Source organism: Colossoma macropomum, unplaced genomic scaffold (assembly GCF_904425465.1).
Source record: "Colossoma macropomum unplaced genomic scaffold, Colossoma_macropomum, whole genome shotgun sequence".
NCBI lineage: Eukaryota > Metazoa > Chordata > Actinopteri > Characiformes > Serrasalmidae > Colossoma > Colossoma macropomum.
In genome coordinates, this window is record NW_023494803.1 from 11,289,746 (window position 1) to 11,361,834 (window position 72,089).

A 72,089-nucleotide genomic window follows, 5' to 3' on the forward strand; every position below is an offset into this window, starting at 1 on the left:
AAAGTCAGAGGCATCGGGTCGGTAGTTTTTCACACCATGTCATATATCTTTACGTATTAACGTCACACACAGACTCAAAAAGAAGGTTCGGCTCGATGTTTAGGTTTCAAATGATCTCAAAATGTTTTTGCAGGTGACCTTCTATGCTGGTCTATGCTGGCTTTGTAGCAGGGATGCTCATGGAACTTTACCCATGCTAACATACGATGCTAGCTGGTGGGGTACAAGTTTCCATTACTTATATTAGCCTCGTAGTTGCGTACATTTAATTTTTCCCCAAATCATTACATTAAAGACATAACAGAACACAAAACAAGGAGACGTTTTTAAGAATGATTATTATTTATATATATTTATATCTATGTGAAACAAATGACAGTCATACCTACACAAACATAAGCAAGTCGACAGTTAGAGATACGACTCAAATAAACACCTATAGGAGAGGAGACGCAGGTATACACAAGGAATTATTGCTTCGTTGCTACTTTTTGTTTTCTTCTTCAGCTGCTAGCTACGGCACAAGACAATATTTATACACCAACGGAAACGCTAACACCAGTGACAGAATCGACCTTTTGCAGAATTCATGAAAAAAAATAAGAATAAGGTTCGTTTCATCACAATACAAAGAAAGTCCAACACGCTTCCTTTTTTAAAGTACAGAAATGTGAACACTCGGACAGAGCAAACAGTAAAAAACACCAGAACAACATCATCATCATCATCATCATTGTCACTGTCAGTGGAGCATCCGATACCTAAACAGATATTTGTTAAAGTATTGATGCAGTTTGCTATTTCTTTGAAATCCTTTCGTTTTTTAAGGTGTACATGCACATACAGCAAACAGCCGGCCACAAGCTCGCACACGTGCACCCCAAATGTTTCAAAGACAAACCCACTTATTTTTCTGTGCACACTACAGCCCCCCCCACACTGACCAGACAAAAATGACCGAGAAAAACAGCAACAAGAAGTGCTGCAATGCACTCAAACTAGTTTTCTGCTGGTGAGAAGGCTACCCAGGTGCTTTTTTCCCCCGAAAATAAAATAAAATACAATAATATCATTAGTGTTCCAGCACTTTTGGTGCTTGGCCTCCTAATTTAAAAACAGAATCAAATTAAAGTAAAATTCAGTCAAAAAAAAGTAGACAAAGTCAAAACAATGTACAGCTCAGCGGTGGTAGCTCAAAGATACAATTACAATTACAGCAGTAATAAAGTGCTTTCATGAGGTGAGCCCTCTGTGGTGGCCAGTCCACTACAGTCCACATACAGTTCACTGTTTTTTTTTTTACTGCAGTGCTTTTAACATTTGGCCTCTCCACAAAGGCTCAGGTTCACTGTTTTGACGTACAAGCCGGGGAGCAATGAGACGAGAGAGTATGAAGCGTTATCGCCCAAAGCACAGGTCACAAGGTCACAGTTCTGCCCTGCGTGTATGTGGGCTTTCTTTTTGTCTTTTTTTTTCCACCTATTTATTGCAAAAGCTCATGTAGCATGCAAAAAGCATCTCATTCGCTTAAGAAAATGCATTGTGATCATGCTGAGATGGCTAAGCATGGGGTCAAACAGGGGTATTTTAAGGTCTAATTAAGGGCCAAGCAACTGAAAGAATATTTCACACAGAGGTATTTCACATGAAGAATATTTTGCATCAGATTTCACACAGTTTTTAAAGGCCAAACACGGTTCTAAAGGGTTTGTAATCACAGTAATGTTGACAAATGTCCTGTACAAACCACACGGACCCTTAGGATTGAATATTGTCACCTTTTTCATGCATAATTTGGTTCTCATAGTCGTTTCAGTGAACAGTATTTCAATTTATTAATCAGCATTGCTGTAAAACGCCCCAGTTCCTTAATGCTATATCCCATTTATGGAGATGCCATACAAGTGGTTGCTATAGTTATACTAGTAAGAGTCCCTGGGCTAGACTCCTAACGCTATTTTGGCCTACCTCTGATTAAATTCTCAATCGCTTTGGATAAAATCATCCACCAAATGCCATAAATGTAAAATATACAAATTTAAAAAATGTAACATGGGGACGAGAGAGGAAAACATGCAGAAAGACACCAAGCGGGCTGACCAGCAACGGAGCAAAAGCACAGTGCTGAGGATGGACTATAAAGAAAATAAAACGCATAATAAAGATTTTTTTCACTTCCCAAATGTTCGAAAGATACATATATACAAATTTTTCCCACAACTGTACAACCTAAGCGGGATATGTGTCAAAACACATTACATTTCGCTCCATCTTTGCGGTTCAGTATAAAACTCACCTTGCTCCGGATTAACTACAGCAGTAAGCATGCAAAAAATGTGTAGTATCAAATACATGGTAACAATAATATTCATATTTTTAATAATAATAATAAGAAGAAGAATCACAACGACACACAGCTAGTTGAGTAAACAAACATCTCAAAGTATCCAACCTCTTCACGACACCTCAGACAGTGTGTGTTTTCGCGATTAACCCTCAGTACATTCGTCACACACATCGGGACCGTGTGGCGTCTAAACCCGACACATCGCCTGATATGCGAAAAAAAAACAATAATGAAAATAACTTTTTGCTTCCCTTTTTTAAAGCATTTCTGAATTGTCAGTGAATGATAGTAACAAAGTCTGATAGTAAACCACTACTACTACAGATAGATATATCACTACAGCACCTATTGCTACACTAATGTGACTAACTCTACATGAGTGAGTGAAAAAGTGCTTGAATTGAAGGAGAGGGGGGTGGTTCAGACCCCGCCCCACCCTCCCCAAAAAAAACGCCACCCTGTCTGCTCCGTGGGACAGTGATGTGTCAAGTGTGTCACTTTCGTTTCCTCCAGTCCAGACCAACTCTGTCCATCCATCACAGAGGCAACCGAAACAAGCCCCTCCCCTCAGCGACCGGCCCGATCATCTTTAAAATTTTATTTTATAATTTTTATTAGAGCTGAAATGAAGGGTGTCTCCCCCCCCACAGCAAGTGAGAGAGAGAGAGACAGGTTGAGACAGAGGACACGTGCAGTGTGTGAGAGCGTGGAGGGGGGTTTTAGTTGAAGACTTTCGGTGGGCTCTCGGGACGTCTGGTCTGGACGATCTTCATCTTGGGCCGGGCCTCCTCTTCCTCCTCCGTCTCGCTCTCGCAGACGTGCACCACTACGCTGGGAGTGGACTCTGTGCCCGCGTGAAGCTCATACTTCTCCCCTGCAGAGAGAGAGAGAGAGAGAGAGAGAGAGAGAGAGAGAGAGAGAGAGAGAGCGAGAGAGAGAGAGAGAGAGAGTTACTATTGTAATCTGATCACAAACATGGTCATGTGAACTAGCTCCTAGTTATATGTGCCATCACAACAATGGAACAGGCAGCAACAGTTTCAAAGTCTCGTGTATTTGACTTAATTGTCCTATCCATGCTCTTTCAGAGCTACTGTTGTACGGTTGGACAAGTTTTACAGAACACTGTAAAAAGCCCATTCGACCTAATGAGAAACTGTAGAACAGACTCAGTTTATATCACAATACCTACATTTAGAGACAGTTATTCATTCAACCTTAATGAGAAACTGTAGAACAGACTCAGTTTATATCACAATACCTACATTTAGAGCCAGTTATTCATTCAACCTAATGAGAAACTGTAGAATAGACTTAGTTTATATCACAATACGTACATTTAAAGCCAGTTATTAATTCAACCTAATCAGAAACTGTAGAACACGACTAAGTTTCTGTTGTAATACTTAGATTCCAAGTGCTTTATTCAATTCAAATGATATTTATTTTGTAAGGTCACACTGTTAGGATAGATCGGGTGTAGTCTTTCTGTCACGTAATAAAGATTTGTGAAGATAAATGTCTGACTCACAAGCTAAACAAAATGTTCACTGGCTTCAGCTATTTCAACATTGCTAACTAGCTAAGCCACGCTCTCTTTCCATCACTGCTGGTGTATGGTTGCAAGGGTCAGTATGGATCATTATGGAAATGCATGAATCAATATTGGCATATGGGAGTGTATGGGACTGCGTGGGTCAACATAGATGTATGGGTCAGTATTGGTCAGTCTGGCTGTATGGGGCTATGTTGGCCAGTATAGGTCAGTACAGCTATATGGGTCAGTATGACTATACTGGTGTATGGGTCAGCATGGATTATTAGGGGCATATGGAAGTGCATGGGAAGGTATGGGCCAGTATGGGTCACTATGGGAATATGGGAGTGTAAGGGACCGTATAGGTCAGTATGGGCGTATGGGACTGTTTGGGTCAGCATGAATTAATAACAGCGTATGGGTCAATATGGGTCAGTATGGGTTAGTAGGAGTGCATGGCAGTGGGAGTGCAAGAGAATGCATGGGTCAGTATGGGTGAGCATGGGCATATGGGAGTATAGGGAACTGTATTGGTCAGTGTGGGTTTATGGGAGTATACAGGGCTGTATAGGACTGTATGGGTCAGTATAGGTCAGTATGGGTGTATGACTCAGTATGGCTCAATATGGATATGTATAGTTTTATGGGAGTATGTAGGACTATATGGGACAGTATGGATTAGTATGGAGTTGTATGGGTTTATGGGAGTATGTAGGACTGCATAGAACAATATGGGTTAGTACTGTACGGGTCAGTATGCATCATTATGGCTGTATGGGACTGTATGGGTCCGTATGGCTCAGTATGTCTTTGTATGGGTTTATGGGAGTAAATAGGACTGTATGGGACAGTATGGGTTAGTATGGGTCAGTATGGATTAGTATGGATAGGGACAGGTATACAGGTCTTTATGGGGATATATGGTACTCTGTCTGTCACTGAGTTTATGGTACTGTACAGGACTGAATGTGGTACAGGAGTACGCCTTTAACCTGCATTTCCCTGGCCCTTTAACTCCTGCCCGGTGTTCTACTGTGTAGTCAGATTATCAGTTAAGCTCGAAGCCCCATTAAAGGTAAAGCTTATAACTAATCCCTACAGAAATAACAGAGGTGAGCAGATGACTTCCTTAAAACCAAGGATAACAACCCGGCTCTCACCTGAATGCCGAGTCAGCGTTTATTTCATAAGAAAGTTGGGAAATTTCTGATGACTATGGTTGAAAGGAATTCATCTTATAGATAACAACATATGGTCTCTCACATTCTGTGGCCTTGAAATTGCAAAACGATGAACATTCTGTGATTTGTAAAGTATAGAGTCTATCGTTGCTTTTTCATGCTGAATGACAATGTACTAAAAAAACCTTACATATGTACATATATAAAATTGTATTTATAAATAGGGTTCGAGATCAAACCACTAATATATTTATGAAAATGTGAATGTGCATTAGTAAGGGTAACAGTGGACTTAGTATATTACTTAGCCAGTTAGTGCTGACTAGAAAAATATTAATGCTATTTGAGTCAATGCCACAGCAGTGTCAGAGTACAGAGTACACAACAGAGTACAATAAATGGCAGCTAGAATGAAGTAAAGCCTCAGATAAGGCATGGTGCCAAATACTCACCAGCACTGTACTGACATACACACAACAATGCAGAAAGCCTCTTTTATGTGCTCCAAACAATGGCCTTTGAGCTAATTTCCTGGTGGCTATTGAAAGGCAACAATGGACAATCTACAGATACTGTATATTTTTGAGCTCTTTGAGAGGTTGCCCAATAAAGGCGCGGCCCCCGTGGAAAAACACGCAGATGCACACAAACGCAGGACGATCGAATCAGGGTTGCCATAGAGACCAGACGGGCCAGCTGAAAAGTGATAAGAGATCAGGCCACCGGAGGCGTCCTTTCATTCTCAGCCAGCAGAGGGAGCTGCAGGCATTTAAATCTTTTAGTAAACAAAGCACTCCCTCTGTCTTAAAGCTGATAGGAGCTCTTGGCAAGCACAGTGCCTGATGGCTGACCCTGCATAGTTAGGAGGTCCAAATAAACTTTATCTCCAAACAACACAGCACTAAAATGTAAAATGAGTAAGTCTTTGTCTTTTTGGCAGAGCAGAATGGGCAGTCTCCACTCTGCTGCCAGTTTATGGTGGCCCTTGTTTTTGTATTTGTATTTGTATTTATACAATTTGCACTATTTTCCACATCAGCCAAGACACATTTGGTGTCCAAATTTTGCCTCTTTGGTGCTGGAGTTATCAGGCAAATGTAGCTAACAGAAACACTAGAAGTCAATAGTCACCCAAATCTTTTCTGTAAATACATCTCCAAAATCTCTCTCAAACCTGCTCAAACTGCATCCAGCTCCTTATTAATGCAGACCTGGATGTGGTCTGAGTGGGTTGAGAGAGGTGTTTGTTAGCAACATTAGTCTCGTAGCTCCAGCCCTAAACAAAAGAAGTTAAATTTGGAACACACATCTTGGCTGATCGACTACATTTGTAGTGAAAACTGTGTTCACTGAATTTCTCAAATTTAAAATGACGTCAAAAAGTGGAAGTCAAAACGTGTATTATCATCAAAAAAGAGCAAAACATAAGTAAGATGTAAGTTCAAAGCAATAGGTGAACCATTTTTTTAATTTCCTTGGTTAGTTGTACGTATTGTGATGGTAGTACAGGCCTACTGTAGTTGCTTGGAGCTCTTTGCCTGTTTTGTAGACAGTTTCCAAATTCAATGTTGGATTCAATTTAAAACATCAATTTATAGTTCAGTCTACACAGTTTTCTTTGTCTGATATACGATATTGTTGATGGGGTGACCTCTTGGTGACCCACTGTGGCCATTTGTCTAGACATAACATTTTGTTAAGCTTATTCACCTCTTCACGTTACATGCTCATCTGTTTTGCATGTCTGAGAGATGGTTGTGAGAAGCACACTGATGTTTTCTGATGGTGCTGAAAAGAAACCGTGCGTATATACAAATATGCACAGGAAACATGGAAAAAAATCATCTGATTTGAATGCTAGACTACAAACGAGCAAATTCGACTCTGTTTATAGTGACAATGACTAACATGTAAAAACGGTCCTGTGGTCAGAAACTGACCTATGATGAATGAGTCGAGGGGGCTGATGAACAGTGCAGCAACAGATGGACTAGTCTGTAACTGTACACCTGGACAGTGGAGGCATAAGGTATGTGGAGTTCATAAAGTGGCTAGTGAGTGGAAGTACAACCTAGACGTTTCTGATAAAGTGGCCATTTAGTGGCAGTACAAGGTAAGTGTTTCTAATAAAGAGGCCAGTGAGTGGAAGCACAAAGTAGATGTTTCTAATAAAGTGGCCTCTCAGTGGTAGTACTAAGTAGATGTTTCTAATAAAGTGGACAGTTAATGGAAGCATAAGGTAGGTGTTCCTAATGAAGTGGCCAGTGAGTAGAAGCACAATATAGGTGTTTCCAATAACGTGGCCAGTTAGTGGAAGTACAATCTAGGTGTTGCTAATAATGTGGCCAGATAGTGGACGTACAAAATGGTTCAAAAGTCAGGTTACCATTTTGGAGATACAAGGCTTTCTTATAATACTGATGATGTATAATATTTATGTGCACATATATAAGTGTGTATGTGCGTATGTGTACCTGGCCCCAGCTTGGCCACAGCACACAGCAGGTCGTAGTTGATGACGGGCGTGGCGTCCTCCCCCTGACTCCACCCTACAGGTGGAGATGCGGGTGGGGAGATGAGAAACTGTTTCATAGGCTGGGGTGGAGCCAGGTACGTCTTATCCACATCCTCACCTGAGTTCTGCACCTGAGAGAGACAAACAACCACAGATGCCTTTTGTTCATCTTTCTTTCAGATCTCTTAAACTCTCAAGCCCATTATACACACAGTAATAATAATACAGTACTCTTTTTATTAACACAGTTTTTTTATTACTGATTTTTCACAAAGTGCCATCAAGGCCCACTGCAGACCACGCACCTCCCCCCCAGTATTGGCCTGAGGACCACCAGAGGGTGCTTCGCTGCCCAGTTGTACTCTGGGGCCCAGTGGTTTGAGAAACCCTGATTTAAAGAATGGTTCTGCCAAAAATGCAAATGCTCCCTCCCACTCACCTGTGCGAAGTAGAGTTTGAGTTTGGAGCCGTTGAACTCAGACTCATGGAGCTCGATGCGAGCGCGAGCTGCAGCCTCCGGCGTACTGAAGCTAATCCGGACTCTCCGGAAACTCTTAAACATCTGGAATGACGTCTGATCATCATAGATTCGGAACAGCGACTCAAACCGTTCCTGCAAAAACACAGACACAGAGCACATAGGTTCATTCAATGATACAGTGAACACAGAACTCATAGGTCCATTCTATTCAATGTTCTAATGTTCTATTGACCTCAGATGGCTCCATTCAATATTAAAGTAAACGGAGAGCACACAGATCTATTCAGTGTCACCGTGAACACAGAGCACATAGGTCCATCTGATGTTACAGTGAACACAGAGCACAGAGGTCCATTCAATGTTACAGTAAGCACAGAAAACATAGGTCTGTTCAATATTAAAGTGAACAAAGAGCACACAGGTCCATTCAATGTCACCATGAACAGAGAACACACAGGTTCATTCAATGTTCTAATGACCTCAGAGCACATTGGTCCATAATGACCTCAGAGCATATAGGTCCATTCAATATTAAAGTGAACAGAAAGCACATATGTCCATTTAATATCACCATGAACAAAGAGCACATAGGTCCATCCAACTTTACAGTGACCACAGAGCACAAAGGTCCATCCAATGTTACAATGAGCACATATCACACAGGTCCATTCAATATTGAAGTGAACAAAGAGTACATAAGTCTATTCAATGTCACCATAAACACAGAGCACACAGGTCCATTTAATGTTCCAATGACCTCAGAGTACATAGGTCCACTCAATGTCACCATGAAGAAAGAGCACATAGGTCCATCCAATGTTACAGTGAACACAGAGCACCAAGGTCCATCCAATGTTACAATGAGCACGAATCACACAGGTCCATTCAATACTGAAGTGAACAAAGGGCACATAGGTCCACTCAATGTTACAGTGAACACAGAGCATGTAGGTCCATTGAATGTTCACTATGACATACAGAAATTACACAAGCAAGTCAATATGAGTTTACCTAACAACAGCATGGTTTGAAACAAGTGTGTGATTTAGCCATGCAGTTTGCGCAGCCCTAATTGGTGCTGTACAGTTATCATTGCTTGTTAGCTACATTAGCCTCATAGCTACAGTGCAAAACTAACGAAGCAAAGTTCAGACACCAAGCATGTCTTTGCTGATCAACTTCAGTTGGTGTAAGGTGGGGAAAGCTATGTACATTTGTTTTTTGTTTTCTCTTTAATGTGTGATTCATTTTGCTGCACTGTGCTGTGGCATGTTTAGAGCAGAAGGGATCGGACTGTACTGGGGGGTGAAATAAGAGACGTGACCTTCCAGTTTATCAGCACGACGCCTCCCCCTTGCTGACGGAGCAGGTACCGAGAGCCAGGTGAGAGGACACGAACACACTGTCTGAAACACTACAGCCTGGACTTTCCAGAACATTCTTACACTTGAGCTCAGCGCATACGTTTTAAGGAGTTGTTTGGCTAAAAATTTTTATACAAAATTAATATACATATAGCAAATTTACAATTAAATTTGCAGTTTCAAATTGGTGTCTGAAGTTTGGACCTTTACTTTGTATGGGAGCTATGTGGCTAATGTAGCTAGCAAGTAATGGAAGCATCATAAATGATGCTACTTAAATGACATAGAAGCATCCCTAAACCTTAACAGTCATTAACAAGGCAAAAATGTATTAATATGCATGATTATGCAAACTGCAAACACCTTATCGCCTCTCGGTTTTCCTGGTTAGGTTTTGTGTCGGTTTTCCTGGTTAGGTTTTGTGGAGGGGCGGGAAGGATGCTGGGTCTTGCTCTTCATATTCCTATCAGGTCTCTTCACATATCAAGGGGGTGGGGCCCACCTTACATCAGTAGCCACGTTTATATGCAGCCTAATAATCCATAAACAATCCGACTAATAGCTAAATCGAAATAGAATACGTCCATGTAAACGCCTCAGTCGGAACAGACTAGTCCGATTGAGGCCATTCGCAATACAGTTTCTATCCGATTGAACGAGGTGGGTAATCCTGTAAATAATCTGTTAAATAGAAGAATAATAGCCATGTAAACGCCTGTATCTGATTCCCAATCTGAAAGATTAAGTACGTTCTGCATGTGCGTCACCTCATAGCAAGTTTATGACGTTCAACATGGCGGGAGCAGAAACTGGTCTGCAGAGGAGACGGAGTTTATGCTCTGAGCTTTAAAAGGCGGCGGTGGGACGGGCGTCCAGCTTATGTGTCTCAGAACACGACGTCTTCCTCTCGGACTTCTTTAAAAAGTACATGTGAAGTACGTTTTCCTGAGTCTGACAACATTATAAAGCAATTAAAAACACAAGCACTGCTCACCGCTGCTCGTCTGATTGTTGAGTAGAGTGAGCATATGAACACCTCAGTCTTAACCTATAATCGAAATATATTCAATTGGATTGGTAAATATCTTTGCATGTAAACACAGCCAGTGAGAAGGGTTTCATGACCAGTGACAACAATAAGAAAATTAATGATCATTTACTCATGATGTGCCCCCAGTAATGCAGAGGTCCCCAGTCACCTGTTCCGCCTATAGCACTGACCCTGGAGCCAGAAATAAAATGAACTGAATTAAATGTACAACCCCATTTCCCAAAAAGTTGGGACACTGTGCAAAATGTAAATAAAAACAAAATGCAATGCTGTGCAAATTATTTAAACTCTGTATTTCATTGAAAATAGTACAAAGACAACATATCAAATGTTGAAACTGAGAAATATTATTGTTTTTTGAAAAATATTTGCCCATTTTGAATTTGATGCCAGCGACACATTCCAAAAAAGTTGGGATGGGGGCATGTTTACTACTTTGTTTCATCACCTCTTCTTTAAATCTTTTAATGATATTACATACTGTAGATGATGAAAAGCAAACGTTCTTTGCTGTTTTATGTTTAGAAAAGTTATTCTTGAATTGTTGCACTATTTGCCTGTACAGTCTTTCACAGAGTGGTGAACCCCTCCTCATCTTTACTTCTGAAAGACTCAGCCTCTCTGGGATGCTTTTGTACACACAATCATGTTAGTGACCTGTTGTCAATCAACTACCAGGTTTTTTTTTAACATTACACAACTTTACCAGCTTTTTGTTGCCCCTGTCCCAACTTTTTTGAAACATGTTGTTGGCATCAAATTCAAAATGGGCATATATTTTTCAATAAAGTTTCTCAGTTTCAACATTTGATTTGTTGTCTTTGTATTATTTTCAATAAAAAATAGGGTTTAAATGATTTGCACATCATTGAATTTTGTTTTTATTTACATTTTGCACAGCGTACCCAACTTTTTTGGAAATGGGGTTGTGCTTTGTGTTCACATATAGCTTTTCTGGGTATGAGTGTACTATTGTACTGTTGCACAGATCAGTGTGTCAGTGTGTGTGTGGTGCGGTCTCGTGAGCTGAAAATGAGGATTTGGAGGTGAAACTGTGGGATTATGTGGATGATTGCGGTTTATAAAGAAACGGAGCTCACAGGGCTTGACAGCTGTCTGCTGTCTGAACCACACAGATGAACAGTGAGACGGAACAGGCAGGCGGCTCCGGCCTTCTGACCCACATTACTACAGAACCAGTTCATACGCAAGTATTAGCCAAACCACTAACCAACTGGTCACTGTTAGGCCTCACTGTGACCCTGAACTCTTTGAGAGAGACTAACCTCCCTAGTCTGTGCACTCTCATAAAAGAAGGTTCTTAAAGGGTTCTTTAGCAGAAGGCATGGTTCTATTGAGAAAAATGAGTTCATGCTTTCATGCTTAAATGGTTCTTTGCATGGTGACATAGTTCTTCAGATTGATGAAAATGTGTTGGATGTGGTTCTATCTAGAATCTTTTTGAAAATGGTTCTACATAGCTCCAAAAGGGTCTATATGGAACCATGTACAACACATTCAATCTGAAGAACACTTTCACAATGCAAAGAGCCATTCAAGCATGAAACGGTACTATAGGACCCTTGAAGAACCATCTTTTTTAAGAGTGTGGAGGCCAGATGTGATCTTGCAATGAGAATACACATCTGGAGATGCCATCAGGGAACAGATCATTCAGGACACGTCATCATTCTGAAGTCGGTGTCACTGTCAAATGTATGTTGGACAAAAATATATTGGGTTTGGAAAATTCTTGTTCACAGCAGGGAAAATAGCCAAAATCCTGCCAGTTAAAAAATCTGAATCATAATAAAATATCTCCACTTGTTCCAGGAAGCAAACAGAGAGAAACAATTCATACATAATTAAATTATCATGGGCTTATTTATACAAGTAAAATAATTGCTCTCTTATTTCTCTTTCTCTCTCTCTCTCTCTCTCTCTCTCTCTCCCTCATTATTTCTGCTCTCACTCTTGGTGTCGTTCTCTCTTTAATGTCTCTCTCTCAGTGCCATCTGGCTACCTGTGGGGGAATTAAGCTCATGTGCCCCGTCCCGCCGGCTCTGTTTTTGCGCCGACCTGCTGCAGGAGGACAGCTTTGAGGAACCGCTCTCTCTCTCTCTCTCTCTCTCTCTCTCTCACACACACACACACACACACACACATACATACAAGTTCAAAAGCAGTATGGACTAAGGGTTAGGCAGTATGGACAGAAATAAAGTGTATTCATATCTATGAATTAAAATATGTATAGATATCCGTTATTATTATATGCATCTCCTAATGCTCAGTTTTAAGCTCTTTAATGGAATTCTGAACTGCAACTAATAGAGAAGGCTTATTCTGGTGCAACAAGCAAAAAATATTCATTATCAAGATGGAACATGAAATTAATATACATATAGCAAGCATGTATTAGTCCACTGCAGGTCCACCCTCTGACCACCCAGATTTTTTAATCTCCTCAAACAGATGTTCAATGCACACTGTCTTTCAGTTTGGAAAATAAAGACAAATATTACAAACAACTGAGAGAAAAACTAGGCATAATATAAAATGACTTCGTTGAAAATGTTGTTGCTTATTTACTAAACTAATTTACTAAGGATAACATAAGAAAGACGAGTGAAAAATGAGTGATGTAAAGTAGTATTTAATCTAACACTCTGCTTAACCACCAGTGGGCTGCCCAGTAAACGCTATCTGGGATAGATATAAAATCTATATTTTGACAGCATTGCTCTTACTGAGCCATTACAGTAAACACCTTTAAACTGTCATATAGTCGAGAAAAACAGCAATTAATATAATAAACAGAAAGCTGCAGTCAAACAAAGGTAGATGCCAACGAATCAGTTAATGCTAGCTAACTCTGCAGCTAACGCTAGCTAACTCTGCTAACTGAAAATAGCTTATGCTAGCTAACTCTGCTAAGTCAAAATAGCTAACACCAGAGAACTTTTAGAGAGAAGAATTACTACCCTGTAATGTCTTCTGGGTTTCTCAAATGCTAGAGGGTCGCTCCTCAGCGAGTCCAAAGTGAATGGATGGAGCATTTGAGCAAGATTGTAGTTTATAAATGCTTAAACATTTTAATATAAAAGAATACGTTCATTTCCTGAACACAGAACAGCATTAACATTTTAACTGGTATATTTTTAAGAGCTTTTAAACTCGAGTTACAGGAGTTTAAAACGGCGCCTCATGCACATCCTTCTACTTTCTAACATTAAAGGGAAGTTCTGGGCGAATGATTAGAAACTATTTTAACCTTTCGTTTTTAGCCATTGAACTCCATTTACTCCCATTCATTGAGGACTCGCTTGTGGGCACCCCCTGCTGTTTTGCAGTCCTGTTTTTGATATAACAGGAGAAATAGGAAGCGGCCAGACTCCTCATAAACTGGCTCTGCTAACACTACGAACTGAAAATAGCCAATGCTAGCTAACTCTAGTAACTGGAAATAGATAATGCTAGCTAAAGTAGCAGGTAAAAGACACAGCGCTACTGTTAAGGCAGAGTTTATTAAGCAGCAACTGTTCAAAGTCATTTGTTGCTAATACTAGACTGAACAACATCGTTATTTTTAAAAAGTTAATTAATTTAGACAATTATTTGTCTGGACTGGCTTGTCATGGACAGACCGAAACGGTTCTGTTTAGACAGTCAGAGAGATAGGTGGAGAGATACATAGATTGATGGATAGATTAAATGATTAATTCCACCAAACCTACAATAGCACAACATTTCACCATTCAGTTATAATTTATGTCAAAATTTTAATAAAGCAATAATAAATTTTGATTGAAGCACTGTCCACTGACACAATCATACTTTAAACGCAAGAAATCTGCACTGAAAAAAAAACCATACATGGTCAAGGAGTCCTACAGCATGTGTTGAGACATGGTGCGCTTGTTTACCATGTTGTAGTAAACAAGATAAACAAGGCCCTTCCATAGAAAGAGAGAATACTGACGTAACTGAGGTTTACTGTTGCGTATGCGTGTGTAGTTGTGTGAAGTAGTTGCGTGAAGTCAGACTGCTGTAATTTGAGGCTTGGTTATAAGCAGGTAAGGTGTTTTTGTATGCTCAGGAAGGCGTGTGCGTGTATGTGGGTGTGTGTGGTCGGATAAGATAAGCAATACCACAGACTCTCTAATCTCACTGTGTAAGACAACAACCCTGACCTTCAGCCTTTTCATGGACACTGTATGTGTGAAGCATCACTTTTTCACCTTTCAAAGCCTGTTACTGTACTGAGTTTATATTCAGAAGGACATTGCAATCAAAAAGGAATTCTGCCAATATTTCAATGATTATGCATAATTCAGTGTTTGAGATGTAAACAGAGGGATTCAGAGTGGTTTGGTGTGAAACCACCACTGAACCTACACGTGTCTTCTGAGTTTTATATGGAATGTTGATAATGGGACAATAGTGGAAAATATGAAATAATAAGTTTTCTTTGGGGACTATGTTGCCTCACAAAGTCCTGCATGTATCCCTCCACCATGAATGGATTTTAAGGCCAAAATCTTCTCAAACTTATCGTAAAACAATGTCTCAGTCATCAGGCAGTGAATTTGTAACCATTTCATGTAATAACTTTCTGTGAGGGAGTTTTTGGAGGTGGATCTCTGGTTCCTATCACCACCACTGTGAACAATTCTGAATTATTCAAAAATAAACATTTTCACAAACAATTTTATGCATTTAACTTACCTCCTCATTTTTTCAACAAAAACAACATTAAACAGAGTGTTTTGTATAGAAGCTTCTCAGTGGCACTGTTTACGGTTTTCATACTTCCTGCTAATATAACACCTTGAGTAAGGAGGAAAAATACTCTGCTGGGCCTTTAACAACTTAGTAATACCAAAATTCTCCTTTAAAAAACATTCCTGTAAATAAATGTTTGTAAAATGAGATTTTATAACCTCTATATTACTCTACAAACTCCCATTTCTACTCAGTGAATGATGTGGAAACATTCAGGCTTGCTGAGGTAACCATAAGAACAGAGAAATATCTTTTCTAACTTAAGCTATCCTGGTTAGCTTAGCCGCAGTCATTCAGACTTCAGTTGTGCCTGTGGTGTGTTAAGGCACTTGTTTTGTTGTGACGTTGGCAGAGTAAAATAATATTAAGTGCTAAAATGAATTTCGACTTGGTAATTTATCTTCAAATTCAAACAGGACCTCTGCAGTCTATAACATTTTTGGAGAATGATATGAATACCTGACGGTACCTCCCACCATGCAGAGCGATGTCTGTCTTCTGTCTTAAATGAACGTACTCTACTAGCCTAAAGCAGTTAAATTAGCATACTGTATACTGTACTAGCCATAAAGCAGATAAATTAGCGTACTTTACTAGCCTAAAGCAGTTAAATTAGCGTACTGTATACTGTACTAGCCATAAAGCAGATAAATTAGCGTACTTTACTAGCCTAAAGCAGTTAAATTGGCGTACTGTGTACTCTACTAGCTTAAAGCAACTAAATTAGCGTACTCTACTAGCCTAAAGCAGTTAAATTAGTGTACTGTATACTGTACTAGCCTAAAGCAACTAAATTAGCGTACTCTACTAGCCTAAAGCAGTTAAATTAGCATACTGTATACTGTACTAGCTTAAGGCAACCAAATTAGTGTACTCCACTAGCCTAAAGCAGTTAAATTAGTGTACTCCACTATCCTAAAGCAGTTAAATTAGTGTACTCTACTAGCCTAAAGCAGTTAAATTAGCATACTCTACTAGCCTAAAGCAGTTAAATTAGTATACTCTACTAGCCTTAAGCAACTAAATTAGTGTACTCTACTAGCCTTAAGCAGTTAAATTAGTGTACTCTACTAGCATAAAGCAGTTAAATTAGTGCACTGTATTAGCCTAAAGCAGTTAATTCAGTGTACTCTACCAGCCTTAAGTGGTTGAATGAGCGTACTCTACTAGCCTTAAGCAGTTAAATTAGTGTACTCTACTAGCCTAAAATGGTTAAATTAGCATACTGTACTAGCCTAAAGCAGTTAATTAAGTGTACTCTACTAGCCTTAAGCGGTTGAATGAGCGTACTCTACTAGCCTAATGAACTTTAATGAGCACGTCCTGCGATTTTCAGCTACAGCATCATAAGGTTTATGCATTTGAATTGTCTTAATTTAAAAAAAAAAAAAATCTGGATTGCGTTCACCTTAAAGGCTCATCTAAAAGAACTGACTTGTTTGTAAACAACACATCACTGCCTCAGGCTGGAGCCAGTGACTGCAGCATTCATAATGTTTCATTATTTTGCTGTCTTGTTGCCCACACACATCATTCAATTAAGCTGCTGGAACTGATTCATTTGTCTATCACTCTCATACAGACACACTGTCTCACTCATTCTCTCTCTCTTTCTCACACACTCCTGCTGCATTTGAAACACACACACACACACACACACACGCGCACACACACACATACACATACAGACAGAGGCACGTGTGTGTTGGTTGGTGTGTGTGAATGTGGTATGTGTGTGTGTGTGTGTGTGTGTGTGTAAGGGAATACAGGTCTCAGGAAGTGCACTCAAACACACACAGCCATGAATAAGAGATTAACACACATCTCCACTTACACACACACACACACACACACACACACACACACACACACACACACCCTTCAGTAACCTGCCATAAACCACCTCTCCATACCTCTCCTTTCTCTGTTCTCTCTACCTTTCCCTCTCTCTTTATCCTCTTACTGCCTTTCCTTGTTCTCTCTCTCTCTCTCCCTCTACCTCTCCATGTTCTCTCTGTCTCTCTCTCTCTCTACATCTCTCTGTATTTTTTGTTTTGTCTCATGCTCTGTTCTCTCTCTGCCTTTCCCCTTTCTCTTCACCTCTCCTTGTTCTCTCTCTACATCATTCTCTTTGATCTCTTTCTTTCTGCTTTCTCTCTCTCCTTGTTCTTTCTCTACCGCTCCATCTTTCTCCTCTCTCACTATCTCTCCTTGCTCTATTTCTCTCACTCTACATCTCTTTCTCTTTCTGTTCCCTTTGTCTCCCTTTCTGTCCCCATCACTCTCTCTCTTCTCTCTCTCTCTCTTTCTGTCTCTGATGGCAGGACCTCAGATGAATGAGTGATGAATGAAAGAATGACAGAATAAGTAAATGAATGGAGTGTGCGCGGGGTCGGCTGGTCATGTGATGTCCAGGTCTGATGAGGTGGTAAATGTTCTGGCTGGTCAGAGTGGAGGCCTGTTTGTATCTGATATCTTCTAGATGAAAGCCTGAGCAGATATATACTCCTGAGGGAAAATGGATGTGTGCCTGAACAGCCTGAAGGAGCTTTGTTATTAAACCCTTAAACCAGGGGTCTGCAATATGCAGCTCCGGAGCTGCATGCGGCTCTTTTACTGCCCTGTTGCAGCTCCACAGTAGAATTAGATTTGTAGTTAAGAATAAAATAATCCTCCTTTGCAGTAAAATAAAGCTCCGCTGATCGTTCAACACAGTTTTAACAATAAATGGTCTTAAACGCTGTCGTTAATGTAGAACTGCTAATTAATCCTTTAATCCTAAAGATCAGCACGCAGACTGCTGATCACCGTAGTTTTGTTCCGCTCCCACCCGCACTGTTCCATCGAGGCGAACTGACATCCAATATCTGACAAAGTCTATTCTCAAAGACATTATTCTCTGCTGAAATAACACGGCAGTCATGGTCATCAGGCTCACTGAGTAACTTCACCAAATGCCATTCATTACCAGTAAACACAAAACAGGAATTAAACCATGGGACGGTTATTTTTGGTGTTTTGCTGGGCAGCTGTGGCCATCAGACTGAAGGGTCCGCCCTTTCTGTAAGCTATGAGAATCTGCGTGTTATTCACATGATCAGCTGTTTCACAACTCTAGAATGACTTTGTTCATTTCAATTGTTTTACGGTTATCATTTTAAATTGTTTATAAATGACTTAGTGATTGTTCCACTTTATTTAGGCTATTCATTAATTTGCTGGATTTCTTTATGTGTGCTTTATGCCACTCCCGCCTGGAGTGGGCTGGTTTCCCACCCGCTCCCGCACATAACAATGAAAATTCGCCCCACGCCGCAAGATATTGTCCCTCGGAAATCTGCAAGAGTGCAGACCTCTATCAGAAACCACATAATCTATCTGCAAGTCTATCTGCATAACCATCATTCGGTCTACAGTAAATCCTGCTGATGATGCTGTTTTATTTTCTACAGTGCTGTGCAAATGTCACAGACCACCCTTTACTTTATTTAACTTTCATTCAAAACGTCTATTAAGTACAGATTATTCATTTTTCAGAGACATTAAAAAACATGAAACTACACAAACGTCTCCAACACTAAGTATAATAATAAATCTATGAGTATTTAGATGTGGAGTAAGGTTTTATGGACTGAGCCTAAATTGTTAAAAACTTGTAAGACTGAACTTTGGATGTGTGGCTGCAGATTCCTCTGAAAGACTGAAAAGAATGGAAGCTGTAATAAAGATGCTGAAAAACGAATAACTTGTACTTTAAGGCCCTTTTGACTGGAAATGAAATAAACATAAGTCTGGTCTCTGAGTTTTGCACAGTACTGTACATCCATAGGACAGAATGTAGAACTAGCATCTACCCTTTAGGTCAGTTTAGTATATGACCTACAGGCCTAACGTCACATTTGTGTAGCAGTAAACAAAGTTGTTGGTGCACAGTGAAGGGACGCTTCAAATCCCAGCTGAGGGACAAGGAAAACACCCGGCAGAGACAAACAGGACAGGATAGAGAGATGGGTTTACCCACATATAAGCTCTAAAGAAAGAGAGAGAGAGTCACTTGACCTGTAAATCTATTAGGGATCAGACGTTTATCAGTTTTAATGATATTCTGTGGAATAAAAGTGGATGATAATCATACCCTGATTATCTGTCATATTTCATGTTTCCACCATAATTATCTGAACAGTGAACAGTAGCAGTGCTGGTGATAATTTCACATTTAAATGGTAGTTGATTTTTAGGTGCTATAAAGAAAATAAGAGCTTCAAGAGAAACTATCAATGCTACACACATGGTAAAATGATTTAAGTGTGCATTAGTGCTTTTTTAGCAATGCCCTACTAATAAGTGAATTCAACTTCTTTAACGTCACCCACCGCTGATAAAGGCTTTCAATTACAACAGCTGTATAATCTCCATAGAAATGAACTGACCAACTGCTCTGGAGCAGCTGCACTGTAGCCTAAGGCCACCATGTCCAATGCCAAGTGTGGGCTAGAGGGGTATAAAGCCCTCCAGCATTGGGCTGTGGAGCAGTGGAACTGGGTTCTCTGGAGTGATGGAGCTCCATCCAATACCTTTGGGATGAGCTGGAGTGATCCAAAACCGACCATCCAACATCAGTACCTGACCTCACTAATGCGCAATCAAATCCTCACAGCAATGTTACAACATCTAGTGTAAAGCCTTTCCAGAAGAGTAGAGAGTGTTACTGCAGCAAAAAGGACAAACTCACTATTAATACCCTTCATTTCAGAAGAACGGTGGTGGAGCAGGTGTCTACAAACTTCCCTGAAATTCCTCATCCTTTCTAATATAGTGAATAAACTAGATTCTGGAGATTGTTATAGAGAGAAATTCATACTAAATTCAAAAGCAATCACTACAGCAGAAAAGCATGAAATGCAAAGCACACATTACTGTTCAATAATGACATGCAGAATATGTGCCAAAATGAAAAACAAACCCTCTCTTACACTGTTTCCACATCGCTTGACCTCTTTACTGAAAAACAATTTTCATTTTATGAACGAAATCCTGAATTCATGTCAGAATTGAATACAATCCGTCTTGAAATGTAATAAAGGCGTGGCTATATTGCTTTTCACTGTGCAGTACTTAAAACAGATTCAGTGTAATGGGTCTTATACTTTTCATTCTGGCATGTTTTCTGCATGTTACTGTTTAAATGTGATCTCGTGTGCACTGAATTTCACTGCTTTGGTTGTATTTCAATGAGGCAAATACATTTAAAATGCAAAAAAGGTCAGTAACACTTTATCTGGAGTGGTGCTTTGTAGACGATTAATAAACTCTTAACAGATTATCAGTAAGACATCAATAACATATCAGTGAAGTATCAGTAGTGAAGCATCTGAATACACTGAGGTAAATATCTTGTAGATGTTCTGTTGATACTTTACTTACATTACAGTCTGTTTTGTTAATATATTACTTCCATTCGGCAAATCTGACCTTACCCAACCTTAACCTCAACCCAAAACCTAACACTAACCCTCATATGTTTTTGACGTTACTGAAAGTCTGTTGAGTGTTTCACTCAAAATAAAGTGTCACCAAAAGGTCAAAAATAGAGTAATAGAAGTTTTGCTTTTCATTCTGGCACATATTCTGCAAGTCACCTGTGGAAAAATAATGTCAAGTGTGCGTTTCACTGTTTTTTTACTGTTACGACTGCCTCATAAATTCTGGACAGTGGAAACAATATAGCCATGCCTTCTTTACATTTCAAAGCGAATACCCAATTCTGACACCAATTTAGCATTTCATTTATAAAATGCAAATACTCATGCTCTGTTTTCAGTAAAGAGGTCATGAAAACAATGTAATAGAGGTTCTGCATATTTTATAGAACAGTAACGTCATGTGTGCATTGCATTTCACATTTTTCCACTGTAGTGATTGATTTTCAATTTGGCACGAGTTCCTTACCATGCTGTCTCCCACCCAAGAGAGCCCCAATATATAGACACTTTCTGTACACCTGTGGTTCTCCAACTGGTCCTCGGAGACCCAGATGGTCCATATTTTCTCTGAGGACTGGTTTGAGAACCACTGCTATACACATCACAAAAGAGAAACTGAGATTTACCTGTAAGTTATTCATAATTAGAGAAAAGATAAGCAGCGATACGTATTCAGAAAACATGAACACAGCTTTTGTGACAAATAAGCCTTTACTGTAAGTTGTTATGTTGATGATTAGCAGTCACAAACCATGACTATTAGTGGTAAGACTTCAGTTCTGGCCATAAATGTCCACAAAAACACCTCTACGATAATGCTACTTTCTGCTCCTATGGACTTCAGTAGTATGTTAGCACTAAGCTAAAAAACAATTCACATGAACATTTTTTGGCCTTTCTATGTTAAACATGGGGCATTTGAAGCTTGTAACAGACATTGACACATATTTTAGCGGTTTTACAGTAAGGAGTCCTGGCAAAGAGCTGTTTCCTTTTCTAACAACTGAATACTGCTTAGACTGCAGCTCGTATTCACAGTCAGTGACGTATCTAGCACTTCCAGAAGGACTATAGTGATGTTTTTAGCTTGAAATGCTCCCATTGTTAATGCAAATGCATGATTGGTTGACTCCTGTCACTTCCTATTTATGTTGGTAGTTAATCTAATGTGAAAGGCCTTCAGTCCAGCTCCTGAAGTAGTAACCAATGGGAGAGCTCATTCAACTGTGGGTTCCCCACTGATCACTTGGTCCGAAAACATAATTCACCTTCACTTCTTAGTGGTGAGGAAATGTAAGTGTATAATCTATACCTCCAAACGCATCGATCTTAATTACAATGTACACAAACAGTTGCACTGCATCAGCAAATACATGATAAAGAGGTAACTGCTCCACCACAATTACAGGTTAAAGGAAACACCTGTGTGGGTGCGTCCCTCTTCTGCCTGAGTCATGGTTATGTAACAGCACAGGTGTAGGAGTGTGTGCGTGTGTGTGCATGCTGTGACATGTAGCGAGCTGCGCTTACACACCTGGGAACCTTTACAGGAGAATCACAACATAACACCTTTCAGACGACTGGGCCACAGGCTGAGCTGAGTTAGCGTATTGGGCTATTTGGACTTCCAGCACTGCTCTGTTTCTCTAAGCACCACGTTACTGATTTATATCTGTTACTGCAAAGATTTAAGTCCAGAACGAGACCAAAGAAATCAAGGGTACGTGACATATGGCTTGCAATTTACTCCAAGAAAGGCTTAAGTTTATAAAGATATACAGACATCATCTGTTACCTTAACTAACATTATAGAAACTATTCATCTCAAAGATAATTGTCTAAACAAGCTCATCCACTCTGAACAGATTTGATCAATGGTCATTTTTTGACACGCACTACAATTCAAACGTTTGGAATCACTGTCATTTTCATACTATTTGTTATTTTATACGCAGCATTCTACCGCATTTGTTCAAACTGCAGTTCCACTGTAAAAGAACAATAAAGTATTAAGAGCTTAAATATTTACAAGGATTATATTATCTTCTAAACCCAAGGCATTAATGGAGATATTAATTAGCCAATTATGTACAAAATCATCATTTATAGTGTACTATCTATTGTGAGGTGTCTGCCCCAAATCCTAACCTCTATATTTACACGTGAAAATAATACTTACATTATTACTCAAAATTTTTTACATCTTTTAAAGTGAAGCTGAAAGATTTGGATTTAGCATGAGTTTAATTTTTAAATAAAAATGCTGTCCCATGTTTTCATGTCACTACTGAAGGCTGAGCCTTATTTTAGCCATGCCCCTGCATTTTAGAGCAGGAAGTGAGGCTGCATCCCTGTCCCTCATGAGCACATGGTAAGCAGTTAGATCCCATTTTTTTTTGGTAAACATCAAAGTCTAAAAATCAGTGTGGAACAATAAAACTGTCATATTTTCTGCGGTTCAGTACTTTTTAGTGTTTTAATGAAAAATATGATTTTATGTGTGAACAGCTGTTCAAAGCTGTGTTTGCTGGTCATGTACTGGCTGCGTTTTTGAGCTCAAAATGAGCTAAAATTGTCACTGCTGAAACAGTCACTACTGAAACATTTGGTAAAGTTTGGGTAGAGACATGATTGCTTTGGTAGTGATAAAAGGGAATGTTCAGTCACTCAAAGCAAAAGCACTTTAGTCTGAAGTCCAACTATAGCTTTGAACCATATTCAGTAGGATGATCCAAATACAAAAACTTCTACAATGTAAATGTGAATAGAACTGAAAGACTAACCATTTTTGTATTGAAATTGCAATTTAAGAGAGTGCAATTTTCAAATCGCAAGATCTGGAATTTTTTAAGAATTATAGCCTGAATTATTAAAAAATGCCGTTTTAGTTTCAAGGGGGGAAATTTGACCTAATAACACAGAGCTTGAGAACTGCCTGTAGATGAGTTAGACTAATAAGAGGCCACCAAACCTCCATGTGTTGTGACATCACAACCACAACTTACTGGCTGTCTGGCACATTGCATTCAGGGGTCAAGCCCCAAGCTAGAAAGGGTCAATATTCTGGTCTTCTTGGCAAAAAAGCAGGCCTGAACCTCAAATTATAGAAAATAATGACAGTTTAAATGGTACTCGCAATATTAGTCAGAAAAATCGCAATTAGATATTTTCCCCAAATCATTCAGCCCTACATTTGAATTTCATAAACTAAACATCAAAAAGGTATTTTTTATGCTTTTCGCCACTTCCTCGCTTTCTATGTATAAAGTTGCACAGGACTACAATATTAGAATTATTTTATACTTTTATCTGCAATACAATTGGTTTTATAAGTTACTGAAAACTTTCCAAACTTTTGAACAGTATTATATGTGAAGTGTAAAAGGTCAGCATTGATCAGTTTATATGGACTTGCAATTCTAAACATGCCATTTGTGCTTTAAACTGGAGTTAAGGGAGGTTTATCCAACAGCTGGGAATTCCTGACTGTTCATGTTGGTCTTGCGTGAACAGGTGCTGTTCTGAGAAACACAGTGTAATACCGTTCTACAACACACACACACACAGAATCCAGAGCACAGCTGTGGACATTCTTCCGAAATTCTTCCGAACCGCAAACGGAAAGATTCCAGTCAGAGAATGTTTGCTCATTATTTTGTTCTCACTATGCTGCACAAAGGCACATAATAATTAATAATTACTTAACTAATATTTCAAATAATTCAAAAAATTCAGTTTGATTTGTTCTTCAACAGCCATTCTCCCAAAACGACTACTTTGCACTTTCACTGACTCCCTTTTTGTCATTTTAAAACAATAAACACAACAAATTTTTAATAAATCTAAAGCTATTGTTTATGTTTTTACTTGCAAATAGCTGTTACATAGCTAATTCAGCTAATGCAAACAAACAATTACTCGAATAGTCAGGCAACGAGGCAGATTTTATTATTTATTCATCTGAGAACCAAACATCTACAGCTCATCATTCAACTGCCAGTCATTTATAAACAGTGACAAAGCACCTTCAAAAGAATCAAAACTCCCTTCATATGGGTTCTTATGATCACACCAGCTACAATTACTATATCATATTTAACATGTTACTGCAGTGGACAGTCAGTGGTTTAAATCAGGCATCTTTCCTTTTAATATGATATTATGCATATTCTTCATTTCAGTGTGACCCTGCAGAACTGTCCTAGACCACGGTGGGATTCCACTACATCCACCAAGTGTCGAAAGGCTGGTTTAACCACAGAGAAAATGAATAAATCAAACAAATCTGGGACGCGCAGTCTGCTGGGAAGCCGCAACAATTTTAGACTAAGAATAGAGTTGTTATTAATTAAGAAAATTAATATGTTAAACGAGGCAGCTTTTTTAAATTAAACTGGCAAAGCTTAAGAACTTCTGGCAGCAGCCAATCAGAAAAGGCGCAGAGGTCCAGAGAGCAGGACTAGAGAGAAATGTAATGTAACTACAGTCGAATTAATCAGTCTTTTGCTCTTTAACTGTTATATATGGAAGCCTGCATCCACCACCAAAGACAAATATACAGACATTTAAGAAGTCATAATAAGAAAGTTATCCATAATTATTTCATGATTATGACTTACTGTCAGAATAATAACTAATATGAGTTTCTCACAATTATGACTTTACATCTCATAATAATTACTTTCTCATAATAATGAGAAAATGTTCTAATACTTATGAGAAAGTTAGTCATTATTATGACATATTAAGTCTTTATAATGAGAAACATTTTTTTGAAATACTTTGTCATATTTATGAGAAGGTAAGTCATAATTATGAAACAGTAAGTCACCATAATAAGATACTAAGTAATAATTATGCAAAAGTAAGTCAATTATGAGATGGCAAGCCATTATTATAAGTCAGAATTATGAGATATTAAGTCATAATTATGAGATGCTAAGTCACAAGACACTAAGTCTTAAGTTGCTAAGTCATAATAATGAGGTTGAATCTCATTATTCTAAGATACTAAGGCATAATCATGAGACAGTAAGTCATCTTTATGTGATGCTAAGCTAATTTTGAGATACTCAGTCATATTTATGAGATGCTAAGTCAAAGACAGAATCTCATTATTATGAGATAAGTCATAATTATGGAAAAGTTTCTCATTATTATGACTAAATGGCTATATTTTTTTTCCAGTGGCAGAAACTGACTTCCATAGTTATACACAAGTGAAAAGCAAAACTAGCATAAATGTTGCTAATAATGCTAAGTCTGACTATGACTCAGACTGACTGACTGCAGTTTACAATCAAAATATACCAAAATCCAGAAGTCATTTTGGTATTTATAAAAGCTAAAGTCTTTTCACGCTCATCAGATGTTCCCACTAAAAAAACTAATCACTTTATTCAAGTGCTTCATCAGAAACATTAGCTAGATAGCTAGCCTGATCTATTTTGGTTGCTAGCTAATAAGTTAGCTAGCCTGGTCTATTTTGGTTGCTAGTTAGCTAGACTAACATTTTGGTTGCCAGCTCGCTATTTAGCTTGATCCATTTTGTAAAAATGTGCATGATACAAACAGATGTTAGCAAATGTCTATAACCTAACCAATGACTAAAAATAAGCTACATTTAGAAAAATTAATATTTATCTACCATTGAACGCTGAAACAATCTTTTCCTCCACCATCATGAAAGGCTGAAGGTCAGGACTGTCAATAACTTGGCAATCAGAACAGTTTCTGAAAATTCTAACTTATTGCTTATGGATTGCAGGGATGTTTGAGTGCAACTTTTATTTATTTATTTATTTTTTTATATTTAATATAATTCCAATAGCACATGAAGGAAGCTTAAGATAAAGGTTTCAGTTGGAGCAAACCTGTGTGGCATATACTAACAAATATGGAAAGCACATAGGCGTGTTATCATAGACATCAGCTCATGAACGCATGAATAAAGTTCAGACAATGCAATAAAAACACATTAACGCAGACAGACTGTCCACACCCAGCTTTTTAGGCACAGAAGTAAGTACACAGAAACGCAAGTATTCTGGAAAACTATATAGACTTAACCTGAACACAAGGCACACGCACACCCATACAAACACACGCACATTATCTCCGGGATCAGTTTACTTTTCTGCAAGGCCCATTCAAAGTGTAGTCATTTACAGATTTGATAGGTCAGACAGTGACCTTTAGCTGTTTTTGGGTCAGGCAGTGTCTTTGTTTGACCACAGTAGCAGCAGGGGCTAATGACGGGAACACTGAGTTACAGCACAAAGCCAGAGTCTTATCATAATGTCACAGGTGAAGTCATTTAATGAAAATGTGAGTGTAAGAGAGAGAGGAAGAGAGAGAATGCTGCCAAAACTCTTGACCCCTGTATATACGTAAAAAGTTCTTTAAAACAAAGGAGCTCTTAGTTTTCATCGACTTGCAAGCAACAAAATGAAAATCTTTGCAAATTTTTCTGCCAAAAGTTCCATTCTATGATGTTGAGGTCTGGGCTCTGGGGTGGCAAGTTTATTGAAAATGAAAACTTGTGCTAGCCTTCACCCTCTCAGCTTTGTGGTATCATGTGATGCTACCTTAACCTCAGGTGCTTCCCCCCCACACTAAAATGGAGCGATTATCTTCCTCACAAAGCTGGCCAAAACCAATGGGGCTCTGTTCAATTCAGTTACTTTCTGAATGGCTATCCGCTCTTCTGTGCTGCATTTTTTATCGCTCAGGCAGGAAACAAAGTTTTGCATTTCCATCTAATTTTTACTGGATGCACTGGACATTGTGACAGAAATGAGCTTTTCAGAGCAAAATATACTATAAAAATATACTATAAAATATACTATGGCCAAAAGTATGTGGACACCCCTTCTAATTATTGATTTCAGGCCACATCCACTGCTAACAAGTGTTAAAATGATTAATTACTGATTTCAAGCCACACCCTTTGCTAACAAGTGTTAAAAATGAATCTCCATAGACAAACACAGGCACTGGAAGTGAAGAGCTCGATGACTTTAAACAGGGCACAAAAGATGCCACCTTTGCCACAAGTCAGTTTGTGAAACTGCTGCCCTGCACAGTCTCCCCAAGCCAACTGTAAGTGCTATTTTTGCAAAATGGATGCATCTAGGAGCAACAACACCAAAGCCACAAAGTGGCAGGCCACATAAACTCACAGAGCGGGATGAGAATTCACTTCACTATCTGACAGTCTGGTGGTGGGCAAATCTGGGTTTGGTGGATGCCAGCAGAAGGCAACCTACAGGAGTGCATAGTGCCAAAAGTAAAGTTTGGTGGATGAGGGATAATGGGCTGGGGCTGGTTTTTAGGGTTTTGGGCCCCTTAGTTCCAGTGAAGGGTGATGTTTATGCTATACATACAAAGATATTTTAGACTATTATATGCTTCTATCTTTGTAGAAACAGTTTGTCTGCTTTGGTCTATATATTTGCAGCACTTCACATAAACAATCTATCCACTAAAGTTGAACTAAAAAAGTGTTGATATTTGAAAGATAATGCATTTTCCATTCTCTACATCACCAAACACTTTAACATTTTTTGGATGAAAACTGATTAATAACAGGAGTTCTGTAAGGAGTAGCTACATTTACATCATCATGATAAAACATCTGTCTACACTGGAAACCAAATCAGATTATTTACATGTCTGAATAGAACCACATCTGTTTGCCTTTCAGCATGGGATAGAGACCTGCTGTGTAAATGGAATCTATTTCAACCTCTGCACACATCGCTTCATCAAACCAAACAGCAGCTCACTCTGCAGCCTGGCCTGTCTCTGGGCCGATGGCTCTGAATCGTGCTGCTATTGGAGAATCGATAATAGCGGTCACATGCTATCGACAGGAGTGGAGTAAAAGGCCTCCGGAGAATGTTCCATAGCCGACATCGCTTTATAGAGCGCAGGAAAAAACTCATGCCATCGCACCAATCTGTCATGTGCGTTTTTCTGAGATTCTCCCAGAATTAGGTCAAGCCCTGCAGAGAGCCAGTCCGAGCACTGCTGTCAAATATTCTACTCAGCTCCAGGGAGAGGTGCTCTATCATACAACAGCAAAAACACAATCAGAGACAGGCTTTTATGGCACATGACTCAGTTTATATCACAATACCTACATTTACAGTCAGTTATTCACTCAACCTAATGAGAAACTGTAGAACAGACTCAGTTTATATCACAATATCTACATTTAGAGTCAGTTATTCATTCAACCTAATGAGAAACTGTAGAATAGACTCAGTTTATATCACAATGCCTACATTTAGAGTCAGTTATTATTCAACCTAATGAGAAACCGTAGAACAGACTCAGTTTATATCACAATGCCTACATTTAGAGCCAGTTATTCATTCAACCTAATAAGAAACTGTAGAACAGACTCAGTTTATATCACAATGCCTACATTTAGAGCCAGTTATTCATTCAGCCTAATGAGAAACTGTAGAACAGACTCAGTTTATATCACAATACCTACATTTAGAGTCAGTTATTCATTCAACCTAATGAGAAACTGTACATCAGACTCAGTTTATATCACAATGCCTACATTTAGAGCCAGTTATTCATTGAACCTAATAAGAAACTGTAGAACAGACTCAGTTTATATCACAATGCCTACATTTAGAGCCAGTTATTCATTCAACCTAATGAGAAACTGTGGCAACCAACTCAGTATTTGATAAACTACTACATCATTATAGCTATTCATTTTATTAATTGTTAAATAGCTTAGGCCTTACAGTCTAATCTCCACTTGCACAAGTCCTACTGACTCTATCTGTAAGAAAGGTATTGTGGCTATAAAGAACAATCTAAGCAGGTCCCAGCTGTCTACAAGAGTTGGTGATGTACATGACTTGCTTTTGGCTTCAAAGAACTGGTTATCTACACAGGTTCCTATTGTCTATATTAGATCTACATGGGTTCATAAAGGACTGGTTATCTACACAGGTTCTCTCTGGCTATAAGGGAATGGCTATCTACACAGGTTTCGGTTGTTTTAACACACCTCCTCTCCCTTTATATTACTAAAAACAGTTTATTCCAAATTTTGAAGAGTAACATTATAGTTAATATTGACACTTGCTGTTCTGGAATCTTTCAAAACAACTGACTGGCCAAATGAACGAGTTCTGAATGTCAGAGAATATTCTAGAGACTCCCCAACAGTCAGCGTCTCAACCCTCAGACTCAAGGGTGTTACGTAATTCTCTTCACCTCAATTAGCTCTCTCACCTTACACGTCCACAGAATCACCCACACAGCTGAGCCTCAGAGAGAGTTTTAATCTGCAGTGTAAACTGTGTGACAGGTGTAATGAGCAGAGCAGCTTGTCACCGGCTCAGAATGAAAAGACTGAAGAGCATTTGAAATTTGTAGTGGGTGTAGTGTGAACTGTATTTCATGTGCTGCAAATGTGTAACTTGTGTTGTGGCTGACGCAGCATGAAAAACCTTCCAAGAGGAAAACCTAAAGCTGCTATGGTGCGAAAGGTGTTTCCAGGATTTTCTGCCAATGTTCTGTAAAGGCAGTGCAGTCTAAGAACTGTTGGAGACCAAAGGAATTTGTATTATGTGTTGAATAGAATGGTGTAGAATTGCAAAAACCTAAAAGGAGAGGTCACAAGAGTAGACATTTCAGCCATAGGCCTCATCAGGTCATTAACTGCACCTACTAGTGTCTTCCTTTTATCCTATTGTACCAATACAAATTATATTTACCCCCTTTGGCAGACATCACAGCTTTGCAAAAGCTTTTTGCAGCTAGCACAGTAGTCTTTCTATTCTTGTTTCAGGAAATTTCACCACCTCTTCCTTACAGAAAGCTTCTGGTTCTGTGATATTCTTGGGCTGCCTTGCATCCCCAGCATGGGGTACTTCATGGTGGATTTTGAAGTATGTTTTGGGTCATTGTCCTGTTGTAGAAACCAGCCTCTTTTCAGCTTCAGCTAGCTTCCAAAGTTTGCTGATGTTTAGTAACATTCATCCATGTTTTCGAGCTGCCACACTACCACAAAACATAAAAGATTCATTCCATGCTTAACAGTTTTCAAAATGTTCCTTTTTTCCTCCATACCTTTGGTGATGGTGGCAAAAGAGTCTCCACAGCACGTGTTTCCAAAATGCCTCTGGCATATCTAGATGTTGTTTTGCATACTTCAGATGTTGCCCTGAAAAGGTCACAGGTAAGGTTTCTGTCTGATGACTCTTCAATGTAGATGTTAATGTAACCAACACTGCACAGTAGAACAGTGCACCACCACGTCTGTCAGCTTTACCTTTCTGCAGGACCTTTGCTGTCATATGGGGGTTTTGCTTTGCCTTTCTGGTCAGCATACAAACAGCTTTGTTCGAAAGTTTCCTTGGTCTTCCAGATCTTGCCATTTCTTCATGACATTTTGGAAATGTTAAGGATGTAGGACTTCATATGTGCAGTTTGAGAAGTGTTAAGAGATATAAAACTTCATATCTGCAGCATAAAAAATGTTAGGGTTATAGAACCTCATATGTGCAGTATGAGAAGTGTAGGGGGTGTAAAACTTCATATCGTCTACATGAGAAGTATTAAGGGTATTGAACTTCACAGATGCTGTATGAGACGTGTTAAGGGTGTAGAACTTCACAGATGTAGTATCAGAAGTTTTACGGGGTATAGAACTTCATAGCAGGTGCGGAAGGCGTTGTAGATGCTGAGGCTGCAGTGTGCTGGAGATATGGAAGGACGAGTAAGCCGATACTCAAGGAAGCCGCTGCAGGCCAGGGGACAGAAAGGCTTTGTCTAATGTCATCTCTATCTGTCACATGACTCCTACTACTGGGCTTGAGTTACAGATAACTATTCCTTTCCTCTCTCACTGCAGTCATTCATTCACCTCTATTAGTAATCATGCGTATGCTGGCCCAACAACAGAGCAGGAAAGAAAGAAAGCAGGAGAGAGAGATAGAGATGAAGGTCCATCAACACCTGAGCCCAACTATGGTAAAGGGTCTGCTTACCTTTCTGACAAGTATCATGTGAGCACCTGAGGAACACCTGATCCAAGTACACACACTCCATCCTATCATAGACACTCTACCTAGTGCTGCAACAAGACTGTACTCTGCTCCATTCCAACACAGTAACGCTGTACTCCACTCTATTCCACCCCAATCACGATCCACTCCACTCCATTCCACCCCAGTCACACTTTACCCCTCTCCAATCCACCCCAGTTACACTCTACCCATCTCAATTCCACCCCACTCACACTCTACCCCTCTCCATTTCACTCCAGTCACACTCTACCCCTCTCCATTCCACCCCAGTCCCTCTCTACCCCTCTCCATTCTGCCCCAATCACACTCTATCCTTCTCCAATCCATCCCAGTCACACTCTATTCCTCTACATTCCACCCCAATCATACTCTACCCTTCTCCAATCCACCACAGTCACACTCTATCCTTCTACATTCCACCCCAATAACGCTGTACTTCACTCTATACCGCCCCAATCACGATCCACTCCATTCCACCCAGGCACACTCTACTCCACTCTATTCCACCTAAAAACACTACTCCATTCCAATCCACCCCAGTCACACCCTACCCGTCTCCATTCCACCCTAGTCACACTCTACCCCTCTCCATTCCAACCCAGTCCCTCTCTACCCCTCTCCATTCCACCCCAACCACTCTCTACATCTCTCCAATCCACCCCAGTCTCTCTCTACCCCTCTCCAATTCACCCCAGTCATACTCTACCCCTCTCCATTCCACCCCAGCCATACTTCACCCCTCTCCATTCCGCCCCAATCACTCTCTACCCATCTCCAATCCACCCCAGTCACACTGTACCCCTCCCTCTATTCCACCCTAATCACTTTTTACCTCTTTCCAATCCACCCCAGTCCCTCTCTGCACCTTCTCCATTCCACCACAATCCCTCTCTACCCCTCTCCATTCCACCCCAGCCATATTTACCCCTCTACAATCCACCCCAGTCCCTCTCTACCCCTCTCCAATCCACCCCAGTCCATCTCTGGTTATGGGAGGGGTTATTCTAATGCCTAGCTTAGTCAGTAAACTAATGACAATATAAAATATTTTGTGCTTGGGATATTTGAATAATCCTTTTTTAAAAATGCAGATATCTGAGTAGTAAAAATGGTTAAATAGCCCATCTCTACTCTCAGCGGTGTGAGCTGAAGTGACAATGCTGATGGAAGCTCTATAACCCTGTCATTTAAAAAGAGCTGCACCCAAAAACAGATAATGATACGCGTACAGAGACATAAACACAGACTCTGACTATATGAGAGAAAATATGCAGTATCATCACACAAGCCGCCAACTAATCGCTCCAGATATATCTAGAATATTTTTAAATAGAATGTTTTAATTGACTTCTAAATTCGAGTAATCCGGTTTAACCAGGAAATCATGCGGGGCCTAGATTTTATTACACTTCATTACAGAGAGTGTAAACACACACTCAATATACTTGGTGTGTTCATGTCTCACATCCTTCCAGTGACCTTCAGAGTGCAGTGTGTCAGTGTGTCAAAGTGTGCATATTTTCCACATCAGATCATCTTCCACTAAACACACAAACACAAACACACACACACACACACACACAGGATGACCAGTACACATCAGAGTGGAACACAAACACATTCAAATAACATTTAACACTATAACTCACACAAAAATGACATCGCTATATTCAGTTTAGGTCTATTCAGTCAGGTCAATATCTCACTAACCACAGCCTCATACAGTGCACTAGTACTGTAGTGGACATTTCACACTGAGAGACAGAGTTTTTATATTTTTATATCTTGTTATATAACAAGATTGTTGTATACTGCTATATATAGTGTTCTACAATATAGTGTTATACATATCTATTTTATCTTATGAGATCGCAAGAGAGAACAGAGAAAGAGTGAAAGAATGAGAGATGCAAAAAGAGATGGAGTGTAGAAAAAGAGCGAAAGGGAAAAAGGAGGATAGTGAGAGAGAGAGAAAGAAAAGAGAGAGGAGACTGAAAAAGAGAGCATAGAGTAAGATGGAAAAGGACAACTGCAAAGAGAGAGAGAAGGAAGAGAAATAGAGAGGGCATGGAAAAAGAGAGAAAAAGAAAGGGAAGGAGAGATGGACAGACAGAGAGACGAAACAAAGAAGGAGAAATGCAAAGCAAAGCAGAGAGAGAAAGGAAGGTCAAGAAAGAAAGAGAGAGAAAAAGAGAGAAAGCAAGAAAATAAAGAGGAAGAAGGAGATATGCAGAGCAAAGAAAGAGAGAGTGAAAGGAAGGATAGAGGGAGAAAGAGAAGTAGAGTGAGCAAGTGAGGGGGAAGAGAGAGAGAGAGAGAGAGAAAGCACTGAAGAAAAAAACGGTCAGACAGAAAAGGGAAAAATGAACAGACCGGAGAGAGAGAGAGAAATGTCTGTGTGAGTGTGTGTGTGTTGGTCACCCACGTGCATTAGCTCACTAATCCCCTCAATACACACAGACACACACACACACACACACACACACACACAGCCTAAACATAAACACCGCCGTCTCTGTCACTCACTCCTCTCTCACTCTGAGGTTCTCAGCTCTCATTTGAGCTCAGAGCGGATCTGCCACCACACCTTTACCCAACTACCGTCTAACTGAAGCATTCAGTCAATTACAGTCCACCTGAAGTCTAAACTGACCTTTTTACCTTGTTAGTTTGTGTCTCTGCTCACATTAAGCTCAATTTATCACATCATTTATGACAAACTTCCTGCAATCTTCCATCACAATGTACTGACTTTTGCCCCGCCTCTAAACATCTTCTGATTTTTGATCGTCAGTAGCCACGTTTACATGCGGCCTGATAATCCGTCAATAATCCAACTAATAGCTCAATCAGAATAGAATATATCCATGCATACCTAAATCGGAATAGACTAGTCTGACTGGGGCCATTCCGAATACAATTTCTATCCGAGAAATCTGAATGAGGTGAGTGATCCTGTAAATAATCCGTTAAACAAAAGAATAATAGCATCAATTACATTCCCAATTGGAAAAATTCAGGTATACCTCGTTCTTTGAAAACACTGTTATTCCGCACCTCACAGCGGTAGCTGCCGATGACGGCATGAAGCCATGCAAATGTTGCCATGGTGACCTCATTACTGGCGAAAATTGGCGATTATCATAGTAGAGCTTTAGCAATGTAGCTGATTTGTTTATTTAAAGTGGAGAAAGGCAGGAGGCGCTCTGTCCTCTTATTTTTGTTGCATAACACTGAGTCTAGAATTCTGTGAGGAGTCGTTTGGCGTCTGTGTACCTTTTGTTTATTGGTTTTCTGTTTTTAATCCTGCAATAGAATTGAATTTTGAATTTTCTCTTTTTTTATATTTTATCTTATTTCTGCAGTTATCTGATTATTCAAATGGTCGTGTAAACAGCACACTCCGATTTCTTAGAACGGAGTAAGGTCTAGAAATCCGATTAAGAAATCTGATAAAGAGGCTGGATTTTAGCCCAGTAATCAGATTTCTCTTACTCTTTTTTCTTTCGGACTTCTCAGTCTGCATATGCGTGAAAACAGACTGAGGTACCTGAAATAGTTTGAGTTTTACGTTACATTTACGTCACGTATTCTTCTGTGAGTTTATTGGCTGGTTGTAAAGCAAAAACCTGAATACTGCCTGACACATGTAGACCCGGAGTTTCCTCATTATCTGATTACTCAAGTGCATATACACGTGTTGATCAGATTAATGACAAAATCTTATTTTCTGCAGTTATCGGATTATTTTCTATCAGTTATTTGGCGTCTGTGTACCTTTCGTTTATTGGTTTTCTGTTTTTAATCCTGCAATAGAAAAATGGAGAATGACCCATGTTCCTATTTTGAATTTTCTCTTTTTTTATATTTTATCTTTTCAATGCATCAAAGCACAAATACAGGGAATATTAAATTCGGACACATTTTGATTTCAGTTCTATATACTCATATTGTCTTCCTTCATACCTAACAGGAAGTTAATAACAGATATATGGGTCAAGTAAACGTCACCGTTCTGCTTTGGTTTTGGCGCCAAACTGACCCTAGAACAGAGGCTGGATGTACGGTTTCTTCTCAAGCCGTAATCTGTGCAAAACTTCCTTATATTAGCCTCAAAACACCCTCTCAGGACACCCATGTGCCCTGTCCTTGATCGTGGTTCCGATTAAATCACAAAATGGGTCAAGTATACTCATCTTCAATCTACCAGCAGAATAATTTCCTCTGTGTGCTAAAAACATTTGGCTCGCGTTAAAATCTGCAGCCCAACCCATAATTAACGACAAGCAAGAACGAAAAATATAACTATTTTGGTGCATATTGTTCATATTCATCTTTCACATTTAGTTGTTTTCAGTTTAACTACGTTGTGCTTTCCTTATTTCAATAATATTTCTATAATTCAAAATAGGGAAATGGGTCATTCTCCGTTTTTCTACTGCAGGATTAGAAACGGAAAGCCAATTAACGAAAGGTACACAGGCTGCTCGGCATGTATGGCTACATAAAAAAAATTAACATCCAGTTTATTCCACTGCTGCAGTCGACGGGAAAAGTTGGGAAAATTTAACTATTGACAGAGCATTCTGCTCACCACTGCGGTCTGTGGACCATTACCACTTGCGTTGGCAGAACATTCTGTTGCGGCTCTACCGCACCAGTGTGAACGCAGCATAAAGCACTGCTGCTCGTCTCACTCTGACTGGACTCATGTGGTCCTCGTTGTCATGGATACATACATGGTATTATACATCGACAATAAGTGGTTTTTAATTTTTTAACAGATGCACACTATTTCGGATCAGATTACTTGTAGTGTGCATATAAACTTTTTCACCAGATTGTTGAGTAGAGTGTGAACACAAACAGTTCAGTCTTAATCAGCAATGAATTCAATCAGATTGGGGAAAATCTTTGCATGTAAACACAGACACTGTCAGTACTGAACAATTTGGAAAAAATATCAAACTGCTAATTTTTCTGACCAATAATGCGATTTAAATGTGATTGTGTTCTATAAATGAAGCTCCAGGCCCTTTTTTGCCAAGAAGCCCAAGTAAACATTTTGAGGTTTTTAATGCTGAATGCAGAACGCCAGGCTGCCAGTTAACCAGCTCTCTGTTATTAGGCTAAACTTTCCCACTTACTATTATTATTATTATTATTATTATAACTTATAACAACATTCAACAATGAGTGCAAACAATCCAATCATAATCATATTTCTGCAGTTATCTGATTATTCAAATGGTCGTGTAAACAGCACACTCCGATTTCTTAGAACGGAGTAAGGTCTAGAAATCCGATTAAGAAATCTGATAAAGAGGCTGGATTTTAGCCCAGTAATCAGATTTCTCTTACTCTTTTTTCTTTCGGACTTCTCAGTCTGCACATGCGTGAAAACAGAGGTACCTGAAATAGTTTGAGTTTTACGTTACATTTACGTCACGTCTTCCTCTGTGAGTTTATTGGCTGGTTGTAAAGCAAAAACCTGAATACTGCCTGACACATGTAGACCCGGAGTTTCCTCATTATCTGATTACTCAAGTGCATATACACATGTTGATCAGATTAATGACAAAATCTTATTTTCTGCAGTTATCGGATTATGACGTGCATGTAAATGCACTAAATGTACGATTTTGTTAAAACTGCAGCACTCTTTGAAACTGTGTCTGTCCACCTGAAAACAATCATTCAGCCCTGATCCCACGACTGCGTCTGAGATACGAGATTTTCTCCCGACAGCAGTGATACAGAACCAGGATTATTTCGACTACAGGCCTGACTGTATATGTAAAACTATATAATTTACACTGGAGTCCAGCAGCAGCACCATCACTATCTCTCTGTTTCTCTCTCCTTTACTCTTCTGTCTCTCTCCTTTATTCTTCTCTCCTCCCTCTTTCTTACATCTTTCCTCCTTTCTTTCGTTCTTTTGCTCTTTCTCCTCTCTCATTCCTTCATCTTTCTCTCCTCCTCAGTTAAATTCTTTTGCTCTATCTCCTCTCTCCTTTCTTCATCTTTCTCTCCTCCTGTTTCTTTCTCTCCCCCACTTTCGTTCTTTTGCTGTTTCTGTTTCTCTCTCCCTTCCTTTCTTTTCCCATCTTTCTGTTTCATTCTCATTCTATTTTTCTCTCTCTCCTTTTCTTTCTCCCCCCCTTTCATTCTTTTGCTCTCTATCTCTCTCATCTCCTCTCTTGCCTCCATCTTTCTCTCCTCCTTTCTTTCTCTTCCTTAATCTCTCTCCCTTTCTTTCCCCATCTTTCTCTATTTCAGTTTCTCTCCTCTCTTTTATTCTCTTTCTCTCTATCTCAATTCTCCTTCATGTTCTAATGCTTTCTCACTCTCCCTCTCTCACTTTTCTCTCTCTCTCTCTCCACCCCCAAACCGTTGAGTCCAGCTGAATAAACTGAATAAATATAAATATAAAGTGGAGCAGATGAGGGCTGTGATGAGAGAAGCTCGGCTACAGTCCACTCAGTCCACTCAGTCTGTTGTCCCTTTCTTTCTTTCTGTCTATCCTTCTCCGTCCATCTGACTGTCTTAGCCCCTGAACGACCACTAAAATATGAGCCAAAACAAAAATAATGACCACTGACCACAGCAACGGCACAAACAAAAAGGTTTAACAGGACACAGGAGAGATGCTGTAGGTGATCAGGGATCACAGTTAAGTATGTCAGGGGATGCAAGGGTTGATGGGAATTGTAGTCCATAAAGACCATAAACCAGTCAGTCATGTGGAAATACACTTAAACGATAAATTCCACCCGGTTCTCCTCCTCGTACCCCAAAAATGTAGTCCATCAGCCAAGAGATGTTTTGCTTCTTTAGTTTTAGCACTGGGACTACGCGGATAATGTAGCTAAGAAGTGTTGCAACCTTACACCGTCCATTTTATCAGCTCCACTGACCATATAGTTTCACTTTGTAGTTCTACAGTTACAGACTGTAGTCCATTTGTTTCTCTGCATACTTTGTCACCCTGTTCTTTAATAGACAGGACCCCCACAGAGCAGGATCATTCTCAGCACTGCAGTAACACTGACGTGGTGGTGGGGTGGTGGTGTGTTAGTGTGTTCAGACACAGCAGTGCTGCTGGAGTTTTAAACACTGTGTCCACTCACTGTCCACTCTATTAGACACTCCTACCTTGTCAGTCCACCTTGTAGATGTAAAGTCAGAGATGATAGCTCATCTGCTGCTGCACAGTTTGTGTTGGTCATCCTCTAGTCCTTCATCAGTGGTCACAGGACGCTGCTGGCTGGATGTTTTTGGTTCTCAGTCCAGCAGTGACACTGAGGTGTTTAAAAACTCCAGCAGCTCTGCTGTGTCTGATCCACTCGTACCAGCGCAACACACTAACACACCACCACCACGTCAGTGTTACTGCAGTGCTGAGAATGATCCACCACCCAAATAGTACCTGCTCTGTGGGGGTCCCGACAGTGTGTCATACAGCGTCAGAAACCACCCCATTAGAGATTACTGAACAACTCCACATGCTTTGAAGCATTTAGACATACAGTTAGCACCATGCTAACTGGTGGGGTATAAGCTACATTAGCACTGTAGCTCCAGCGCTAAAGCTAAGGGTGCAAACTTCAGACCCCAAACATGACTCGACACAGATCGACTACATTTAGGGTAAAAGTATGGAAGTCCAGAGAGGCCTTGAGCTGTTGCTATAATTTTCTGGAGTGTTATCTTGAGATAATGAGTTAATTATCCTGTGATCTCAAGATACTGACTTTGTTATCTTGAGATCACAAGATAATTAACATTATCTCGAGATAACAACTTTTGTTACCTCATGATAACAAGATAACTAACTCGTGTTGTTATTTTGAGGTAATAAGATAATGAACTTGTTATCTCAAGATAACAACTTTGTTGTCTCAAGATAACAAAATAACTAACTCATTATTTCAAGATAACTACAGAACCCTGCTGGTGACATCCTGCATAAATAAAAACAATATTTGACCACAACTTAGTAAGGCATGGGAACGGGATCCTAATGCGTGACCACGACTTAATTATCTCATTCCCATGCTTTACTAAGCTGTGGCCCCGCATTTTTATCTTGTTCCCATGTCTTACTAAGTCATGGCCACGCATTATTTTTATTTATATGGGATGTCACCCGCAGGGCTCAGTAGATACCAACTTTGCCATCTTAAGATAACAAGATAATTAACTTGTTATCTTGAGATAACAAGATAACTAACTCATTATTTCAAGATAATAACTTTATAGGATCTCGTTCCCATGCCTTACTAAGTTGTGGCCACGTATTAGGATCCCGTTCCCACGCTTTACTAAATCATGGACACACATTATTTTTATTTATATGGGATGTCACCAGCAGAGCTCAGTAGATACCAACTTTGCCATCTTAAGATAACAAGATAATTAACTTGTTATCTCGAGATAACAAGATAACTCATTATTTCAAGACAACAACTTTGTAGGATCTCATTCCCATGCCTTACTAAGTTGTGGCCACATATTAGGATCCCGTTCCCACGCCTTACTAAGTTGTGGTCATGTATTATTTTTATAATTAACTCATTATTTCAAGAAAACAATTTTGTTATCTCAAGATACCAATCCAGAAAATTATAACTACCTCATGGCCTCTCTGGACAACATAAAAGGGAGAACTGGGTACATTTGTTTTATGGCCAAACTATCACTTTAAAGGTCCCACAGCTGAATTGGGTGTTGTTTCAGCAAGTATCCTGGTTCTGCTGCAGGACACGCAGGCTGCGTCTGTCTGCCGCTGCAGTGCTACAGTTTCTGTGGTGCAATCAGAGGCAAAGAGTTCTGCCCAGAAACACTGACCCGAATACATTCGAGAGAAAGAGAGAGAGAGGGCGTGCGAGATAGAGAGAGAGGTATGTTTGTGAGAGAGCCAGCAGGTGTAATTTGTGTTTGTGTGTAAGGCAGAGAAACAAGGCTCGAGCGGTTCATGCACTAAAGCAAAGCCTGTGTCACAAACACACTCGCGAGCGAGCGTCACCCTGCGCCTCTGCCTCAGAAACACCTGCAGTGTGAAGGTGGAGTACAAGGTAGCTGCTGTGGAGGCTAAAAGGTGATTGGTCAGTGCATCTAAGCTGGGCACCAGCTCCTCTTCTGCATGAACCTGCCTCGTTTCTGCGTTTCCCTCAAACAGCCAATGGAGCAGCAGCCCATTTATTTCAGCTAGTTCAGTTCAGTCATGCAGCGGAATGGCAATGCAGGAACTGCGGCTCCATTCAGAAAAAAACACAGACGCATGAGACGTCACCAGCAGGAGCTCGAGCATGCAGAGAGAGAGAGAGAGAGAGAGAGAGAGAGAGAGAGAGAGAGAGAGAGAGAGAGAGAGAGGAGGGAAAGAGAATGAGAGAAAGGACAGATAAACAAAGGAGAGAGAGAGAGAGAGAGAGACAGAGAATAAGAAGAGAGGGAATGAGGGGTATAGAAAACAGAGAAAGCAAAAACATAAAAGGAGAGAGAGCAGGAAGAGAGAAAGGGAATGAGAGAAAAGAGATAAAGGAGAGAGAGAGAAAGGGAATGGGGGACAGAAAACGGAGAGAGGAAAAATAAACAGAGAGCAAAGGTAGGAAAGAGGAAGGAAGAGAGGGAGAAAAGGAAAAAGAAGGAAGAGAGAGATAGGAAAAGCAGAGCATAGAGAGAGAGCAAGGGAGAATAGCAAGATAGAGAGAGCGAGAGAGAGAGAGAGAGAGAGAGGGGGAATGGGAGAAGGGGAACAGAAAACAGAAAAGGAAAATAAACAGAAAGAGAGAGAGCAAAGGGAGAAAGAGAGAGAGAGAGAGAGAGAGAGAGAGAGAGAGAGAGAGGGAGAGAGAGAGAGAGAAGAAGGAAGAGAGAGATAGGAAAAGCAGAGCATAGAGAGAGAAAGGGTGAAAAGAGAAAAAGAGAGAGACAGAGAGAGGGAATGGGAGAAGGGGAACAGAAAACAGAAAAGGAAAATAAACAGAAAGAGAGAGAGAGCAAAGGGAGAGAGAGAGGGAGAGAGGAAGACAGAGAGGAAAGGCAGAGCAAAGAGAAAGGGAGAACAGAAAGAGAGAGAGAAGGAGAGGCAGAGAATACAGAGAGGGAATGGGAGAACAGAGAGAAAGAGAGAGAGACAGAGAGAGAGAGCGAGAGAGAATGGAAGATAGAGAGCGAGAGAGAGACAGAGAGAGAGAGAGAAGGGAAATTTATAGTGAGAGAGAAGGGAGGCAGAGAGACAGAGAGAGAGAGAAAGGGAAATTTATAGTGAGAGAGAAGGGAGACAGAGAGAGAGAGAGAGAGAGAGAATGATGCCCAAAAGAAAAATCATACCCACACAGACAGGGCGTGCGCGTGCAGTGTTGGCTGTTGTTGTTTGTTTGTTCTGAATGAACCTGCTGTACCTGCATCTTGTCGGACGTGAACACCTCGTTGTCCACATCGCAGGCGATGAGCGTCACCATCTCCAGTTTCATGTTTATGGATGGCATTCCCCTTACGCAGCCCGAGAAAAAGATAGATAGAAATAAAAAAGATAAACAAAGGAACTAGTTGTTTTTATTGCTGTTTATCTCGCGCGCTGTCTCTCTCTCCCGTTATTGCCGGTATGAGGCTGCTGTGCACGTGCTCCGGTGCTCAGTGTGCAGTAGCTGCGCTTCAAGCTGAATTAAACTCTCTCCGCCCGCCTCGCGCTCTCTGGAGCCTCTCTCCTCAACGCTGGGAGGCGTGGCCCAGCAAGGTGCTGCCGTCAACACGAGAAGGCGGGGTTCTGTATCGCCCTTCGCCAATCAGCGTGCCCTGCACGAGCACTGACGTTAGGAAAGCAGCGTTAGACCACGCCCACTCCCTATTCATCCCCGTTGTGCTGAAAGACTGCTGCAGTATGTCATAGAGGCGGTAGGGGACGCCCGAGAGAAAAACAGTCAAAATGAATGGGAAAGGCGCTACGAGGGTAAAGCTGTTAATTAAACACATTTCTGGTCAGGAAAACAGCAAGCTGAGAAAAAAAACGCGAGGATGTCAAATGTCAGAGCATGAATTTTAAAACGGGAATACGTTTTTGTTTTTCTTAAGTGGGTTTTGCTCAGTGTTTTTGTGGGTGGCCCACTTGTGGCTTTGCAGAGGGTTGGACAATGCAGGAAGCTAGCCAGGTAACAGCAATCTGAAGAACAGATTACGCTAAAGTCAGCGTCAGCAAATTACATGACTCTATGCTTCACTTCTTTGGAGTCCCGTTTCAAAACTTTTGTTAACATGCCTTCGCTCACTTCATCTCACCACTTGGATGTGTGCAACACTCACGTCACATGAGTGGCCACTCGTGGCAGGAGGAGAGGGAAAGTGAGGAGCAGATTAGTCAAACAGAATGCATTCGCCCTCGGCTAGGTTAGCCTCATTGAGCTAAACGGCTACGCAAAAAGACTTTTTTGAAAAGTCCGAACATAACGTACCTAAAATTTGCGACTATTTGCTTTAAGCTTTGCTTCAGAACCATGGTGTATTTCTTTATTTTTGTTATTGTTGGTCGTGTAGCTTTAGCATGCTAACTAGCAAGCTAGCAGAGTTAGTCATGTATATCCGATGGAGCGGTTTTCCACCTAAAGCCCAGCAAATTGAATGTTTTTGTTTTGAAATGTAGATTACAGATTATTATTCACATAAACAGCATTATTCTGGGGTTTGAAAATGAAAACGCATGAGTATGCAATGATTTCTGTTCAGGTTCTGCTGCCCAGTGTTCCTAATGTCCCTTGTTCCTCTGAGGCCTCATCTGACAAACTTCATTTGAGCTGATTAAGTACTGGAACGTACTTCCCTGTGAGGAAATGGCGAGGTAAAGTGGAGGAGGGCATTGAATTGGGCAGTGGGTTAGGGATGTAAACCCCTCACCACATTCTGGCCATGCCCAAAACTTCCTTTTTAAATAAAAATTAAATGTTCAACATGGAAATGCATTTTGGCATTGGCATATTATTTTAATCCACCAAAAGGCACTTAATAATTTGACCACAGTGGAAATATATGTTCCTGTGTTAAGAAAAGGAGAGAATTTCTTAAAAAAAAAAACAATTTTGCGCAAAAGTTTCAACATTTTTATCACAGTATTGGCTAATAGTGTCTCGCCTCCTGTGCTGGGATTGGCCAATAACTTAATATCCTGTCTCATGTACTAGGACTGGCTAGTAGTTCATAATCTGAAGCAGCCTTTATATAAAAAGAATATAGAAGTGATGATGCTAGAACCATTCAGGCTAAAATGTCCTTTGATAAAAAGCAGAAACTCTTTGGAAATCGAGCAGTTCAGAAATGAACAGGAGTCAAAGGAGATAAGTGCTACATCTCAATACAGTTAAATATGAATTTGTGAAAACTGGGTTTTTTTTAACTTCTTTACATAGATCAGCATCTGTCTGCACTAGGATTGGTCCATAATGTCCCATCTCCTGTGCTGTGATTGATTACTGATACCTTAGCATTCTGTCTCCTGCACTCTGATTGGCTAGTAGTTCATTGAAGAACACTAGTCAGGTGTTTCTGCTTGATAAACACAGAGAACCAAGGACCACTCTACAGAACCTTCATCACAGATTCATACAACTTTCACAAAACTCATTAAGCAGACATCCTATTAGCTTTTTCATTTAAGTGTGGTGGCTTAAACCAATTTGGCTAAATTTTGTTTCAATAAAATCCAAAAATCACTGTTCTTCTTCTTTAGAACCTTTACAGAACAATGTTTAGAATCCATTCAGATACAGCAAGCCTGACCTGAAGCACATCCTGCGGACGTTTCACTACAGTCTCAATGTGATATTGCCTAATAACCATAAAAATAGTGTGTTGATCATCTTAAGTGTAGTGTTTAATTTGGAATCCTCCTGAGGAGCACGTCTTGCATAACCTGTTATAATTCCCTACGGAGTCGTCTGGTTTCATAACTAAGACAATAAGCCTTGTCGCTGTCAGCCACCAGCAGGCAGACGACCATGTTGGAGCTCTAAATGATGTCATACTCTAACAGCACTAGACTACTGAGATAAATATGTCATAGGGAGCTAACTTCTAAACCTTCTACAGAAGCACAGGTCTAAAACCTCATTTCCAAAAAAGGTGGGACGCTGTGCAGAATGGAAATAAAAATAGAATGCAATGATATGCAAATCATGTAAACTATATCTTTAAAGGAAAACACTACAAAGACAACATATCAAATGTTGAAACTGAGAAATTTGATTGGTTTTTGAAAAATATATGCCCATTTTGAATTTGATGCCAACAACACGTTCCAAAAAAGTTGGGACGGGGGCATGTTTACCACTGTGTTTCATCACCCTCTTCTTTTAAGCATTTGGGAACTGAGGAAACCAACTGCTGTAGTGTTGAAAGTGGCATGTTTTCCTATTCTTGTTTGATATAGGATTTCCCATGCCATGTGCACTAATGCTCCCCCCGATACCATCATGAATCCTGGCTTTTGAACTGTGCACTGATAACAAGCTGAGTGGTCTTTAGCCCGGAGGACACAGTGTCCTTTATTTCCAAAAAGAATTTCAAATGTTGATTCATCAGACCAGGACACTTTTCCACTTCCCCTCAGTCCATTTTAAATGAGCTCGGGCCCGGAGAAGAAGAAACTGACATCACTCTAACGACATGTTCAAGGAAACCACCATCTCGTTCAAGCATTCTCTTCCAATTAGTGTATCCACAAAAAAACAAAACAAAACAAAAGAAACAATAAGCGCTTGGAAAATGGCTTTAACAATGATTTTTTTAGAGTTTTCATTGGATGGGCAGATGATTCCTCTGGGTGGGCAAGGCTTCTCTCAGTCCACCTGTAAACACATCCCTGCATGCTTCAGTCATAGAGACTAATATTGCTCATAACACTTTGCATGCAGACAGTCTAGAACAGGAGTCTTTAATTAAAATTCAATAAGATCCAGTTGGAGAAAATTTCTTCAAGCAAAGGTCCGGAACATCATAATGTCTAACTTGCATCATGATTCAGTGCCATATACTGTTTACTGAAGTAGCCTAGTAGTTACATCAACATCTTATGTAGTCAACGACTGAATGTCAAATCAAATAAAGTACAATTCAGTCATATTTCAACAATATTTATTGTCAGTTTTCTCTTTTTAGAGCACGACGTGAAATAACGTCCCTCTGACTCACTTTCTTCTCCGACTGCTGTTTCTCACCTCGTCCATCCCCTGTGTGTGCGTCACTCACTCGAGTCTCAGTGCTCATCATAATGCACAGGTCTGATTGGCTGAGTAGCGTCACGTGTGATATTTACAACATTGGTCTGTTCTGTGAGTTTCCCAGGCCGCTAAAGCGCTACCGTAAAGGCTAGAAAAGCTACGCTGATTAAAATAGGACCACCCTGTCAAAATTAAATATAGTTTATCGGTTATAGGTTGAGGTCCGCATAGGACAGCGTCCGGACCCGGACCACGGTCCGCCTGTTAGTGACCTCTGGTCTAGAACTACTCAAGCTAGAATAGAGTTTAAAAGCTAGAACAAAGCTTAAAAGCAAACTTGTGTGTAACGTTAGCCTGTAAGCCTGAAACATATGTACAGCTGAGAGCTACGTCTAGACATGTAGCTAGCTTGTCTAGTCCCTCTACCACCAGATCGTTACAGTGAATTAAGATTATAGGCTAAAAATGACAAACATAAATCATTAATCTTGGATCAGTGCTCACAGGCAACTTGATGGGCCCTCGTCTTTCTTTTGATGCATGTTTCAATCACGTAGGTTAATGTTACGTGTGAAACATGCATATTTCATGCATGTGCAACTCCATGTCAGTTTTAAATACTGCGCAAAAGTCTAAGAACACCCAGGAAAACTGTCTTCATCTGAGCAGTAAGAGTGATTTTGCTTGTAAAATCTCATTTCATTCAAGTTCATATTCATGACTTATTTATTATTTATTCTGTATTTATTCTGAGGATAGATGTAGCCAGTGCTTTCCTAACCACCAGGCCACTGCACTGAATAAAGATTACAGGCTAAAAAATAATTGATGTCATTAATCCTGGTTCTGCCTTGACAGGTAAATTGATGGGCCTCATCTTTGTTGTGATATACATGCTTCTGTCAGGTAAGCTTAAGCTACACATAAAGAATGTTGGCATATTTTATTCTTTTGCAATTCTGCAATTATGAAGAGCTTTAAATACTTCAAACGTGAATATGCAAGACTAATGTGGTCACTGTCCACAGAAAATCAAAGATATTCATTTTCATTACACCTGAAATGTTAATTTTATGTATACAACATAATTATGATGTATTTATCAAATGTTTATTACAATAAAAATAAATAAATACATTAGTAAAATAAAAAAGGATTAAAAAATAAATGTATCCATAAAAATGCCTAAAAGACGCAGCACAGCATTCACTGCCAGCTAAAATAAATGTATTTTTGTGGAAAAGGTGTTCATTATTACTGTTATTATCATTATTATTATTATTATTATTGTTGTTGTTGTTGTTGTTATTATTATTATGTTTGCAATTAGGGCTGATGATAAGTGTGCTGAAGCAAAAGCAGGGCAGTAAAAAAGGTCACAGCTTCCAGGCCTTTAGTACAGTCATGTTCCACAGAAAACACACTCACGCACACTTCTGGCTGAGATTCACAGCCAGGCCTCTAGTGAACCTGTGTAACATAGAGTGGGTGAATGTTCTGATTATGATTGAGCAATTCTAAAGAATTATAAATTCTAAAGAAATATATATAATAACTGCTGGTGATGACCGAAATGAAAATTCTTGACCGAAAGCAAAACCCAAAATCAGGACACACTCAGGAGAAGCATAAAAAACCTGATGATAAATTAAAAGTTTACAGAACATAAATGTACTAATATGATGACAGCATCACACTTTCCTCTCTGCTTCTGCTGTTTTGCTGTATTCTGCGTATCGAGTCATGTTTTTAGGTGCCATCAGTCTGCAGTGGAGACGTGAAAGGGCGTTTATGATGCTCCACATGAACAGAGATGATAAACCTCAGGTCTTATATTCCGTGTAGAAACCAGGAAATAGTTCCATTGACTGATATTTTCAGTATTGATCTGCTGGTCAAACCGGTCTGTGCTGCCCAGGCCAGGAGAGTGAAGAAACAAACAGTTAACATTAACATAACTGTAGTCTTAGATTATGACACTTCACTGTAGGTCTATTAATAGTGTTAATAGTGTTCCTGTGTGTGTGTGTGTGTGTGTGTATGTATGTGTGTGTGTGCGGGGGGGTTGGGGGGGGGCACGTTTGGGTAGTAGTGACAAAAGAGCTGCTTTGATGCATAAAACATATAAACATAATGTATATGTGTGTGTATATATATATATATATATACATACACATATTTATATATATGTAGTGTATATATATATATATATATATATATATATATATATATATATATACACGTACATAAAAACAAAATGCAATGATGTGCAAATCATTTAAAACCTGAAAATAGTACAGAGACAACGTATCAAATGTTGAAATTGAGAAATTTTATTGCTTTTTGAAAAATATTTGCCCATTTTGAATTTGATGGAAACAACGCGCTCCGCAAAAATTGGGACAGGGCAACAAAAGGCTGGTAAAGTTGTGTAATGTTAAAAAAAAACAACACCTGGTAGTTGATTGACAACAGGTCAATAACATGATTGTGTATAAAATGGCTGAGTCCTTTAGAAGTAAAGATGAGGAGGGGTTCATCACTCTGTGAAAGACTGCACAAGCAAATAGTGCAACAATTCAAGAATAACGTTTCTCAATGTAAAATAGCACATCATCTACGGTGCAAAATAACATTAAAAGATTCCGAGAATCTGGAGAAATCTCTGTACGCAAGGGACAACGCCAAAAACTGTATTTGCTGGCCGTGATCTTTGGGCCCTCAGTGCATTAAAAACAGACATGATGCTCTAGTGGAAATCACGGCATGGGCTCAGGAAAATTTCCGAAACCACTGTTTGTGAAAACAGTTCATCCCTGCATCCACAAATGCAAGTTAAAACTCGAAAAACTCAAAGAAGAAACCATCTATAAACAGGATCCAGAAATGCTGCCACCTTCTCTGGGCCCGAGCTCATTTAAAATGGACTGAGGGTGGAGAAGTGGAAAAGTGTCCTGTGGCCCAACAAATCAAAATTTGAAATTCTTTTTGAAAATCATGGACACTGTGTCTCCAGGCTAAAGACCACTCAGCTTGTTGTCAGTGCACAGTTCAAAATACAGTATTCATGATGGTATAGGGGTGCATTAATGCACATGGCATGGGTAATGTGCACATCTGTGAAGGCACCATTAATACTGAACGATATATACATGTCCTGGCAACATATGCTGCCATCCAGATGACGTCTTTTCTAGGGAAGGCCTTGCTTTTCTCAGCAAGACCATGTCAAACCACATTCTGCATGTATTACAACAGTATTGCTGCATATTAAAATAGTCTGTGTGCTAAACTGGCCTGCCTGCAGTCCAGACCTGTCACCACTATGAAATGAAAAACATGACAAAGGAGACCCGAACTGACGAGCAGCGGAAATCCTACATCAAACAAGAACGAGAAAACATATCACTTTCATAACTACAGCAGTCGGTCTCCTCAGTTCCCAAACGCTTATATAGTATTGTTAAAAGAAGAGGTAATGAAACACAGTGATAAACATTCCCCTGTCCCAACTTTTTTGGAACATGTTGTTGGCATCAAATTCAAAATGGGCATATATTTTTCAAACAACAATAAAATTTCTCAGTTTCAACAACTGATATGTTGTCTTCGTAGTATTTTCATTTAAAATTCTATTTTTATTTACGTTCTGCACAGCGTCCCAACTGTTTTGGAAATGTGGCTGTATGTATATGTACATATGTATGGACTTTTTTCAGTGTGTGTGCATGAGAGTGTGTGTGTGTGTATACAGACTGCCTCCGCACTACCTCACCAGCCCCCGACTTTACTGCAGCTGCAGCAAAGTAGGCCAAGATATTTATAGAACAGAGAGAGAGACAGAGAGAGAGAGAGATAAAAGAGTGAGACAGATGATGGGAGCAAGGAAAAAAGATAAAAAGAGGAGAGAGCAAGTGAAAGAGAAAAAGAAGAGAGCGAGAGAGAGAGCGAGAGAGAGAGAGAGAGAGAGAGAGAGAGAGAGAGAGAGTAGGGAGGGTCCAGGTGCAGAAGAATGCAGAGTGATGCAGCAAAAATTGAAAGAGAGAGAAGAGAGAGAGAGAGAGAGAGAGAGAGAGAGAGAGAAAGAGAGAATGAACATGGTGGACAGGCGTAATGGACAGACAAAGAATAAACAGAGAGAGGAATGAACAGAGACGGAGGATGAAAAGGAATCAGTTCCTATATCACACTAAACAAACAGGCTGCTGGAAGTAATGAAGCTCTGAGCTCTGAGTGAAGGAGAGACGGGAGAACAGTCGCTGTTGCCTTGGCGACTCAGAAACACTGCAGCATCTCCGTCTTCAATCAAATTACACATCAAACCACACAGAACAAATCAAATGTCCGCAATTTACTCCAGACATACTCAGCCATGCAGTCTGAAGTTTGCTGTTTTAGCTTTCGCACTGGAGCTACAAGGCTAATGTAGCTAACAAGTAATGGAAGCTTATAGCCCACCAGTTAGCATCATGTAAAAAAGGAGTTCACAAGCTGTTATTCTGTCTGCACACAGAGCAAATGACAAGACTACTGAACAAAAGGGTAAAGCACAGTTTATTATCTGCTTAGCTTGATGCTAAAATAACATTAGAAATCCCATTAAGATGCTAGCTAGCAGAAGTTAGCATTTCGCTAGCAGTAGTTATTGGATACAAGATGGCTACTTATAAAGCAAAATAAACCATTTCACCACACTCTTTAAAAAGATGGTTCTTCAAGGGTTCTTTAGTAAGGAAAATGGTTCTATATAGAACCATGAACACTCAAAAAACCCTTTGCATGATTAAAGGGTTCTTTGCATCATTAAAGCTTGCTTAAGAATGTGCTGTATATGGTTCTATATAAAACATCTTTTCAAAAGGGATTCCATAAAGCACCCAAAAGTGCGCTTCCATTGCTATGATGTCAAGATTGTGACAAAAGAAGAACCTCAAAAATGGTTCTATGTAGAACCATCTTCTTTGCATCATGAAAAGAAGAACCATATTTTTAAAGAGTGCAGGCTTGCTACAACAGAAGAACCCTTTTGGGTGCTATATAGAGCCGTTTCGAAATGGTTCTGTGTAGCACCATCTATAGCACATTCTCCATCAATCTGAAGAACCATTTAGCGATGCAAAGAATCCTTTAATCATGCAAAAGGTTCTTTGAGTGTTCATGGTTCTATATAGAACCATTTTCTTTACTAAAGAACCTTTGAAGAACTATCTTTTTAAAAAGTGCAGGCTTCCTACAACAGAAGAACCCTTTGGGTCCAGTACAGAACCCTTTTCAAAAAGGTTCTAGATAGAACCATCTACAGCACATTCTCCATCAATCTTAAGAACGCTTTTACGATGCAAAGAACCTTTTAATCATGCAAAGGGTTCTTTGCGTGTTTATGGTTCTATACAGAACCATTTTCTCTACTAAAGAACCTTTGAACAACCATCTTTTTAAAGAGTGCAGGCTTGCTCCAAAGAGACAGAGATAAAAAAGAGAGACGGAGATAAAAAAAGAGAGACAGAGAGGGAGAAACAGAGACAGATAAGAAAGAAGAGGGCAAAAGAGAGAAGAGGGTCAGAGATCCTAATGAAACTCTACAGAATCAAGGCCAGACGCACTTCATCAAACATGGAGAGAGAGAGTAGAGCCGCAATGTAAACAAACTCCCATCTTCTCTTTCTCTCTCACTCTCTCTCCTGTCTCTTTCTTTTTCTCTCTCTCTCTCTCTCCTGTTTCTCTTTCTTTCTCTATCTCCTCTGTCTCTCTCACACACAGAGTGAACATGAAATACAGTTGAAATAGGGAGAAAGAGGAAAGAGAGAGTGAGGGAGAGAAAGGAAATTATATATGGAGAAACAGGGAGAGAGAGAGAGAAGGAGAGATTGAGGAGAGGAGTAGTGAGAGAAGGAGTTAGAGAATGAGAGAAAGGGGAGCGGGGAATGAGAAGGACAGAAAGAAAGGGAGAGGCAGAGAAAGAGAGAAAGTCAGTGAGAGAAAAGGGAACAGGGAACAAGGAATGAGAAAGAAAAAAAGAAAGGGAGAGAGAGAGAGAGGGAGAGAGAGAGAGAGAGAGAGAGAGGGAGAGAGGGAGAGAGAGAGAGCTGTACTAAAAATAGCTCCTAAAGCTGAGATAAAATGCTAAAGCGTGAAGAGCAGATTTAAAGACAGTCTTATTCTGAATAAAGAGATCAAACATTAATCAAATGAAACACTGGAGTGTGTATTTCTGTCCATCAGGAGGGACAGTGTGTGTGTGTGTGTGTGTGTGTGTGTGTTAATCCTTCGTTAGAGAACCAAAATAACTCTTGTCTGCAATGCAGCATGGGTCACAGGTACAAAAGCATTGTGGGTAACTTGTAGCCCTCGTGTGCTACATCTCTGCCCCCTCAGGACAATCAGCCAAAAATAACACACACACTCACCAGGGCGGCAGATATGGCTGTGGACAGTAGGTCAGAGACCTGTTTGTGTTGTCATGGATACCGTGTGACCTGAAAGGTCAGTGGTTCTCCGCTTGAAGCTCTAAAAGAGCATCAGTTTAGCAAGAAGCTAAAAACCTGTACAGACAAGCAGGACTCGAAGGCCTCTACGCTACAAGAAAATGATCAGGAGCGATTTAATAGTGAGTTCTTTTAAACCTTTTTTTAATGAAACAAACTCACTGCAGCATCTTTAGGGGAATTCCACCAATTTTTCAAAATTTATTCAAAATTCAGTCAGTGAGATGCAAATGTGAGATTCAGAATGTTTGGTGTGAAATGGTTCAGATTTCTTTACAGTGGTGGTGATAGTAACCAGGGGTCGCCATGACTACAACACAAATATAGACAGTTTATTTACTATCCAAAACCACCGGTGAACCTACACGTGTCTTCTGAATTTTATATGGAATGTTGATGATGGTAAAATAGTAAACAAATAGTAAGTTTTCTTATTTTTGAGTTTACTATTTTGCCTCACAGCGCCCTGCATATTATGTATCCCTCCACCATGAATGGAGTTTAAGGCCAAAATCTTCTCAAAACTGTCATAAAACAATGTCTCAGTTGTCAGGCAGTGAATTCATAACCATTTCATGTAATAACTTTCTGTGAGGGAGCTTTTAGAGGTGGACGTCTGGTTCCTATCACCACCACTGTGAACAATTCTGACTCTGTTAGAATTGCTCTGCTAGAAGTTTCTCTAGAACAGAGCATTTCACACCAAACCACTCTGAATGACTCTGTTTACACCTTAACCACTTAATTATGTGAAATAATAAAGTGCGATTTCCCTTTAACCTGAAAAAAATAGCAACACATAACACCATATTAGGAATTACCACTTTGAATTTGTGTGTATTCATTCTCAGCAGTCGGTACCCTGCAGCTTCCTGGTTTTTATTTGTGCTTATGAGTGCTAAAGAGACTCTGAGCCGAACTTCAGTGGTTCTCTAACTCTCTAATGTTTGACTCAATGCAACTCACTTACTCACTCAGTTGTATCAGTAAGGTGAGGCAGTCTCTGCCAAGTTCCATTAAAAATAGACTCAATCTCAACTGGTGATGCTACAGCCATCCGTGGCCGGAAGTCCAAGAGAGCACAACTGGCCTCACTGGGTGGGCTAGGATGGCACCCCCTCTCCCCCATCACTCAACGAGACGCTAGTCAGCGCAGGCGTCTGTTAGCTGATGTAACAGATCTGGCGGTTGGCACCTTCCTTTGAGCGTGTTCAGCTGTCCAATGATGTTGTGTTAGCGGCAGCTCAAAAAGATGCGGCGATGCTTCACAGTTCTCAGAGGAAGCCTGTGCTAGCCTTCACCCTCCTAGCGCTGGTGGTATCGTGGGATTGGAGGGGTCCCGACTAATGGGTGGAAGAAGAAGTGCTGCTCTCTGCCTCAGTGACTGTGGCTGCCTCTTGAGCTAACAGTGTGCATTTTACAGGTTAGCTGCTGGGCTGAGGCTGAACTTCATTTGGTCATGATCACAGAAACACTCAGTTACATTAGCTGTTTTTAAAAAAATGACTTACTTGCTGCATTCAATCAAATCCTGTGCTTGTTCTTCAGCTTGTGCTAATGAAGCTAATCGCTAATTAGCTAGCTAGCTTACATTACTACAACATTTTAACTGTTTGGCACTTTAGGCTCACCTGTTTTCTCACCTGCTTTTTGCATTCTCTCTCTTTCTCTCCACTCCTCGGGTTTCAGAAATCCTGATTTTGGTTTAATTTTAACCAGGTCAGAACTGGAACAGCTGCTAACTGCTCCCGATAGCCAACAACGTCCAAGTTACATGAATGAAGGAAACAACAGGCAGACAAGTAGAACTCATAATGGAAGATGCAGCGTCATGTTATTAAATGTACTATAAAATTTCTATAATAACAGAGAGAATCAGAATTAAAAAACAAAATCAATTTATTTCCCAGGCTTTTGGAGTGCCCCTCATTCAAAGAGGGCTCTGGTTAGTCAGGTCCATCAATACTCTTGGTCCGACACCCCCGCTCATACTGAAACAGGAAGGTGAAATGGAGGATATTCCAGTCCTTTCATTAATTTTCTCATTCCATCTTATTTACACTGAGGGATCAAGTTCAGACATTTAAACTTTGGCTTAAACACATATTTTCCATGTTTGGGTAACTTTTGTTTTTTAACTTTGCATGTTGGGGCTTTACTATAAAAGTAAAGTAAACATTTGAATCCTGAAGTAAACATTTGAATTAAAATCCTGTCTTGGCCTGATAGCGAGGGCAGAATACAGTCCAGTTAGAGAGAATCTAAACTACTTTAGTAAGAAAAAAGAAAGAAGCAACATCACAGGAACAGCAACATTCCAGCTACTGTGTATGAAAAGCTAAAGTCACGTGCAAAGATTTAAAAATTAATACCAAATGCAGGAACGTTCTGGGTCCAAAATAAATGCCTCAGTGACCCGTGAGGTCAGAAACAAACGCAGCAGTGAGCGTCTCCCCGCATCACAGATAAGGAAATGGACACTGTCCCTTTCACTTCTATAAAAAAACGCCTCTAATGCAGTGAAGTAAAAGCACTTTTCACCGTCTCACTCTCTCTGGGTCACTGTTACGGCTCGCAGTAAAAGCTGAGGAAAGTTTGGGGAGTGTTTGTGTCCTCCTGCAGGGCGGAGAGATGGAGAGATGAAGGGATGGAGGAGTGGAGGGATGGAAGGATGATGAATGTAGGTTACGCTGTTCCTCTTTTCCTCTGCCTCCATTAGCCGGCAGGATACCGCATTTAAAATATACGCCTTAGAGGTAAAGATGTCTAGCATGAACCTATACGCCCTGGGCAGTGTAAGTGTGTGTGTGTATGTGTGTGTGTGTGTGTGTGTGTGTGTGTTTGTACATTATCAGGACAAAAAGTCCCGCCTTTGTAGGAAACCCAGTGAAAAACAGGGACCAGCTACATAATCCTGACTTTGTAAAGTACATTTTACAAAAGCTTTACAACTGAAAAAACAAAAACATTTTTTGGCCTCTGAGATGAATATTAGGGTTAGATTTACAAAATTCCTATTATGTAAATATTATGGGACATATTATTATCACATATTGTTTCCGTCGGAACAAAATCTCTTTATCTCCATTTTGACTGTTTTTCTATCTTTTTACATAGTTTAAAAAAAAAATGCCAGCTGCCATATATAATGTATCACAATTTTATGACAAGCAGGCCAACAGAAATGATCCAAAATAATGTAAAAAATTCATTATATTAATCTTTACTTACACTGAAAGTTCACAGTGCAAATTATTTCCTAAAGTGACTTTTAAGTCTTTACTAAAGTCTTAACAACATTATTAATACATGTAGACACTTATTAATACATAACGACACATATAGGCACTTGCACAATGCATATCGCTGCTGTCCAAAGAAAACCTCATACCTCCATTTTTGTTGTTTTTCAGTTTTTGACATAAATTAAAAATGCCTGTTGCTCTTTACATTGTGTGTAAATTTCATGAAGAATGAAAATGACCTGGCAAAAAATCCAGTTCCACTGACTTTCTTTAAAAGTAAAGTAGGTTTTTCCCTGTCCTGTAAAGTTATCATTTTGGAGACACAAGGTTTTCTTCTGACAGCATATATATTGTTTCTCTGTTTTTGGTTTATTTTAATTTGAAAACTACAGTTACCGTTTGCATTGTGTTAAAATTTCAGAACAGATCTTTTGGGGCATATTATTATTACATATAAATACATACAGATACTTCTATATATGTAAAACACATATGGGGCCTATTATCATTACTTGTGATGACTCCATGTCCTGACATTTTATAAAAACAAACCTGTGTGTGTGTGTGTGTGTTTTGGGAACAGGCCTAATTTCACACCAACTCTCCAGCACACAGATGTCCCAAGAGCAGAAAATGATGTCTGTTATCAAAGAACACAAGCAAGAGCAAAAGAAGTACTAGCACATTCGCCATTAGAGCCAAAATAAGACTATTAAACCGCAGCTGATTTTGGGTAATAGCTACAGTGTCTGTGTTTAATAAGCCAGATACAGTGAAAGAGAAAGGGAGGAGACCTGCAGACAGAGAGGCAAAGAACAAGAAAGAGAGAGCAACAAAAAGAGAAAAGCAAAATGAGAAAAATATAGAAAAAAAGAGAGACAAAGATAAATTGCCAGAAAAAGCATGTGACAGTAATAGAAAGAGTTCCTTGTCATCTCTGTATGACTATTTTCCAGCCTCTCTTTATCCCTTATAATTGAACTGGCTGTTTATGTTACTGTGTCTTTAAGACGGATATATGTAAATGAGCTCTGTTCTGATTGGATACCCTGTATTGTGTCAAAAAGCAGTCCAGGCTGAAACACTGCTTATCTCTTCAGTGTGAATGGGCGGAGCTGAACAGCCATAAGCTCGAAAAGGTGGATATGAGCCGCACTCACCCGCTGTCTGTCCTCCTCGAACACGGCCTCGTGGACGCTGCAGGCGAACAGTGCGGTGGGCAGGTCACTTAAGTCCATCATCTCTTCCGACTCTTCATCATTCTCCCCAAACACCATCTCCTCTCCATCCTCCTCTTCCTCAGGGTCACTGCTGAGGGCCTCCGAGCCGTTACTGAGCCACTTCCCCCCTGCACGCATCATCATCCACCTGCCCCGCCCAGCAGGGGGCGCCACTGTCAATACAGCTCAGCTTTCTACACAGGAGGAAGGGGGAGAGTCCAGAGAGGAGAGGGGGGGGAGAGCAGAGAGGAGAAGAAAAGAGAAGAGAAGAGAAGAGAAGAGAAGAGAAGAGAAGAGAAGAGAAATGAGGAAAGAGAAGAGAAGAGAAGAGAAGACGAGAAAAGTAAAAGGAGGAAAGAAGAGAAACTTTTAAAGCAATAGTTTAAAGAGATCCTTACACTGGAAATACTAGGCTAATACACCTAACACACAGTGGAAGCTTATACCCCACCAATTTGCCTGGTGCTGACTGTATTCTATTTTACTACAATTATTCTATTATGATACTGTCATTTAAAAAACGGACAAACATTCACTGCACAGCTAAACACAGACTGAAGCTTGAATTTAGTCTGGATTTTAGCCCATTTTCATAGACCCAGAGCTATCGCTTTAAACTTTCCTAAAGCATACGGGCCTGGGTTAAGAGGATCCTCTATTTTATGGTGATGGACACAGAGCTGATCTTAGATCAGTATGTCTACTGATATCCTTTAGGCTAAAAGGCTAAAAAAGAGCTGAATCAGGTGCAGCAGAGCAGAGAAAATGCTCCTTCTGGAGATAAATCAGGTTTGTTAGAGCAGGAAAACATGAACCTGTGCAGTGCAAGTGGACCACATCACTGGAGCTGGACAGCAGTGGCCTAGTTCAGAGTTCAGAGCCTGAACGCTACCGCCATCTAGTGTTTAAGAACTGAAGACCATGAGCTGTCACTCAAACATTTTCAGCAAAGTTTCTTTAACAACTAAATAGCAGCGGACGGTATGGCGAAAAGAATTCAGAATAATTTAAAGCCCTTTGATTTTCAGGAAAACTAGGATCTCTAACAACAAATATATATATATATATATATATATATATATATATATATGTATATATATGTACTTTGTTAGCCCCCTTTTACCCTGTTCTTCAGTGGTCGGGACCCCCCATGGACCCTCACAGAGCAGGTATTATTTGGGTGGTGGATCATTCTCAGCACTGCAGTAACACTGATGTGGTGGTGTGTTAGTGTATGTTGCGCTGGTCTTTGTGGATCAGACACAGCAGAGCTGCTGGAGTTTTTAAACACCTCAGTGTCACTGCTGGACTGAGAACCAAAACATCCAGCCAACAGCGTCCTGTAGGCAGCGTCCTGTGACCACTGATGAAGGACTAGAGGATGACCAACACAAACTGTGCAGCAGCAGATGAGCTATCATCTCTGACTTTACATCTACAAGGTGGACTGACAAGGTAGGAGTCTCTAATAGAGGGGACCGTGAGTGGACACAGTGTTTAAAAACTCCAGCAGCACTGCTGTGTCTGATCCACTCGTACCAGCACAACACACACTAACACACCACCACCACGTCAGTGTTACTGCAGTACTGAGAATGACCCAAAATCCAAATAGTACCTGCTCTGTGAGGGTACATGGGGGTCCTGACCACTGAAGAACAGGGTAAAAGGGGGCTAACAAAGTATGCAGAGAAACAGATGGACTACAGTCTGTAATTGTAGAACTACAAAGTGCACCTATAGAGTAAGTGGAGCTGATAAAATGGACAATGAGCGTAGAAACAAGGTCATAATGTTATGCCTGATCGGTGTATATATAGATAAAGCCCTTTAAGATAGACTTAAGATGTTTTTTTTACTTTTCACAGCACTCCTTAAATTCTAAAATCTTAAACTGCCCATCACAACTTTTTTGGAACATACTGCAGGCGTCAGTTTCAGAGTGACAGTATATTTGCGAAAAACAAAGAAGTTGACATGGAAAAATTATTAGCATTACAAGGCCTTTCAGGATAACTATAAGCCTTTTAGAATAACGATAAGGTCTTTCAGGATAACTACAAGATCTTTCACAGTAACTTCAAGGCTCTTTAGGATTACTAAAAGAGCTTCCACGACAACTACAAGCACTTCAGGACAGCTAGAAGCCCTTTCAGGACAACCATAGGCCTTTCAGGATCAGCCAACTGCCTTTCAGGAAAACTATCAAACCCCTCTTCGAACTTTAAATCCTTTTAGGATAACTACAAGGGCTTTCAGTTTGTCTTTTAGGATATAAAAATAAAGGCTTTTGGAATAACCATAAAGCTTTGCCCCACTGAACTATCTACAGCCTGTTTATTGTTGAACTCCTTTTCCCATGAGCCTTTTGGACAGGCCCAGCTTGTTAAATCCCTTTGGCCAAACACAGTTCAAAGCAGTAAGGGCCTGTTACATATAACATCGGTGTGAAAGAAGAGAACAACACACATTCTGTTTGTTGCAGAGAAAATAGTTACATTCATTCATTTTATGCAGCTTTAAATTAAACGTCTGAATGAAGCCAACATGTGCAACAACGCCATCTAGCGGCCAACAGGCAATAACGTTACTTAACTAGCAATGTGGTCTTATTATAGAAAACAGTGCTTTACTTCGTCAGAAAATGACCTGGTGTATGCATATATGCATAAACTAGTGATTTAATATGTGATATTTGCTGTATTAAACGTTATATTTGTGTTTACACAGCGCAACTATTAGAGAAACAAGCGGAGGAATTAATCTATAGAGGCTTCACTGCAGTTTTCACCTTATGAAATAAAAATGCTGATAAAAGGTCGTTTTAGCCATACTTTTTTACAGAAAGTCGCTTTGAAAAAACAGAGACTGAAGTTGGCTTCTTCTTCGAATTTCCCGTTCCACCTTAAATGATGCAGCAGTTACATTCTGGCGCCCGAGCGCCTGATTGTAACTGCTGCACCATTTAAGGTGGAACGGAAAATTCGAAGAAGAAGCTGGCGAATAAGAAGAAAACTTAATAACCTGACATTACCGTAGTTTCCGCGGAGTCAGAAGTGAAATCCCCCCGCTGGACAGGTCAGCTCTCCCTCAGACTGTCCGAATCTGAACCTGAACCTCAGTCCGAGCCTGAGCTGCCTGTCAGCCGTCCATCTTTCAGCTCAGATAGTCAGAGAGGATTCAGCAGCTCTGTGTTCACCGGCCGCGAGTAGCGACCAATCAAAGGCGAAGCTGTCATTGCGCCAGCCAATGGGGTTCGAGATTGCGGGACCGTTCTACTATTCCAGCCAATGGCGTTGGAGTAAACATACGCGCCCTGTGTGGTGAAAGCGTGAGCGATCTGAACAGAAGCACTACAAACTGAAGGTTTATAACTTAGAGACGAATTTAAACGATTTTCCAAAAGCGTAATTCTGTTATTGAGATGTAAACAGAGTCGTTTAAAGTGGTTTGGTGTGAAATGGTTAATTAACCAGCTGAAAAGGGACTAAAACCTAATGGTTTTGCCTTATAATGGGAAGTAGCTTAATGATTTCCAATACAGATCACTAGTTTTCTTTAGATCCCTTTAGGAATCGATCAGTGTAGAGACTCATTTCTTTACAGTGGTATTGATAGGAACCAAATGTCACAAATATAGACATTTTATTTACTATCCAAAACCACTACATGTGTCATCTGAGTTATTATATGTATGTTAAAGATGGTAAAATCTGAAGTAAGTTTTCTTTGGGGACTATTTTTCCTCATGCCCCATATGTATCCCTCCACCATCAATGGATTTCAAGGCCAAAATCTTCTCAAAACTATCGTAAAACAACATGTCAGATATCAGGCAGCGTATTCATAACCATTTCATGTAATAACTTGCTGTAAGGGAGTTTTTAGAGGTGGACGTCTGGTTCCTATCACCACCACTGTGAACAATTCTGACTCGGTACGTTTCTCTAGAACAGAGCATTTCACACCAAACCACTCTGAATGAAATAATTATGCAGAAAATGTGGTAGAATTTCCCTTTAATTACTATTGACAAGACTGTACAGTGTAACATGTATCCTCCCCAAAGCACTTGTAGTTCCTCCCACCTTCAGGATGCATTATCAGAAGGGAAGTCTTTAAACTGGAGAATCTCCCTCAAGAGAGTACTGCAGCAGATGTAGGTGTAGAAATGGTTACGTTTTTTATTTTGGTGGTCCATTAAATTCAAAAACTTGTGCACACAGAGTACATCGAGAAACAAACCCCTACAAATCTCACTTTGGCAAAGGCCTCAATCCTGCATCGCTAAATTTAGAGGACAATACCTCATCAACAAGCATGTGACAGCATTGTGTGTATGTGAGAATGCCCTTCTCCTAACGGGATCGTCCTGTGCCAGTCCAAAGCTGACAGCAGGGTCGGAGGTCACAGTGCGCAGGCGTTCTCATTTAACTAATGCCAGTGGCTGAGGGCCCAGACTTTAATCACTGCTCTGATCTCCACCCAGGAAAATACCTGCTGCCTGACGCCATGGTTGGATGTACTGTCACACACACACACACACACACGGTCTCTTGATTACACTGCATCTGAAGTGCCTGCAATCTACACACATCATTAAAGTAATTAAAAACAAGTCCAGCCACTTCAAATACTCACATCTCTTGTAGCATAAAGACGTTATATAACTGAGCTCTGGTGTAGTGAAAATAGCATTGAGCTGTATACATGTGGCTAGTCTTGCATGCTAAGTTTATGCTCGTGTGTGTAGCGGTACGGCCGAACATGTTGTATTCAGACAAAAGAGGAAGATATTACCCTGTGATAAGAATTTAGCAGTGGCAACCCTTGACTTTTAGAGCTAGGCCTTCAAATCGGCCCTAAATGTCAAAACACAAAGAAAAAAACTTCTGCTAGCATCCCTATAGGATTGTAGTAGTCAGTTATCACTAAGCTAATGCTGATTCACTTTAACACAGAAGCATCTGAAAGACATTTGTTGTTTTAGTTGAAGCTTGTAAAATGACATATTAGCATACACCGATCAGGCATAACTACAATTATATTATTTTATTTTATATTAATTTATATAATTATTATAATTATGGCCACCTCCTTGTTTCTATGCTCATTGTCCATTTTATCAGCTCCACTTACTATATAGGCACTTTGTAGTTCTACAGTTACAGACTGTAGTCCATCTGTTTCTCTGCATACTTTGTTAGCCCCCTTTTACCCTGTTCTTCAGTGGTCAGGACCCCCATGTACCCTCACAGAGCAGTTACTATTTGGGTAGTGGGTCATTCTCAGGACTGTAGTAACACTGACGTGGTGGTGGCAAAAAATGTAATATAAATGAAAACGCAGACTTATTTTGCTCTGCTTTAAGCTTTAGTTCAGCTATAGCCGCTTTTCTTGCATCTCCGACAGGAAACTTTTCACTTTTCAGCAAATGTAGAATAGTTTATTGTAAAATGTCTCTTGAATGAGAATCTGACTTCAGCTTCACGGCTTTTTAGTGTTTGACATTTTCTCGCTGCAGATTAAACGTATCAGGAAACCAGCTGGAGTGATTATAAATGCAAATAAGCCCATTTGTCTCTGAATTATGAATGTCTTAAATCTTTCCCTTTGCCTTTTCGTTAGCTACTAGCTAAGCGAGATTGTTGTCTGTGTTGCTATGGTGACTACCAGTTTGTGTGCCAATCTATAGGGTTAAATGTTGGTGACTTAGCAGTTCTACATTAACTCTGCATTACATTCACTGTGTGATCTTCATGACAGTCACATGAAACATGGGGAAGTGTCAAGTGGTTTATTTCTCAATGAAGGAAAAGAAAATCATAATAAGCAAATTTGTAAAAAGTGAAGCATTTATAACGGCCACTGTATTAATGCTTACAGGAGTAACGACCGCTTTATATTCTTCATATCTGTGCAGTACCGTTTGGTACCACTGGAAAGTGATATTTGTCACAGGACTGATGCCAGAAACACCACAAACAAAGGAAAGATCCATCTACATCAGAAGCCTGTCCCCGATTGGTCAGGTCCATAAGCTCTTTACAATCTGTGATCCCAAATTCAACCGGCCCTGGAGCGGGTTAGACATGCAACATGGTGATGTAGCCTGCTAAAAAGTGATCCACCATTGTGAGACAAAAAAAAAATCCAGTGTTAGCTTGAACTAAGCTTAAAGTTAGCTCGCTAAGCTTCGCAAGACTCAAATCACAAGGCAAACTGTAAGCCTTTCTTGAGGCGAATAAGGTTTGTAACAAGCAAATAGTAAATGTGGAGTTTTACAGCATCAGGACATAAAAATATAATATTTCTTGTCAGTATTTTTGAGCATGAAATCCATGCGTTTTTATCCACAGCAGATGGTAAACACAGGCACTGTGAAAGTTGACACCACAGACAAATAAGGCACAAAGAAGGCAAAGAAAAGACATGGAAAAAGAAAAAATATGTGCATATGTGCAATCGCATATCAGCCCTCACGGTCTAAAAACAACAAGAAAAAAAACGAGTATCTCCAAAATAGTAACCTTTACAAGAGAGGGCAAAACATTAATTCTTAAAGCAAATGCATGTAGAAAGATTTTATTCCAAGTCGTTTTAAAGCACTTCTATTGGTCTGTTCATCGTGAAATGTTCACGCAGTTGCTGTGTTTGAATAATGTTAAATAATAAAAAAAGAAAAAAAAATTTCTTACATCTGTGCAAATATTCTGATTTTAAATGATCCAAATTTCTGGAAATTTTTCATGTAACTGATGTATGGGTCATGTGCGCAATTTGTAACATTACTTAAACGTTGCTCTTTTCAACCAACTATGTGCAGCTCGCTGGTGAGAAAATGCCAGTTCCAAAACAGTTAAGCTTTGGAGAAAGAGTGAAGGAGCTTTCGCATTGTTTACTGAAACAACAACAAAAAATAGAAATAAATCAACTTAATATATAAACTTAAATATATTTCTGAGTTAATAAATTTACCAGCTTCACATATCGTGAATGATTTCTCCAGTGTAGTATGACTCAGGCTAAAAAGCCCTTAAGGAAAAGTAAGTAAAATCACGCTAAAATTACTTCACAATCTTTCCACTCCTGTGATTTTCCCACTACAATCTTTGTCAGTTATCATACGTCAGAATCAAGCTCTCTTTGGCTGCGATTAAAATACAGTGAAAACATTAAAAGGAACAGCTTAGTCAAAAAAGGTAATGTTGAGCTAACAATGAACGAAAACTAGCTTCTACTACCTTCCATTAGCCACACTAGCACTATTCCTTTAAGCTTACAGTGCTGATCCTCATAAAGGCTTTTTGGAGTTGCTTTTGCGCTCCGGCCCACAGTAGTTCCAAACCTGGAACAGTTTAATTGCCTTAATTCTCAGCTGGAGCTTCTACAGCAGTCCAGAAATTCCAGAACCTTTTTTTGGAATGCTCTACATGCTCCGGAATAGTTTGAACATTCTAGAGTCTGACGGAATCAAAGTCTTGTCCTTGACTGAAGTGACCAGAAAGGTGGATGCTTGTATTGTCTGAATGCAGAAGTTCACTCAAAAAAGCTTACACTAATGAAAATGAGCAGCCACCAATTAGCAACATGCAAGCGACACTGCTAATTGGTGGCTCCTGGCTTCCAATGACTGTTAACTGCATTAAAGTTATTCCATTAGTTCCTGGTTATGTAGTCAGCAGAGTGGTCAGTCTTTCTTCAGCTCCGATGTCTGGTACGGGTGACCAGGGCCGGGGGTCACAGCCAGATTCTCGTGGTTCATTGGTGGTAGTGCTGCAGGTGCCACGCCGTCGTTGTTTACGAGTGCTCCATAGGAGAAAGAGCCGTTGTAGTCCGGCTGAACAGCCCAGCCTTTCTCATGAATGGTTGGAATACCTGTGTCAACGACAACGACAAGGAAATTATATACTACACCAGAATCAGAATCACATTATTTCACCAAGTATGTTGCCCATACTGGGAATTTGTCTTGTTGAGTGACACAAGTATGACATATAACACACTAAACAGACTGGACAAGAAAAGAACAAATAAAATAAAAATACAGTCAACAGATTAGAGTAATAAAGGGCCATTGTGAAAGTGTGAATGTCTGTACATATGCAGATATGAATACCTATTCATATGTAGGACTGAGTAATGTATAATGTAATAACTGTTATATACAGACTTTTACAGATTGATATACATTTGTAAGATGAACATTTGTACATTTCAAATAAGTATTAAGCTACAGAAGAGCTATACTGTAATATGGTAGGGAGTTTGCTAGGCTCAGTTTAATCCAGTGTGGTTAACAAAGTATAATACAGTATAGTATACACAATATGGACAAAATATTGGGACCCCTCCTTATTACTGAGCTCAGGTGCACTGTCCAAAGATACCACCTCTGCCACAAGTCAGTTTGTGAAATTTCTGTCCTGCTAGATCTGCCTCAGTCATACTGTGAAATGGAAGTGTCTAAGAGCAACAACAGCTCAGCCATGAAGCGGTAGACCACACAAACTCACAGAGTGGGGCTGCCGAGTTTTTCAGGGGTTGACCCAGACCCCTTAGTTCCAGTGAAGGGAAATCTTAATTCTTCAGCAGAACAAGAAATATTCGGACAATTCTATGCGGCCAACTTTGTTGGAAATGTTTGGGGAAGGCCCTGTTCTGGATTTAGAATGGGATTTAGAAAAGCTCCTGTAAGTGTAATGTGTAGGCGTCCCAATATTTTTGTCCAATGTATGTTGGTATTATCATTTTTTCCCCATGTAGTTTCCCTCTGCACTCCTTCCCTAAATGTGTTGTTTCATTGGTCTAGAAATGTGCTAAACTAGGCCTGTGCCATAAAACAATAACAATTATTTTTGAAATCAAACATTTTTCCAAGAGCGCTGATGCGCCTTTGTTTTCAAAAAGGAAAAAAAAAGAAAAAAAAAAAAGATTGTCATTCTGTTCCTCAATGTGGTATTAGTGGCAAAGGCTTGAATTTTCAACAACTGCCACTTCAGTACACTAGGTAGCACTATGCGCCTTTCGTTCTCTAGACAGAGTGGTAGAAGTCTACCCATTCACTAACGACAGCACAAACCACAAGGCTTATCCTGGTATAATAGACAAAATTAGCTAGCTACATATGAAAAATAGATATATGAAATGTACAGTTGTATGCAAAAGTTTGGGTGCCCCTGGACGAATTACGTGTATTGTTAAAAATAAGTGGAAATGAGTTAACATGTCCTCACAACTGTGCATTTTAATACACATACTGTATAAAAAATAAAAACGTAAAACTCAGGCCTGTGCAGCAGTTGGGGCACCATTTTTTTTCCCAAAAACCTCAAATAAATAGAAATTATGCACTAAAAGTAACAGAAAAATGTCACATTTAAGTTGAACGAACTGTGAAAAGTAGTAAAACTGCTAAGAAATGCACAAAATTATAGAGAGTTAAGAAAGCAGTTTCTGTCAGTCGAATGTTACTGCACTGTTATGAGTAGCTGTTTGGCACCTTTCACCATGTCCATGGTCACGTAAGGCTCAAATGCTTTGGCTTTCTTCTTGTTTTTGGTGATTAAGAACACTCCAAGGAAGCACACAGCACATCTGGGGAAAGAACCAAGCAAAATTAAGCTTACGCTAGTCATTTACAGACTCAGCTTAGAGTTCAGAATATCACACATTTCTTACTAACCCCAGCAGAAACATGCAGATGTGCAAGATATCCTCGTGGTTGAACTCCAGATAGAATATGGCTCCTAATTAAATTAAAAAAAAAGAAAAAAGAAAATTTACATCATGACCAAAAAAATCATTAATTCTTTATTTATATATCACCTTTTGTATGAGCAATTGTAATTCAAATTGTTTTAGAAGTGGACACACAGTTCAAGATAACCTGAGAGAATAAAGAAAACAGCTCAAGTTGTGAGACTATAAAAACAAAAGTAAAATAAAAGCTGTTGGGATTTGCAATATTATGTTAGCACGAAGCTATTGCAGCAGCACATGGACATATTCTGGCAGTTCTATATGGACACTGAACACATATGTTTACATGCGTTACATATATCTGAGCTTATATATCAGTTTTACAGTGACTCTTCCAGAGTTCTGCATAGAGCTGCCGCCGCTGTTTTCCATTCCTTACAACTCACCGGAACCTGCTTAGACTGTGACTCATATTCACAGTCACTGACATATCTAGAACTTCCAGAAGGCCTAGACTGATGTTTTTTCACTTGAAATTGGTCCCACTATAAATCTAAGTGTGGTTGGTTGATTGCTCTGTTACTTTCTAATTATGTTGGTAGTCAATCTAACGTGTAAGGCCTTCAGTCCAGCTCCTTAAGTCCTAACCAATGGGAGAGCTCGCTTGGCTGTATCTACCTAGATACCACAGAGAAAACAACCCTGATTGGAAAATATTCCGTTGGGTGTTTTAGGATCTTAACCAATTTGATTTCAATCAAAACTTAATGAAATAAGAGTATTACTATAGCACTTGAAAGTTTCTTTAAACGGAAGCTTTCCCGAAGGTTCCTCACTGGTGTTACCTGCAGCAACAGCAAACACTGTGGAGAAGATGTAGTTGATGCAGGCGATGAGGGAGGAATCATACAAATGGGAAGCTTGTGCTAGAAATCTGGAAAAAAACAGAAAAACAAATAAATAAATAAACCAACATCTATCAGACGTGTCACGAAACTCAGGGAAATGGGGGACTGATCACAGCCATATTTAGACCAGAGGAAATGTCCCAAAACTCATCTTAAATCTAGTCTTGGGCTTGATGGGGACTCTGGTTAATCTGTGCTCAAGCTTTGAATCATACATAATGTTGATATATCCGAGTGGAATTTTGCACCGAGCCAATCAAATGATGTGAGAAACCATCAGAGGCAGAAGTCCTCAAAAATATTTCATTCTAGTGAAAAAATTTTAGATGGCTGCTGCTGTTTTTAGCTATATAACACGTGTTCACACAGCACGTAAAAGTGGCCCAAATCTGATCTTTTCCTTCAGATGTGACCTGTGTGTTATCTGTATGTCAGTGTAAACAGCAACAAACACACTGAATCTGACATTTTCAATTCCGATTTGAGACGCTTTCATATGTGGTACTGAAATCTTTACGTCAATCTAACTCGACATTTGTCATAATTTTGCGCTGACGGGAACTTGTAATCATTTGAGGTGATGTTTCTGTACGAAAAATTTGTAAGAGACTCATCCTCTGTGTTCAAAGAGATATTGAAAGAAATGACTGAATGCGGCCATAGGAGAACGAGGCTGCAGCGTCAAACAACAGTTAAAAGTCTGAAAGTTTAAAGAATCCGAGCACGCGAACCAAAGAAGTGACTGAGCCCTTTTACGGCGAGCTTGAGCCCATTCTGGGTGATGAGCCCAGCTGTCAGTCAGTGAAGCTTCATGTTCGCTCCTGTGATGCTGGCAAAGATGAAACTGAGCAGACTGGCGCTGGTTGACGGTCATGACTGTACACCTCTGGAAGAGCCACGTAAAGCTATGTGAAGCATTGTTCTCTTGCGCATGCGGGTCAGTTTAGGAGTGTGGCCTTTCACATATAGGTCATATTTAAAAGATATTGTGAAAAGCCAAACAAAAACATCAGATTTGGTGAGAAAATCAGGTTTGGGCCGCTTTTACCTGTTGTGTGAACGTAGCCTTAGAGATGCTGGACGGCTCTACGTGCTTTGAGGTGAGTGTATAATGATTTAGGCCTGCAGTCAGCTCCATGCTAATTGGTAAGTTATCAGCTTCCATTATTATTTAGCTACATTAGCCTTATAGCTCCAGTGCAAAACTAAAGATGCTAAAAAACTAAAAACACAACATTTCTTTGAATGCAAAGAGAAAGGATGAACTCACGATGCTTGAAAAATGATAGTGGCCACCATGCAGACAAACATGACGTAGAAGATGGGGTAGCTGAGCTGGAGTGACCCCTGAATGCTGAGGACCACCATACCAGACACTGCCTTCACTGTGATCACCGTCACAGAACCTAAAGGGCAAAGATCAGAGGGTTGTTACGATAACACAAGGAAAAGGGAGTCCAGTTCACCTTTTATTAGTAATACAATATTATAATAACTCAGGAACTAAGAGTTCTTAGTCTTTGGCTGCACAAAATTTAAAATACTGTATTCATCTGTGTATTGTGAGATTAACTCATCTTAAAGTATTTTCTGTAATAACAGCAAATTACTGTGAGGCTGATGTTGAGCTGCACTGCACAGCATGATGGGATGTGACAGCAACTGATTTAAAAATGTGTAAACAATTGAATAAAACCAATTTTAGATGTTTTTATTCTTACAATTCTGGTACTGGTGTTTTAACAACTATAAAGGTTTTGCCTTTTAATGTTTAAATACTGCAACACAATATAAAAAGTTTGTTTATTGATGTTGCCAGGTGTGAGTTTTTGGTCATGTTTGTGAAAATGATAAGCAAAGTTAAACAAATAGGTGCAAAACACTAAAAACATAGTGTTCATTGATTTTTCCATTTTACTTATTTTAAATATAACATATAAGTCTGGTAAAATGAAAAGTCAATTTATAATATGTAAATTCACCATAAATTACAGTTATTAGTGTACATTAATCTCAGCTTATTACTGTAAGTGTACAGCAGCATGCAGGTACATCACAGTAATCTTTAGACATATACTTACATTAATGTTAATTACTCTTAATATGGAATAGTAAATTATTATGAAAGTAATGCAACTAGTAGCGCACAATTTACTGTAATTTTACAGGATAATGACATTAATGCAAATAATATCATCCTTAAGGACTGAAATGTAAGAAAGGCCCATATCTCCAAAATGCTACCATTATAAGAGAAGTGCTCTTAATATATGCTAATGTAATTTAAAGTTGGCTTTTCAAAATTTCTATTTATCCATTTGTGAAGAAATGTTCACATAATGCAAGACAGCTGTCGCTTTCAAACTTTGAGAGGAAAAAATAAATAAAAACTGAAAAACAAAACAAAACAACAAAAAAACAAGGTTTTCTTATGATTAATAACAGATAAAAGCTAAAGTTAAAGGGACACTTTGAGCAAAACAAAAAAATAACTACCACAAAATCAGTTGTAAACAAGCCTGCTCTCCTACTACAACAGTGCTGCAGTAGTCTCTAGAGTGAGATTTTCCAGATTAAAGAAAAAACCCTTTTGATGATGCGTCTTGAAGGTGGGAGGAACTTTTGAGGTGGACAACTCCACACAGTTACTAAGTCTATTAGACTCTATTAAAGATCACTCCACTTGGTTTGAGGTGGGTGTGTAATGATTTAGGCTTGCAGTTAACACCATGCTAATTGGTGGGGTATCAGCTTCCATTACTTTTTAGCTACATTAGCCTCATAGCTCCAGTGCAAAGCTACTGCGGATACTTGAGGGAAAAAACAGAATGTTCTCCCCATTGGCTGGCTAAAGTAGAAGGAAGCCAAATGTAATGAATGTACATTAGCCTCTACATCTGTGGCTATACTAGCAGCCTGCATGTCTTTATCTCTGTGAGTGGATTCTGAATGGATGAGCTTATTTGTACAATGCATGCTGGGTATTGTATTTTAGGTTGGAACGCCCCTTTAACATAATGCACACTCAAACATGCTTACTGATCCTCAACAACTCCTCACTTATTTTGTGAAATGACTATTTATTGTGAATATTTTATAAAACCATGAAACGGTCACATGTGACAGTAAAGAATATCCTCACCCAGCAGCGCCACCAGCAGCAGAATGAGCACGAGGTAGTTAGCATTGCGTTGTTTATAGAAATACAGAATCAGGCAGAAGGTGATGATCTCCAGCAGCTGATAAACAGAAAAAAATACTTTATTTTAGTGAATTTAAAAAAATAAATAAATACATTTTGTTAGTTTTAATATGTTACCTTTTTCACACTGCAGGAAGCATGTTCATTTGTATCATTTTATTTTATTATTTTGTACTGTCTGTAGCACGAACTGAAGTCTCACCAGGTACAGGAGGAAAGGCCACCCAATCAGATGCTTCACGATGTTTTCTGCGTTCAGTTTCTCATGAGAGTTCGGACCAAACGTCACGAAAAGGTACGTGCCCCCGACGGTCAAGGCACAACCAAGGAATGATAAAATGTAGCGCTCTGAAAACACAAGAAAAACACCAGTCATTATGGGTAAAAAGTCTCAAACAGTCCATCCCATCATAGCTCTTTTATTCAAAGGAATCCCACTTACCTCAAATGTATTCAATCAGGCAAGACGTGTTTAGTGCACTGGAGCTACGAGGCTAATATTGCTAGCATCTGAAGTAACAGAAGCTTAGCATGGTGCTAACTGTGGGTCTAAGATATCACACACACCCTTCTCAAACTATGTGAAGCTGTTCAGTATCTCTAAACATTTGTAATTAGAATTAATTATTTGGTTTCTGACACTGTATGACTCTCTGTTATCTATAAACCTGGAGCGAAGTACGTGAGCATAGCTAGCATCTTGAAGCCTGAATTGTGTCTGTACTTTAGTTCATGTTTACGGATAACAGTGAGTCATACAGTGTCAGAATAAACAGAATCATGTCTATTAGAGATACTGAACAACTTCACACAGTTTGATGTGGATGTGTGATAATTTGGGCCTGCAGTTAACATGCTATGCTCTTTCCATAAGCTTCCAATTCTTGCTAGCTAAATTAGCTTTGTAGCTCCAGTGCAAAACAAACTAACTTCAAGCACTAATCATGTTCTTAATCGACTACATTTGGAGTGGGTGTAAATTTGAGTGGATGTACATTTTTTTGGTGTAAAGTAGATTTTTACTAAACAAGGACTGCTGCAGATTCCAAAACAGCCATTAAAACAAATGTTTTTGGCTAATAAACTCAGAGCTAATGGCTATGGCTGTGTTTCAGCACTTAAATGGACATCCCTCCATCCACTGTACCACTGCAGTGTAGCTCAAAGTGATAGTCGTGGCATTTGCATCCACTTACAGCATCATTTACATGTTGTTTGAGTGAATTACACTGTGGAAAGCTGAAGGACTTACTCAAAAACTCCTGTGGCTTCCATTTCTCTCTCAAAAACAGGAATCCTAGAATGCAGCT

At 39.7% G+C, this 72,089-nt stretch overlaps 2 protein-coding genes across 4 annotated transcripts in view; both read right to left on the bottom strand.

Moving 5' to 3' along the window:
* Positions 1-2,451: 2,451 nt before the first annotated feature.
* On the bottom strand, positions 2,452-60,155 carry rcan3 (regulator of calcineurin 3). Of its 2 annotated transcripts, none has more exons than XM_036593540.1 (5): positions 60,002-60,155; positions 56,908-57,161; positions 8,020-8,193; positions 7,540-7,711; positions 2,452-3,221 (listed from the first exon to the last, which is right to left on the bottom strand). In XM_036593540.1, the coding sequence occupies exons 2-5, from the start codon at positions 57,109-57,111 to the stop codon at positions 3,067-3,069; spliced, it is 705 nt and encodes a 234-aa protein (XP_036449433.1). In that variant the 5' UTR covers positions 57,112-57,161; positions 60,002-60,155; the 3' UTR covers positions 2,452-3,066. The 2 variants fall into 2 exon arrangements, with proteins under 2 accessions (XP_036449433.1, XP_036449434.1); XM_036593541.1 differs by lacking the exon at positions 60,002-60,155 and adding an exon at positions 42,214-42,304 and having other exon boundaries at positions 56,908-57,012.
* Positions 60,156-63,408: 3,253 nt separating this feature from the next.
* The window catches only part of nipal3 (NIPA like domain containing 3), a 14,537-nt gene continuing 5,856 nt past the window's right edge, over positions 63,409-72,089 (bottom strand). For both annotated transcript variants that reach the window (XM_036593738.1, XM_036593739.1), the window contains exons 4-11: positions 72,032-72,089; positions 70,982-71,127; positions 70,720-70,816; positions 68,848-68,983; positions 67,515-67,603; positions 66,653-66,716; positions 66,470-66,564; positions 63,409-64,845 (exon numbers count right to left, since the gene is read on the bottom strand). The exon at positions 72,032-72,089 is cut by the window's right edge and continues 2 nt beyond it. In XM_036593738.1, coding sequence (XP_036449631.1) covers positions 64,658-64,845; positions 66,470-66,564; positions 66,653-66,716; positions 67,515-67,603; positions 68,848-68,983; positions 70,720-70,816; positions 70,982-71,127; positions 72,032-72,089 — 873 coding nt within the window. In that variant the 3' untranslated portion in view covers positions 63,409-64,657. The remainder of the gene's footprint in view (positions 64,846-66,469; positions 66,565-66,652; positions 66,717-67,514; positions 67,604-68,847; positions 68,984-70,719; positions 70,817-70,981; positions 71,128-72,031) is intronic.

What these genes read in the sequence shown, in the direction of transcription:
- rcan3 (XM_036593540.1), bottom strand. Translation starts at nt 57,111, where the DNA reads ATGATGATGCGTGCAGGGGGGAAGTGGCTCAGTAACGGCTCGGAGGCC. An exon ending in TCGAGGAGGACAGACAGCGG is followed by an intron (nt 8,194 to 56,907) that starts GTGAGTGCGGCT and finishes GTGTTTTTGCAG; the next exon opens with GAACGGTTTGAGTCGCTGTT. An exon ending in TGTGGCCAAGCTGGGGCCAG is followed by an intron (nt 3,222 to 7,539) that starts GTACACATACGC and finishes CTCTCTCTGCAG; the next exon opens with GGGAGAAGTATGAGCTTCAC.